The 69,830-nt window shown below is 43.7% G+C and overlaps 4 protein-coding genes and 2 long non-coding RNA genes across 10 annotated transcripts in view; 2 read left to right on the top strand and 4 right to left on the bottom strand.

Moving 5' to 3' along the window:
* DVL3 (dishevelled segment polarity protein 3) overlaps positions 1-7,861 on the bottom strand; it is a 14,158-nt gene extending 6,297 nt beyond the window's left edge. Inside the window, exons 1-7 of one of the 2 annotated variants that reach the window (XM_058556219.1) lie at positions 7,469-7,861; positions 2,039-2,108; positions 1,385-1,506; positions 1,155-1,264; positions 825-957; positions 554-647; positions 276-345 (exon numbers count right to left, since the gene is read on the bottom strand). In XM_058556219.1, coding sequence (XP_058412202.1) covers positions 276-345; positions 554-647; positions 825-957; positions 1,155-1,264; positions 1,385-1,506; positions 2,039-2,108; positions 7,469-7,629 — 760 coding nt within the window. In that variant the 5' untranslated portion in view covers positions 7,630-7,861. Of the gene's footprint in view, positions 1-275; positions 346-553; positions 648-824; positions 961-1,154; positions 1,265-1,384; positions 1,507-2,038; positions 2,109-7,468 lie in introns of both variants that reach the window. The other variant, XM_058556218.1, reaches the window with a different exon arrangement.
* A 4,368-nt stretch (positions 7,862-12,229) lies between these two features.
* Positions 12,230-20,581, bottom strand: EIF2B5 (eukaryotic translation initiation factor 2B subunit epsilon). 2 transcript variants are annotated; one of them, XM_058556221.1, is made up of 16 exons: positions 20,363-20,581; positions 19,115-19,239; positions 18,117-18,302; positions 17,847-18,024; positions 17,679-17,759; positions 17,324-17,401; positions 16,741-17,053; positions 15,658-15,803; positions 15,288-15,429; positions 15,064-15,165; positions 14,776-14,883; positions 14,499-14,589; positions 14,159-14,195; positions 13,384-13,509; positions 12,840-12,950; positions 12,230-12,661 (listed from the first exon to the last, which is right to left on the bottom strand). In XM_058556221.1, the coding sequence occupies exons 1-16, from the start codon at positions 20,555-20,557 to the stop codon at positions 12,602-12,604; spliced, it is 2,079 nt and encodes a 692-aa protein (XP_058412204.1). In that variant the 5' UTR covers positions 20,558-20,581; the 3' UTR covers positions 12,230-12,601. The 2 variants fall into 2 exon arrangements, with proteins under 2 accessions (XP_058412204.1, XP_058412203.1); XM_058556220.1 differs by having other exon boundaries at positions 14,072-14,195.
* Positions 20,582-21,936: 1,355 nt separating this feature from the next.
* Positions 21,937-55,354, top strand: LOC131414918 (uncharacterized). Of its 2 annotated transcripts, none has more exons than XR_009222261.1 (3): positions 21,937-22,174; positions 52,398-52,584; positions 55,159-55,354. It is a non-coding gene; the product is annotated as an uncharacterized LOC131414918 (long non-coding RNA). The 2 variants fall into 2 exon arrangements; XR_009222262.1 differs by lacking the exon at positions 21,937-22,174 and adding an exon at positions 51,836-52,071.
* Positions 38,443-45,296, bottom strand: HTR3E (5-hydroxytryptamine receptor 3E). 2 transcript variants are annotated; one of them, XM_058556222.1, is made up of 9 exons: positions 45,230-45,296; positions 43,331-43,497; positions 42,745-42,789; positions 40,560-40,669; positions 40,221-40,390; positions 39,735-39,895; positions 39,178-39,382; positions 38,786-39,001; positions 38,443-38,672 (listed from the first exon to the last, which is right to left on the bottom strand). In XM_058556222.1, exons 1-9 carry the CDS (start codon positions 45,294-45,296, stop codon positions 38,443-38,445), a joined length of 1,371 nt encoding a protein of 456 aa, XP_058412205.1. The 2 variants fall into 2 exon arrangements, with proteins under 2 accessions (XP_058412205.1, XP_058412206.1); XM_058556223.1 differs by lacking the exon at positions 42,745-42,789.
* A 1,731-nt stretch (positions 55,355-57,085) lies between the features above and the next one.
* Positions 57,086-66,935, top strand: LOC131414920 (uncharacterized). Its single transcript, XR_009222263.1, has 4 exons — positions 57,086-57,309; positions 59,650-59,750; positions 62,712-62,874; positions 66,367-66,935. It is a non-coding gene; the product is annotated as an uncharacterized LOC131414920 (long non-coding RNA).
* On the bottom strand, positions 59,646-64,732 carry LOC131414919 (5-hydroxytryptamine receptor 3C-like). Its single transcript, XM_058556224.1, has 9 exons — positions 64,666-64,732; positions 63,186-63,352; positions 62,697-62,741; positions 61,869-61,978; positions 61,433-61,602; positions 60,923-61,083; positions 60,359-60,563; positions 59,955-60,170; positions 59,646-59,848 (listed from the first exon to the last, which is right to left on the bottom strand). Exons 1-9 carry the CDS (start codon positions 64,730-64,732, stop codon positions 59,646-59,648), a joined length of 1,344 nt encoding a protein of 447 aa, XP_058412207.1.
* Positions 66,936-69,830: the final 2,895 nt, after the last annotated feature.

Raw genomic sequence — 69,830 nt, forward strand, 5'->3', positions numbered from 1 at the left:
AGAGAGTAAGACTGCAATGGCTGAAAAATGGGAATGGGGGAGGAATCAGAAATCACTTCCTCCAGGAAGCCTTCCCTGATGCCATTCTTGCTTCCACAGCTCTCTGTGCTTCTCTGTCATAGCACTGAGATGATCTGTTTATGTACCAGTTTACATTTATGAAAGTGAGCTCCTTGAGGGCAGGGAACGTTATCTTGTGCCTCTCCGAACTTCTCAAGTCTGCCCAGTGTCTGGCATATAGTAGGAGCTCAAGAGTGTTGTTTCACCAGACTCACCCATGTTGAGAGTGACCGTGATGATGTTGAGTGACATGGTGGAGTCCGTGATGCTGCTGAAGGACGAGGACTGGAACAGAGAGAGGCCCTAAGCAGCAGGTACGGGTGGCAGGAACTCACTGCTTCCACCTAGCTCCTCCTCAGGGTGAGCCCTCAGCTCCAGTCCTCCTCCCCAGGTTCTATAAACACTGACCCAAGTAGGGGGATCTAAGGAAGCACAAACCCTGGCCCTGCTGGGGCAGGGCTCAGTCTGCCCCCACCCATCCCAGGCCCCATACCCGCTCAATCCGTGAAACTTTCTGCTTCCGCCGCCGCCGCTTGTGTCTTCTCATCAGGCGTGAGGCGCTGCTCTGCTCTGTGGAGCTGCTGAACCTGTGGGGCCCACAGTCGTTCCCCACCAGGCTGGCCCAGCCCTGCCCCATAAGAGGCACTGCAGGGCCCAGGTCCCCAACACAAAGCCCATATCCTGCCTAGGGACCCAGCATCCTCATGGCTCAGGGCTCCCCAGGGGTCACCTGCCCCATAGTGCCCATGAAACTAAAGCCCCACCTGCTGGTGGAGTCATCTTCATCCGAGTCAAAGAAGCTGGTGGTCTCCAACTCACTGCTCATAAGGGTGGACGAGCTATCATAGCCCCCTGGCTCTCGCCGCCGCTCCCCCTTGGCAGTTCCATTGAGCCGGGCTGCTGCAGGGGGTAGAGGCAGCTGCACTCACGGTGCCCGATGCAGTAGGGAAGGGAGGAGGGAGAGATGGGCCAGGGGCTGCATTGAAGCCAGGCATATCCAGAGCTCAAGAAGTAGGGCAAAGAGGCGGGTAGCTGAGTGGAAACTGTGGGGAGGGCGTGGGGATGGGGAAGGCATCTATTCAGGGAAGACGCACTGTGCTCTGGGCCATCCCTCCGGCGTGGCCGCTCCCGCTGGGCAGACACCAAGGAGTCCGTCTCTGTGTCATTGTCCAGGTTCTCCTGGCTGCCCCCACCAGCATGAGGGCTGCAGGGAAGAGAGGACTTGGTGGGGGAGGGGGCAGGCTGGGGGCTCCCTCCCCCAGCCCTGGGCTGAACTGACACGGCCCTCCCCCATGGGCCCTCCCCACCTTCAGGTCACACTCACTGGAAGGATGGGGGCCGGGAGTCCCCAATGCCTCCCGTGCGCTCCATGGGCGGTGGCAGCTCTGATGGGTTGTCAGCACAGAAGGGAGCTGGCTCTGGGTGCGAGCCCTCAGCTGACACCAGCTGATGGGGAGAAAATGGGTGGGTAGTATGGATCAGGAGCACTAGGGAGAAGGAGGAGAGCTGGCTTTTGGTAGAGCATGAAGGCTTGGGGAGAACAAAGTAGGGGACACCGAGGGAGATGGGACTGTGCAAGGGCAGCTGAGATGAGGAACGGACCCACTGCTGGGTTGATGGGGAGGCTGGGAGGCATGGGCTGATGAAGTGGGATGGGGGCCGAGAACAAGGGTCAGTGGTCCAAGGCAGAGGTCGGCAGGTGACAGAAGGGAACCTGAGGCAAAGTGCCTCAAAGGGCATAGGAGACAATTTTGTCTCCAGCGTGTGGCTCTGTGTCTGCCTTTTCCCCCTTCCCACCACTCCCCCACCTTTTACCAAGGCTACAGAATCTGGGGTAAGAAGCAGTAGAGTCAGAAAACTCAAGGAAGATTCAGACATTGAAGCATAAAACCACCAGCTACAATCTCAGTGATGCCTTTCCTCCGTCCAGCCTACTGCAGGAATGCAGGTGGAGGGAGGGCCGAGGAGGGCTCCTTACCCAGGACACCACCCGGCCATTGAAGCAGGGCAGCTTGGCATTGTCATCCGAGATCTCTTCCTTCACCACTCTGCAGGGAAAGGGGGGTGTCAGAGTAAGCCTTCTGGGGTGGAAATGGAGGTGTCCTCAGAATCCCAATTCTCAGGGGCTCTTCCACCCTAAACTGGCAAACCACCAGCACAAGCCTGTTCAAATGCGAGCAGGCAGGGGTGAGCCAGGGATAGCTCTTTAGCACCACCAGGCTAGAGACCAGCCCTGCCTACATCAGCTGCTTTCCTGGGCATCCTCTCAGTCATCAGGTGATTGCAAATTACACCTGAGAGAACAGTGTCCCCCACGAGTGCAGCCACTCTCTAGAATCTCGAGAGTGCATTACCCAGCCCCAGCATGGGCTCTCCTAGGCTAGACTTTTTCTTTCCCTCTGACCCCAAACTAGGAAGAAGCACACCCTTATTACTGTCCTTCCCTTCTCAATTGAGAATCCTGAGATTCCTCTGGGAGGTGTGGATGAAGAATTTAAGGAAATTAGGAAAGAGAAGGGAAGAAGGCATTGACTGAACATCCTACACTGCAAGTAGGATCATAGTAACAATTGCTCTCCTTTATTGAGCGTGAACTATGGACCAAGCATGAAGCTAAGCACTTTACTTGTATAATTTCATTTAATACTCACAGCAATGCTATAAGACAGGTACAGATGGAGAAATTAAGGCTCATTAGGTTCAGAAATTCACCTATAGTCACACCACTAATAAGTGAAGAGCCGGAATTTGAATCCTGGTCAGCCTGTCTTCAAAGCCTTTATTCTTACCTATCATACCATCTTATCTCCCTATAGTTATAATATATAATCTTCACATCAGCCTCATTGTGTAGATAATATGACCCTCATTTTATGAATAAGGAAACAGTAACTTGTCCAAGGTCACAGAGCTAGAAGATGTCAGCTGGAATTCAACCCTAGGCTCGTCTGATTCCAAAACTCATCCTCTTTCCACAGCCTTTCACAGATGACAGAGGGGATGCGGTCTGTGTGGAGGGTGGGGGTGGGGAGACAGTGATGTGGGCATGGGGGGTAGGATGTGGTCACAGGCATGTAGTTTGGCCTGAGGTATGCAGTGAGGCAAGAAGTCAGACAATGACTACAGTTTGGGGCCAGGGAAGGGAATGGAAAAGTTTGAGGAACCCAGACTCCATCAAACACCCCAGGAGTACAGAGCTGGAAAGACAGGATCAGGGGCAGAGGAAGACACATGAGCAGAGCGGGAAGATAGCAGGGAAGGCGGCTGGGAAGCCCAGTCCTCCCTTGTTCTCGGAGCAGCTTCTGCCCAGAGCCGGGAACGTGCTTGGCTCCTTGTGATGTTCACATTCTTGGACTCACAGCCAAGTTCGAAGGCCGAGCCTGCCCTCCTCCCTCCCATCAAGCTCTGGCTCCCCCACCATTTCCAACCCCACAGCGACCCCAAGAAAGCAGCTCAAATCATCCTGCTCAGGCCACCATGGCAGAAAGCCTGCAGACAGAACAGGCTGGAAAGGAGGGACAGAGACGTAGCTCGGACCCACCAGCCAGTCTGTTCACAGGGCACACCTAGCTTGCAGCCCCCTCTGGGAACAGGGGTTTGTGGACCACACGGCAGGAGCTGTGACCTGCTTTGGAGAGGGTCTCTCTGTGGTGGGAAACTGCTGCCGAGTCCCCACTCCCCATCCCCCAGCGGCCCCAACACACAGCTCCACACTACAGATGTTTCCTTTCTTTCTGGGGGTCACTGACGGGTCGCCAAGGCTCTGCTGACTCACAAGGATCAGCTGATCTTCAGCAGCCTTGGGGGACCTCAGACAGGCCTCTCCCTCCCACTGTGGAGCTGAGTGGCTCAGGGTTCCATAGCTCTCACACACACACACCCCAAGTGGAGTCGGACAAATCTGGGTTCAAATTCCAATACTGCCACTTATTAGCCCTCCTCTCTTAGAGAAGTTTCTTAACTATTCCAAGCCTTTGTCTCTCATCCTGGTAAATGGGATTTGTAAATGGCTGGCATGGTCCAGTCATACAATAAAAATAGTTACTAACTTTGTCAAATTTTAGCAGGATCCATACTCTGTCTAATGAGGTGTAAGTTTCTAAGGGCAGCGACCAAACAAATCTGCTCATCGTTCATCATTCATTCAATTAAAAGGCCTTTGCTGAGAGCCCAGTGGCTTTTAAGTCCTGTGCTTGCGATGCTATGGACCTCAAGAAGCATCAGACCTGGAGCCTGCCTTATCCTCGGGGGTTACGGTCCAATGGACAGTTCACTAAGTATACCACAAGCAGGAAGTGGTCAGAGCCGTAAGAGCAGCAGACGTGTTCCCTCGACAGACATCTGCTGATTACTTAGGTGTCAGGTCCTGGCTAGGAGCCAGGTAGGTGTAAGGATAAACAGAATAAAGTGTGGTAACTTTAAAAGCTTAACCCAGAGGACAGGAGAATTTGGACCAGACAAGAGAAGAGAAGAAGAGTGCTCCAGGTAGAAGGCCCGAGACAGGTATGACACGGAGCAGGGAGCAACACAGTGAGTGGCCCAAGGTCCCATGTTGCTCCCTCCCACAGCTCAAGGACATGCCAGCAGTGGGTACCTTGTTCTTCCCCCCACCATCTCCTCAGTGCTGAAAATGTTTATTCTTCTTCCATTTCTCAAATGACTTAAGAAGGCTGTGCCTACCCTGAGCTTGACAAATACTTCTGGAGACCAGATGGGAGTTGGGGAGTCCTTGGGCCTTACAAACCAGAACCTCAGAGGGTGAGCCTGGAGAGACTGAATGAAAGCAGCCTTCCTCCTCTGACCTACTTTCCCATCTGTCAGCAGGGGTTCCTGACCTCTGCCCTGACCCTCCTCTCATGGGGCTAGGATAAGTGGCAGCCCTATCACCTCTACAGTTTGCCAAGGCTCAGCATCTCCCTCAGAGAGGATGTATCTGTTAAATGGTGATAATAATAATACTTACAACTGTGTGATTAAGGCCCTACACTGTGGAGGCAGATTCCTGATGTTGAATCAAGTTCTGCCACTTACTAGCTGTGTGACCTTGGGTAAGTTACTTAAGTTTTCTGTGCTCTAGTCGCCTCATCTATAAACTGGAGATATTACACCTATTTCACAGGGCTGTTAAAAGGATTGAATGAGTAAAGATTTGAAAAGCATTTAGATCAGTGCCTGCACACTGTAAGCACATAGAAAGAGTTTGTTAAGTAAGTGAGATATAGATATATACATGCTCCTCAGCTATTCCTCTGTGACAAGACAGCCCTACCAGCTCTCTTGCTCATTAATCTTTCTGGGGATAAAAACAAAATCAACCTCCTCCACTTCTTTTTAGCATTGTTCTCAACCCTGTTAAATTGGCTCTAATTTTTTGGTTTCCTCTAATATTTTGCAAAGGATGGTTCAAGTACCACTGAGGTATGCAAGATGGCTTCGCGTGTACCTGAATGAACGTTTAATTCAATAGTTAAGTATTTATTTTTCACATATTTTAGAAAGAAATATAGATAAAAAATCGGACCTGTGATTTCATATTATTGATTGGGTCAAGCTAAGAAAGAGTGAGTGGACTGACAGTGGATTTAAAGAACAATATTAAGTCAGCAGTGAGTGGATGTAATGGGGTCCCTCCTATGACTGCAGTTAGGCTTGGCTTGACAGCAGCCTGGGGAGAGTGGGAGGCAGCCCAGAGAGGTCTAGGCTCAGGAGGTGGGGGTAGGCCCAGTGGGCTCAGGGATGAGTGGGACTCAGGGATGAGAGGCGGTTGGAGACACAGACTTATCCTAGTCCCTCAAGGCATCTGGCCCCAGGGTGGCCCCCTACTACAGTAGACTCTAGCTGATTTCCCCCTATCTCATACCCTGAGGCAGTATCTTGGTCTCTTCTGACTCTATTCTCTTACCAGGCCAAGGCATCTGCCCCCTCACTCCCACCCCCAGCAGATCGATCCCTCTTCAGAATCTTCCAATCAGGGGTGTCCTTCTCTGGACTGAAGCGAGATAATCATTACTACACCAGGAGTACCCCACCCCAGGGCAGGAACAACAACAACAGAAACAGGAGTTAGAAGCTGCATAGCACTTCCCACTATATAAAGCACTTATGATCTCATGGGCTCATGGAACTCTGAGTTCCAGGGGGAAAGGTGACAGCAAAACATGCCAGGCAGAAGAGAGAGAAGGTGCTTGCTTTGCTTCCCAGGGCAGGAGGGCCGGGGTCCTGGGAGAGAAGCCACACTGATGAACACTGGGGAGAAGAATGTCCCCCCTCACTCAGCTCTGGGGCCTCAGCTCCCAAGAGCAGTACAGGCCTCAAGCTAGGGCTGGAGCAGCAGCTTTTAGGCCTGGAGGGCCCAGGAGGGCCTTCCCCACAGGCCTCCAGGCCCAGTGCCCAGTTAGTGTGGGGCAGACTAGTGTGGGGGCCTCCCCCTCCCCCAGTCTCCTGGGAGTTGGGGGGGTGGTGAGGGGATCGGCCAGGCTCCCCCTCCTAGGCCAGCTGCTACAGAACCTTCCGGCTCCAACATTCCATCCCCTCTTAAAGGGGAAGTCGCTGCTTCCAAACTCCGCCTGTCCAAAGCCCTGCAGCTGGGTGGAGAAGACCCCGCCAGGGAGGGGAAGATGAAGAACACTAAGAGACTCTTCCTGGCCCTCCCATCCAGGCTCTGAGGCCCTTTCCAAGGTCTCCTCCTCGGCCACCATCTGGAGGAAAAAGGCCCCAATTCGGAGGGAAAATCAGCACCTGGGCTAGTGAGGACTCCTCCCAGGGGCCGGCGCTCTGCTCCCTTGATAACATCCTGAACACCCCAAGAGAGAGAGGGGAGACAGCTAAATAAACATCAGGTCTGCAGGCCTTAGCTTACAGCCTGGCGCCTAAGCACCCTCCATCTCACCCCCTCCTCCAGTTCAAAGTCCTGCACCATAGCCCTTAGATGCATGATACTCCAAATATGGCTCTGAGTTGTGGAGCCGAAAAGATGGAGCAGGCGAAGGCCGAGTGCCCAACACCCCAAGTCTATGCTACAAAGGTGGCTCCCTTGGCAGGAGGAGGGTTGGGGATTCTGGCTCTGGAACTGGGTGGAGGGGGGTGTGTGTCTGTCTATGTGGGCCGCTGGTCTCTGAGGAGGTGAGGGGACTTGACTGGGCTGAAATTCTGATTGCTTTGGGGGAGTTGAACGTCACCCTAAACTAGGGAGACCAAGGTCCCCCGAAAGAGGGGAAACGAGAGTCCCTCGAGGGGCTGAACTCCAGCCTCTGAAAAAGCCAAGGGGGCCCAAATAGCCGGGTCGCCCCTTAGAATCCAGAGCAGGGCTAGGAGCCAGTGTAGCAAAGGGGAGTCCAAACTGGCCAAGTGGCTCCCAGAAGCCGGAGGGGCTGGGGTCCCCCAGAGGCGAGGCGGGGGCCATCCTCACCCGAAATCGTCGTCCATAGACTTGAAGAAGAACTTATAGCTGGGTCGCTGCAGAACGCCCTTAAAGTCCGCCAAGGTGACGCGCTCGGCGGGCAGGGGCAGCTTCACCAGGTACGGCGTCTCCTGCCCGTCCAGGTGGTAGATGATCTTGGTCTCGCCCATGGCTCCGGCCTCGGGCCCGGCGGCCCGCGCGCGGCCTGCTTGGGCGGCCGGGCCGGGCCTCTCGGGCGGCGGCGGCGCTCGGCGCGACCCAGCGGCTCAGCCCAGTCGGCGGCCGGCCGCGGCGCCAGCTCCCTTGTTCTTCAGCCGCTCCCGGGTCCCAGCGCCGCCTGCCGCCGCCGCGGCCGCCGCTTCCGCTCCCCACTCTTCGGCTCGGCTGGCGACGGCGACTCTTCCGGTGGCCGCGGCCCTCTCGGCTCTGGGCTGCAGCCGGGCCCGCTCCCCTCCCCTGGCCCCGGCGCGGCCCCGCCCCGGCGCGGCCCCGCCCCCGCCGCCGCCAGCCGCGCTGGCCTCGCGGCAGATGTCCTGGCCCCGGGCCTGGCCCCGCGGACACCCCGCCCACCGGCCGGGCGGCGCGCTCCTGCTCCTGCGCTCCGGTCCCAGGCGCGCGGCGAGCGTCGCGACGGTCACCTAGGCCCCCAGAGATGGAAGGGCAGATCTCACTAGGATGGCCGCCTTCCTGGACTCTTCAAGGACCTTGCTCTGGACCCGAGGGGGATCTTGGCTGCTCCTCTGCAGCTGGCAGGGGTGAAATGCAGGGGTCCCTTTGGTTCCCAGAGATGGGAGGGGGAGCGCGGTTCTGATCATGTATAGCTGGAAGAAAGTGACCTCGACATGGCCATTTAGGGTCTGTTGAGAAGCACAACTGCTCTCACTGAGTCTCCAAACTGAGCTCCTTGAGGACAGAACAGGATCGAGTTCTAATTCCTTCTTAAAACCTCAGTACCTAGGTGCAAAGTAGTGGTTTAATAAGTGGATTGAATCCAGAATGGGTACAATAATGAAAATGCTCTCAAACGGAGAACTAGGTATAAGCAGTTCCTAATAGACCTCCTCACTCCTTAGCTTTTAATTCATTTAATAAATATTGAGTGCCTACTATGTGCAAGGCAAACTGTATAAGATACAGCAAAAACAAGACAGGCTGCCCTCAGGACCTTGGCTCATCTGCAAGGAGGCACAAGCTTGTATTTAAATAACTTTAGAGTGACAAATGCTATGAAAAAGATAAAATGGAGTGATGTGATAATAACCGGAAAGAGGATTATGGGTGGTCAGAGAAGGCCTCTTCCATTTGAGCTAAGACCTAGAATTAATGAAGAAGCAGCTATAAGAAGGTCTGGTCTGCAGCAGGCAGACCAGAGTCTGCATTCCAGGCAGAGGGCACAGCCAAATTCAAAGGCTTAAGGCAGGAATAAACTCGCCAAATTTGAGGAACAAGAAGCAGGCCATTGTGACTATAGGGATAGTGGTAGATGAGGCTGAAAAGGTAGATTGGAACCAGATCACAAAGGTCCTTTTAGGCCACAGTAACAAGTGTGGGCTCCTCCCACTCCATTTTGTACACTGTGGCCAAATTAGCATTTCAAGAGTAAGTACAGTCATGTGCAGCATAATGAGGTTTTGGTCAACAATGGACCGAATATACATAAGATTAGTACCATATAGCCTAGGTGTGTAGTGCGCTATACCATCTAGGTTTGCGTAAGTACATGCTATGATGTTCACTATGAAATCGCCTAACAACGCATTTCTCAGAATGTGTCCCTGTCATTAAGCGACGCATGACTGTACCTCTTTCAGACACTTCTTTTGCTCAGAACTCTCCACATTCCCCAATGCCTTCCAAATATTCTTAGCATGATATTCAAAGCCTTCCATAATCTAACTTTTTCCTACCTTTAAAGCCTTTTGTTTCAGTATGTCCTGGCTAAATTTTTTACTTCAGCAAATCAACCTATTTGCTAGCCCCTGCACACACCTTGTATATTTTCATTTCATACCCTTCTCTTTACTTTAAATTTTATTAAAGTAATATGTGTGGCCGGCCCCCATTTCCTTTTATTTTTAAATGATTTCATCTCTTTGCAAGATTTTGTTAACATTATTTCCAACCTTTCTCCTATCCAATTGGATAGGTAAAATATTCCCGATTGAAAATTCAAGTACATAAGGATGGATGTACAGTCTCTTTCCTATTTGGTTCTCTAGTCCTCCAGCTCTCAAAAGGAAATAATTCATTTACTTATTTTTAATTTCTAAGAACTCTTTTGTTCTCCAATTGTTCCTTCACAGACACAATATCTTTCCTCTTTGAGTTTTGAGAATACTAATTATAGCTTTCCCCTCCTGAAGTTTTCAAAAAGCTCCCTACTTTGTCACTGTTTCCTTCGTTTCAATTTTCTGTGTTTTGGTCTCTGCCTTTCACGCTGGAAGTTTCCTCAAATGTTTGATGGCCCTAAGCAGTCTATTCACGTTTAAGAGTGAGATACTAAAAAGCTGATTGGGAGCTCTGTCCATGCATACGGCTTATTAACTAACAGGCTTCACTGTAGGGTGATCCAGTGGGGGAAAGATGACTTCTCCCCGAATAAATAAAAAATGTTAAGTATTTGCAGGTCCTTTTTCTGCAGTTGTTCAGTTTGTTTTCGCCTGGGAGTATAAGTCGGTGTATGCTGATATTCAGAGCCTTACCACTCATATACTATCACTTAATCCCTCATTTTCAATCTAGCCCCTCACCCGCATCTCTACCATGCCTGCTGTTGAGTCCAGAGGCTCTAATAGTTTACGTATTCCCTGAGGTTCTGAAATTTCATGGGGCTATTTCATTCATTATGCTGGGTGCTCATGGGCTCTGTCAGTCTGGAAACTCATGACCTATGGGTTTAGGAAACCTTTGTAAATATTTCTTTGATAATTTCCTCCCCATCGTTTCTCCAAAGACTCAATCTTCCATTTCTTGCGGGGGAGAAGTTGCGGTAATCACCTGGCTGGATCAGATGAGGGGGACCTGGGGGGCTTTTTCTTAAACAGATCTTTTTCGAATTTCCTTCCACCTCACCTCTAGCTCTCAGCCCCAATCCTTACCTCCTCTGCTGAGCCTTTTCTGGGTCCAGAAGGGCACACTGGTTTGCTTCTTGTTAATAACCACCTCAGCAGGTAAAACCCATCTCATTCTGCTCTGCCAGGTCAACTTTCACTCTTCCATTTATTTTTCATTTTCCAAAATGTTGATGTCTCTCATTATTGTCATCACCTCCTGTTTTCCTTATCATTGAATCATGTGCCTTTTTTGAAGTCCTTTACTGGCATTTGAATGGGTTTTGGAGGGAGTAAAAAGCCCATGTCTTTAATTTGCACATTTAAGTAGAAATCCTTGGCTTTGCTTTTGCCATTCTACCTTTTCTGTTTTTTAGGCCACTCAAGCATCACAATCCTGTAAGCCTTCCCTAATCACCCCAACTGGAAGGACCCTCTTCCTCCTAAAAAGTTCTATAGGCCACTTCTGATCTCTGCCACCCATTAGGTACAAATCAGAGGTGCCCTATAACTATTTGTATTTAACTGCCCCTATTAGGTCCATGCCATAAACAGAAACTGAGATTTATTGAATAAGAAAAGTAAATTAAGTCAAACCCCGGCCAGCCTATCTTTTCTTCTTTAGAAATACTCAGTAATGCCCCTTCAAACCCCTGAGTACAGTTCAGTATCCTCTTCCTCAGCTTATTCCTTTCCACCCAAATGAAATGAAGAAAGGCAACCATTTTATCTATGATGTCCAGGAGGGCTACTTGTTACCAGTAACATTTGCCACAGTTTAAGTGTCAACAGAGTAAGGGTTATAGGAAGGCAACCAAGAGCTCAAAAAGATGAGCTAGAAGGGCATGTCTCATGGTTGAGGTTAGAGGAGACAATACAGCAAACTGACAAATTCCAGCTTTAGAGTCCAATAACAAATCCTGGCTCTATCAATTACCAGCTATGGGACCTCTTTGAACTTCAGGCTCCTCATCTGAAAATGGGGATAAGACCTACCTCACAGGGCTGATGTGAAGGTTAACTAAAATAACACATGAAAAATATTTAGCAAAAAAAAAAAGCAAAATGCCTATCATACAGTAATCAGTCTCTCAATATCAGAGGAAAGCCCATTTCACAGGATCTTCCTCTGTCTTAGGATATCCATTGCTGGCTTGGGGTTATATTTGCCTGTGAGGGCCATTTCCCTTTACCTGGACACTGAATAAGCTGAAGCAGAAAGAATTCTGGATTATGAGGCTCAAGTGCTGGATTATGAGGCTCAAGTCCTTAGCCTTACCCCTCAGGAGTCATGAGACCTTGAGCAAATTTCCTTTTCTTTAAGATGAAAAGTAGCTCAGCTTCCCTGACAGCAGTACTGGATCAACTGGACAAAGTACATGAGGGACTGGTAGGTGGTTAATGGACTGACTTACACTTGGCATCATCACCCTCTGGCAGAAAAGTGTTTGGACTAGGACTCCCTATGGAAAAAGGCTCAGGCACACCACCTCAGGATCACAAGTTGGTCCATAGAGGCTAGAAAAGAATCTAGGCCCTCCACTATCCATAAGCCATGGCAATGGTCAATTAGCGAGGCACCACAGTACCACCTAGTGGCCATAATAGCCCTCTTCGCCCTCTCCCCCAGGTGTTAAGGAAAAGCTGACATGTCAGAGGTTTAGAACTCTTTGGTCGCCTACTTCATCGGCTGATCAGTCAGAGCTGGAAGGAAACCAAATACACTCCTCTCTCTCTTTTTTAATATTAACAAATACAAGCAGCAGAGAGGGCCAGCTGCTCTCTGCTGTTCCCTGAGGGAACGCCAGAACACAAAGCTGTTCCTCTGGCCTTCCTCTAACTACAGGGCCTGTTTCGCTCCTCCTTAGGCAGAGCTTTGTTCCAGCCCAGCTTCCCTCATCCCAATTCCCCAGTGGGGATGGGAGGCACGTGGTTGCTGGCGGTGGGAAGAATACTGTAATTCCAGCCTCTGCTCCTTTAAGTCTCAGCTCAGACGGTGGTCACTCAACCTTCTGCAACTAGCCTCTTGCTTGCCCTGGCCCAGAAGCCAGGAGGGCAATCAACCACACCCACGGGAGCAGGCAGTGTGACTTCAGTCATCTTCAGATGACTCCTCTTCTGCCTCTTTTAGCCACTGGATGAACCTCTGCAGCTGTAAGAAAGCAGAGTGGATAGCTACTGAGAGAGGGACACATAACCCTCCTGTTCTCCTTCGTGGATAAACAGTTCTAACAATCAGAGTCCCAGGGACCAACCATCCTGGAATCTAGGGCCAACGGCCAGGGAACAAGACAACCACTCCGTGGTGAGAGGAGGGCAACCTGACTCACTTGTTGGTTCTTGCGCAACTGCCGGCCTTTATCAGTTGTATCCCTTTGGCTGAACCAGCTCAAGATTGTTTCTTCAGCCAGGATCTCCAGCTGGTAGAAAGCCATCAATACCTGCAGAAGGCCAGCAGAGGAGATCTCAGGGGCCTTGCAGAGTCCAGCAAGATATAATGGATAACGGGGGAAGAGGAGGTAAGATCTTAGCATCTCTCTCTATCAGGCCCTCAGCTTCCTTCTACACACTGAGCAGCCTCCTCCAAAACAGACAAGAGTAATAAGCTGTTCACGCTGGTACTGGAACAGGTATAACTTCTGGAACTATTGCTGGGCAGTGCTTCGCACATTCCCAGGGCAACCTTCAAATGGCTGCCTTACTAGCCTGGCTCCAAGCTGTACTATCCCAGCAATAAGCACAACACTAGGGGTGGATGGTGCTGTTAACCAAACTCCATACTGGATTCACGTCAGCCTGTTTTGTGTCTCCACAAGGTTACCAAGGCCTGTTTCAAAGCAAATGCAGGACTTTGGGGCTTGAGATGGTATTTACCTTGGCCATGGAAGTACCAAGAGGTTCATGCTCCAGGAAGAAGTCCTCAATGGCTGCCAATGCTTCCAAATGATCAGCTGCACGCTTTACGTAGTTCCTAAAAACAGGGCTCCAGGCCTTGAGCAGCTATGGAAGAAAGGAGAAAAGAGCTGCAATATATTCCTGAGCATGCACCTATACCTGGATGGCAAAGAAAATCAATATTGATAACATGGGTCTTTCATGATGTGGGAAGACCAGAAGGAGACGATATAGGCCCTGTGAAATTATGTCAGAGGGACGTGGGAGTTGCTGGCAGTCAGGGCTGGGGAAAAAGAAGAGATTTCCCAGGGAGGGTGAAAGAGGGTCAGATATTGCAGGCTACCTCAAAATACCCATTCTCAGCCTAAAGGTTGATCTCATTCTGGATCAAATCATTTTCAGTCAGAGAGCCTGAAAGTCCAAGTCTATTCTGGGTATATCTTTGGGGTCTAGTATGGTCTGAATCCTGGAGTCTCCAACTTGACTCCTCTGGAGGCGCCAAGGCTGCTCTAGAACCCAATCTGTGTCAAGAGGCAAGAAGAAAGGAACCTCAAGTAACATATACCTCACAAGACCTTCCAATCCTGATTTCCTATAAAGTCAAGCATAGCAACGACATTATCTGCCTCCACCCAATCCCTTGTACCCAGCCCCAGTCTTTGCTCACGGGCAGCAGCAGGGCACAGTAGCGGTTTGGGTTGAGTGGGGAATCCATTTGTTGCAGGGGGATTTCCAGGACCACGTGGCTCAGTACCTGCATCACCTCCTTCAGGCTTATGTTGTAGGCGTACCTGTGGGGAGACTGTGGTGACACCAGGGCCTTCACTGGCCCTTCCGGCATACTGTAGGACTAGGACTTTGGTAGGACACTGGGGTAAGGAAGTCAGATGGAACAATATGGAAGGGGAGGGTTTTGGAAGGTGGAAGTCTATGCTGAAGCTAGAACCTAATACTCTCCTTGCTCCAAATGCTACTGGCCTTGTCCATTTGGGATGTCGAGGGACCAGGTTCCTATTTGGGGAAGACACAGGAGAGAACCTCTACCTGCCTGGGATTACCCCGTGGAGAAGAGAACAGGGAGGGGTTACTCTTACTTGAGAGAGTTGATCTCTAGGACTAGATTGTCACAAGAAATGTTCTCTTCCTTGCCCCGCTGTAGCGTTCCCAGGACTTCGTTCTGGAACACTAAAATCAAAGCAAGAATAAGTTTGTGGGCCAACATCACTCCAGAATACTTTAAGTTACCTAGTCCTGACTTGACACCAAACCCTTTCTGGAAGAAACGCAAGTCTTTGGCTAGTTGATCCAGACAAAGAATCAACTAAAGGTTTTCCTCTTTTGTCCCAGGTCATTGCTACCCTGGCCACTCACCTTTGATGTCATCCATCTGTGGGGAGCCTGCCCGGCTGTCTAGCTCCTCAGAATCCATACTTGGCTCACTTTCAGTTTCACTCTCTTCTTCCATGTTGATTTTGAGTCCTGAGAACCCATAAAGGGTGAGAAAAAGAAAAATAAGGAAAGCGCCATTGACAGAGAGCAACACATCTGCCCTGTCCACATGAATAAAGTAATGAATAAGTCGTCAGATTCTGAAGTATTTACTCTCCTTCAAAACGTTCCAATTTAGAAGGAGGGTGGCAGGAATAAGGCCTAGCTCACCCCACAGATCCTGCTGCAGCTCCTCCTCTTCCTCCATGTTCATGTCTGCAGCTTTCCAGAGGTAGCCTCGGCCTGCAACTCCAACTTCTGCTGGATTGTAACCTGGAAAAGGCATTAATCTTTAGTGAAGGCCCAGCAGAAGCAGCAACCCTCCAGGAAGAAACACTGGTTTTTCTATGGGGCAGAAAGACACACAGATGCCCCACACCTGCTGAGCCTCACACCTTTCAGCTTCACTTTCTCTTTTTTTTGGTCAGCCCCAGAATCGTCACTGAACTGGCCATCATCCTCATCTTCCTCTGCATCTGGAGGGTGCAAAGAGATCACCGAGCCCTCAGGCAGCGTGATGTCTGGGCCCACTACCACCTAGGGGAGAAAAAAGGAGTGGGTGGCACAGACCCATTGGTATGTTAGGGAAAAAATACATCCTGAAATTGAGAGTGACTTTTTTTACTAAGCCAATAGAGGGCAAATGAAACCACTGGATTTGGATTCTCAATTCACGCTGGATTAAGGGTGGACATAAGGTCCCTTCTGGCTCAGCATGACCAGCATTCAGTTTGGGGCCTGTGTACAGTACAGAGCAGGTCTCACCTGGGAAGTGAGGACACAGTGTGGCTTCAGTATAACTTGTTCCTTGACTTCAGCATTGTCACAGAGCAGAGACTGATGGATCTGTGCTCCAGCAGCCACTCGGACACCTTGCCACAGGTAGGCCTGGTCCAGCACCACGTTATCACCTGGCTCAGGACAGGAAGGACTCCTGGTCACTTAGGGCTCCAACTCCACACCAGGGCCATTCTTGGAGGACAAGGGTGACTGACACCAGCACAGCTCCCACCTAGCTCTAATACTCCATCCCCCGATTCACCAGAAACACCCTCTCCCTTTCTAAGTCCAGGCCTGAGAATAGAATATTGCTCAGCCTAACCATCCTCTACCACGTTTATAACAATTACAGATTATACATAGGACTGAAGAACCTGAGAACCTTCAAGATTTCTGGGGACCCCTTGAACTCAAGAACCTTATTAGAATCATATCCACGTCCAGAAATAGAACCAAATTATTCCATCCTTTCTTGTACATTTCAGAATGAGAATCTTACTGTTACTCTTTTAACAGGCAGTTCTATGAAAAGCATCATATTCCTATAATCAAAGTGAGTTACTAAGAGGCTAACCAGGCAGTTATGGTAGAGTAAAAAGAATAGTGGGCTTACAATCAGAATACTCAGGTTCAAGTCCCAGCACTGCCTCTTATTAGCATGACCTTAGGCAAGACAACTTCTTTGAGCCTGTTTGCTTATCTATAAACTGGGGATAAATAATACCTACCTTGCAAGGTTTTTGTGAGGATTAAATGAAATAATGTATACAAAAGCTCTTTGTAAACTGTAATGCACTAAACAGATGCTATTATTGCATGTTAATTATCCACTTGGACCTGAATGTGAATATAGGGTACCCAGGAATGTGAAGAGTCACCAAATAAGAGGCTCACAGGCCACAAATTAAAGGATCACTGTTTTCACATACCTGTTCCCTCCTTTATTAAGGTAGCCACTCTAGTTCCTTACTCTCAGGGACTATCCCTCTGTAACCTTCTCTGGAGACATGGGGCCCCCCAGGTTCCTGCTCCTAGGAAAGCTGGCTTGACTTCCCCACCTGTGCTCACCAATGTGGCAGCCGGGGCCAATGACACTGTTGGTGATAGAACAATTGCTGCCAATGACAGTGCCAGAGCCCAGGAGCACATTTTCCTCCAGGACGCTGCCACGGCCCAGGCTGACCTCAGGCCCTCGGTAGATGTTGTGCCGGGAATGAGTGCAGCTCTGGGTTGTGCTGTCAGTGAAGTTCGCCTCGGGGGTGAGAGGGTAGACCCATCGGCGGATGACATCAGCGCAGACAGTTGCATACATGTGTAGGTTGGAGACCCGGGCACCATATTCCCTAGTAGTCACGTGCATGTGGATCTGGTTCCCTAGGATCTGAATGAGGAGACGGAAAGAGAGGTTGCTCAAGCAAGCAAGAGAGGAAGAATGGCCCCAGGTACACTTTTCTAACCTTCTTAACTTCCCCTCTGCCTCTCAATGTCACAGCCAAACGGCGTAAGACTTTTCTTTGTGTATTGCTTCCCCCCACCTCTCAGCTCTTTTCCTCCCTTCTAAGGCTCAATAAACACAAAAGGGGACCAAAAGTTATCAGCATGAGATAATGTCATAGCCCTCTCTCTAAGGGATATTGAAAGCCTTTCTTACCTCCTCATTCACTAATAGGCCTCGCACAAAGTCATCTCGAGTTTGGTAGTCAAAATTGTCTGTAAAGAGTTGAGCCACCTGTGAGGGTAAGTTGGGTGGGTCCAAGGTTAAGCATTATTCTCTGAAAGCAGAGACATGCCCCCAGAGACCTATGAGACCCTATGACAGCGGGATGTGGGCCAGAATCCCAAAAAGGCTCTCAACGGGATATTGGGGTCAAAATGACAGCACCTATTTGCGGTAGAACAGATAAGAGAAAGAAGGATAAAAAATACACTCTGGCCTTCTAAGGGGGCAATAACACACTCCCAGAGTTCTACTCTTTGGATTGTAGCCCTGGCCCTGAAGAGCTCACCTGAGGAGAGCAGATGCTGATATGACAATCCAGTAAATCATAGCGAATCTCCACTCCATCTCCACTGCTCTGGAACAAGCTCTGTGGGGAGTAGTTACAAGAACTTTAACGTCTCTCCTGCCAAAGCCTGTCACTTTCCCACCTCAAGGACCCCAGATACCCACACACCAGAGGGAAAGAAAAACGTCGGAGGCCTTGGGTCTTCTGGAAGTGGAGAACCCGGTTCGTGGCACTATCCACAGCCACTACCACGTTGTCCTCATGGCAACGAGTTGGGTGGCTGGGGGATGACTCTTTGAAGATCATTGTCATCACAGATACATTTTTTTCTAGCTTCCGCCTCAACCTATGAAGAATAGGAGGGAGAGAGTAGCAAAAAAGCAGTCTTGGGGCTCTGCTGGTCCCAAACCCTTATCCCTACCATTTTCCCATCCTGACCTGTGTTCCTCCAGGGCTCTGGTAATACTGATGTTTGAGACGACGTCCCCATACACCAGAAGGAAGTCAGAGCGCACCAAGGCCTTGGCATCAACATCACGGAGAACATCCCCCAGTGATCGATATAGCTCTGATGTAATTATTCGAACCACGTTGAGGGATGTAGGGCGGCACCACTTGGATTTCCTAAAGGAAGACAGGTGAGGGGAATGAGTAAATCAAGCATACAGATCATACAGAGCTTCCCTATTTTTCCACCATTCAACCTTCACATTCGTTCTCTATGGGTTTTTGGGTTCCTGCCAGTGTCCTGAACTTCAAAGAGATTTATGAACTATAATTAATGGTCTCAGCATCCTGTGTCACCAGTCTTGTTTTATGGGTTAGAGAAACATGGTTATTTCCTCTCCATACTCTGAGCCCTGTCCCCAAACACAGATTTGAACTCAAAATCCTGCTGAGACTTAGGGTACACAAAGTATCCTGGGAACATACTTTTCATGCCACTTTTCTCCAGTCCTGACCAAATTTAGGAACTGTCTAATGGAGACATGCTAATATCCTAGTCTTTATTTCCTAAACTTCCATAAATCCTGGGATTCACTCTTTTTCAAGAAGATTTCACCAGGCATTTGTTAAGTGTTTACTATGTGCTTGGTACTAAGCTAGGCACTGGGAATACAAAGATGAGGGAGAGCTCAATATTTAGAAGCTCAGTGGAAAAACAAAGATGTTACTCTTATAACTTCCATACTGGAGCCATTAAATAAAAAGCAAAGCCCACTGGAACCAAACTTGATAAGAGAGATTCAGAAAAAACCCAAATGTTGTTCTTTAATCTTTGTCTCAGCTTCAGCTGCTCACTTCCTGATAAGCGAAGACAATGCCCTTAGATCTTATGATGGGATCCAAACAGACACATTTTCCCTCTTATTTAATTATATCCATCCTAAGGAAACTGGAAAAAAATGGTAAATGTGGAAAGAAAATTGCCTTACAGTAAATGTTCTTTGATTTGAGCAGCCTTCCAGCAACAAAAGACAAAGGTTTCCTGTACACCTGTGGCAGTCAGAAATTCCAGAGTGTAGTCAATTAGTGCCACATTGGCCAGCGGCAAGAGGACCTGGAGGGTAGGAGACAGAAAAAAGTTAGAAGTCTTGAATCCATGAGGGCCGTCTGGGTACCATTCTTTCCCCCACTTCAACCACAATTTTCAGTCCTCTATCAGTGTTTCCAAGCACTATAGTTTTACTTTGTCTTTCCAATTTAAAAGTAACCAGGCTCCTGCCTTTGATGTTCATGGTATGCTCCAAGCATTAGAGTCTAAGGTGTTGCAATCTGGATACAGTAAGCATGGAATCTACTGGCTTAGCATGGTACACAGAGCTGGTATAGAATAGCAGACCACTCCTAGCAAAGGATAATACTGGGAATCAACCATATCTCCAAAAACTTAAGCACCACTAAGGCCTTTTTCCCCATAAAATTTCCTTCCTTGATCCCTTTCTAAGAGTCAAGGGCTAGCCATCCCACTCACTTGTCCAAAATGAACAACCATTAGGCTTTTGAGGGGAAGCGGGGAGTTAGATTATTTTTCCTGAACCAAATGCAGTTCCATTTCTTTGACTGGGCTGGGGACTGCTTTCTGAGTGACCCAGCAATCCCTAGAACTCGCTCAGTCCAATTCCCCGGTGTCTAGACAATACAGGGGCTGCTGGCCACAGGCCACTAAACCCGGTCTGTTCTGTTTTTGACAGATGGCATTGACTGTCATTAAAACCCGGAAAGAAAAAAAGCATACTGTACGAGATCCAAAACAGCTGTTACTGTGGGATCAGACCGTCTGCTCTTTTTTAAGGCATATGATCTCCCTTTTGGTGGCAAAAGGAGGTGACGCTCCCTTTCACCTACGGATCTCTCTGTCCTCTGCGTAAAGGCAGCTCAGCCTCCTCTTGGAGCACGGAATCCCCGTGTGAAGGCTTCTCACAAGCACTGCTTCTACATTTAGCTCTGCGCATGCCTCCCAAACCTAAGGCGGACAGCACTACCAGCCACTCACTTGGTCAGGCAATCATCATGGCTTTAGACTGTCCCTCCGCTATCTTCCTAATCAGATAAACCAATTCCCGGGAAAGAGGGTGGACACAAGTCCTTCTAGAGCACGCCCCACTAGGCAGCCGAAAGGATAACTTGCTCCAGCCCCGCCACCTCCGGGCCCTCTGGCTGCTCTCGCGCGCGGCGCTCACCCGAGGCCGGTCCTTGGAGATGGGGAAGAAGCGGCGGTTGAAGCTATCTGCCACCAGAACTGCTTGTAGGGGCGGCGGCGGTTCCTCCTCCGCCCCCTTGGGTCCCCCACCGCCGCCGCCTCCCGGCCCACTGCCGCTGCGCTTGTTGGCCCGACTGCCCACCGCACCAGGCAGCGCCGCCACAGTGGCTGCCATCTTCTTCTCTCACGGCCACCACTTCCGCACGGAAACTGACACCGCGTGCAATACGGGACAAAAAGGACAGAGCACTGGAAACGCGAAGAACTAACGAAGGGAGGGAGGGAGGAGACGAGGGGAGACGAGTGCGCATGCGTCTTCCCACAAGCCGCCCAGTCTGAGGTCTGAGCTGCCAAGGAGCAAGGTGTGGGGCCTGGCGGCGCCTGTCTTCCCAGTTACAGTTAAGGCGCGCGGGGCTGGGGAACTACGGACCGCAGGCTGCATGTGCAAGTATAGTAGGCCTTCATTTGTACACGAACAAGCTGAGATTCTTGCGGGATGGTGGGACTTGTGGTCTCTGCGAAAGGGCCAGATCCATTTGGAATATGTAATCTTCCTCGCCCCGAGTATGTTAAAAACTAGTCCTCCGTCTTCATTCTGGTCACCTAATGTGATCCGCCGTCTAGAAGAGCTCGGAACCGAGTCAGACATCACCTTCCCTGAGGGAGCTCTGCCTACCTAAATACAGAACGTGGTACAGTGGGGAGAGTTGTAATTCTGTTGAGCGCTGACTGTGGCCAGGGACGAGACAAGCATTACCTCATTTAATTCGTCACACATCTCTGCTAGAACGTCTTATTCATTCGTTCAACAAACATTTCTCGAATTCTCAGAGGCGTGAAGTTCATCCAGCTAGTAAGTGAAAGAACTGGTATTGGAACCCTATCTTGACTTCATAGCTCCACAATCTTTCTGCCAAGTGATGTGGGGATAAATATTACTATTTTTTGTGTGTGTGTGAGGAATGTCAGCCCTGAGCTAACATCCATGTCAATCCTCCTCTTTTTTGCTGAGGAAGACTGGCCCTGGGCTAATATCTGTGCCCATCTTGCTCCACTTTATATGGGACACCGCCACAGCATGGCCTGACAAGCGGTGCATCGGTGTGTGCCCAGGATCTGAACCCAGCTGCCAGCGGCAGAGCGCTGCGCACTTAACCGCTATGCCACCAGGCCGGCTCCTAAATATTACTATTTTATTATTATTATTTTTAAAGATTTTATTTATTTATTTTTGCCCCCAAAGCCCCAGTAGATAGTTGTATGTCATAGCTGTACATCCTTCCAGTTGCTGTACGTGGGACGCGGCCTCAGCATGGTGGGAGAAGTGGTGCGTGGGTGCATGCTCCGAACCCGGGCCGCCAGCAACGGAGGGCGCGCACTTAACTGCTAAGCCACGGGGCCCTAAATATTACTGTTTTATGATATCTTCACTTCTTCATTCATTCAGCCTATCAGCATTTCTTGAAACCCTACTCTGTCGTAATCAGAATGCAAATAGAGGTGGATCCAAGAACGGGACCGCTAGGCGCGAGAGACGCAGCACGATTTGGGGAAAGGCGGTGGCTGCCGGAGTAAAACAGGCCAGCTGAGGTGCGGGACCTGGGCACGTGGTGGAAGTGAGGCAAGGCATTTTGAGCGTCATTGGGTGGGCAAGGAGCTTTCCAGCAAGGCACCGCGCCCTTTCCGCCTGAGAACTGTCGGAATTACACAATCCGCTGGATCCTGCCTAGTTTCTGCAAGTGTTGTTCCCACCCGAGCCTGCGCTGCACGTCGGGATTTGGAGTTCGAAAGGGTGAGATTTGCTGTTTCCATGTGGCGATTGCGGCCTGACTAGAGGTACTCAGGTCTCCTCCTCGTGGGACCGAGGAGTCTTGTGATTTGTTTCCTCTGCTAGTTAATGATAGCGCTGAGCAAAACCATTTCTTGAGAATTTTGGAAAATTTAGCCTGGAGAAGGAAAGGCAGAAGGCAACTCAGTAAAACTTTTCAATTAAATGAATGTACATTGTAGAGGAAGGTGTTTGGGTGTCCTACAAATCCACAGGCAAAAAGAGGGAAAAAAGGGTGATTAAATAGGGCTACTGAGGGGCTGGTCCCGTGGCATACCGGCTAAGTGCGCGCGCTCCCCTGCTGGTGGCGCGGGTTCGGATCCCAGGCGCCCAGGGATGCACCGCTTGTCAGGCCATGCTGTGGCGGCCTCCCGCATAAGTGGAGGAAGATTGACAGGGATATTAGCTCAGGGCCAGTCTTCCTCAGCAAAAACTAAAACAAAAAAAGCAGAGAATTGGCATGGATGTTAGCTCAGGGCTGATCTTCCTCACCAAAAAAAATAGGGCTAGTGATTTGTGCACGTGCACACACATGTAACACACATGGGGTGGGCTGGTGGGGGTGAGGCATATGGAAAATAGGTTCAATTGTAGATTTTTTTTTTTTTGAGGAAGATTGGCCCTGGGCTAACATTTGGTGCCAATCTTCCTCCTTTTTTCCCTTTTTTCTCCCCAAAGCCCCAGTAGATTGTTGTATGTCATAGTTGTACATCCTTCTAGTTGCTCTTTGTGGGAAACCGTCTCAGCATGGCTTGACAAGCAGACAAGCGGTGTGCGCCCAGGATCCGCGCCTGCGAACCCCAGGCCGCCAAAGCGGAGCACGTGCACTTAACCGCTACACCACCTGCCGGCCAATTGTAGAAATTTTAAAATTGCTCCAGCAACCCCTGAAAGTGGTGAGTGGTAAATCCAGGCCTTATAGTTCTGTAGACAGGTAGCTGGATAGATAAGGTAATGGATGGGTCTCGGGGAGAATCTTTCTCTTTCAACCTGTTGTTAATTTTTTTGTTTCAAGCTTACCCAACTAAACAACAACAACAAAAGCAAACAAAAATAGGCAAAGGACTTGAATAGACATTTCTCAAAAGAAGATATACAAATAGCCAATAGGAACGTGAAAAGATGCTCTTCATCGCTAGTCATTAGGGAATTGCAAATCACAACTACAATGAGCTATCATCTCATACCCGTTAAGATCTCTACTATCAAAAAAGAAAAAACAAAACCAACCAAACAAAGAAACAAGAGCCCACCCGATGGCTGATGGTTAAGTTTGCTCCCGGGGTTCGCAGGTTTGGATCCCGGGATGGATCTACCTGCCGCTTATTAAGCCATGCTATGGCAGGTGTCCCACATGTAGAGGAAGATGGGCATGGATGTTAGCCCAGGGCCAATCTTAGTCAGCAAAAAGAGGAGGATTGGCAAGAGATATTAGCTCAGGGCTAATCTTCCTCCCCCAAAACAAACAAACAAACAAACAACAACAACAACAAAACCCAGAAATTAATAAGTGTTAGTGAGGATGTGGAGAAATTGGAACTCTTGGTAGGAAGGTAAAGGGGTATAGCCGGTGTGGAAAACAGTATGGTGGTTCTTCGAAAAATTAAACATAGAATTACCATTTGATCCAGCAATTCTACTGCTGGATATATACCCAAAAAAAGTGAAAGCAGGGACTCAAACAGATATTTATACAACTATGTTTATAGGAGCATTATTCACAATAGCTGAAACATGGTAGCTGTTTCATTCATCAACTGTCCACTGACAAATGAATGGATAAGCGAAATGCGGTGTATACGTACAATGGAGTATTATTCAGCCTTAAAAAGGAAGGAAATTCTGACATATGCTACAACATGGATGAAACTTGAGGACATTATGCTTAGTGAAATAAGCCAGCCACAGAAAGACAAATACCATATGATTCCATTTATATGAGGTACTTAGAGTAGTCAAAATCAGAGACAGAGAGTAGAGTGGTGGTTGCCAGGGGCTGAGGGGAAAGGGGGAAATGGGGAGTTATTGTTTAATGGGTATAGAGTTTCAGTTTTGCAACATGGAAAGAGTTCTATGGATGGATGGTGGTGATGTTATGTGTGTTTTACCACAAGAAAAAATTGGGAAAAAAACTTGCTGGAAAGCTACTGAAAACCACAAATACATAATCACACACACACACAAACTATATAAAGAAATAAAAATCCCTTACCCTACTTCTCTCATCCTACTCAACCCCCTGAGTTATAACCATTATTAATAATTTGGTTGGCATTCTTTCCATTTCCCCTCATAAGTCTGCATATCTAGTTCTAGAGATATATTATATGCCTAAACACACACACCATATACACGTATTCAAACATATATGTATCTACGTGTATTCACACATATTCAAACATGAATTGTGCTTGGAGACAGTACACCACATGACTATGCCAGTACTCCAGAGCCAGAGTGCCTGCCTTCCTTTCTAGGCTCTAGTCATTTACTAGCTGTTTAACCTTGGGCAGGTTGCTCAATCTCTCTCTGCCTGGACTTCCTCATCTTTGAAATGGGATAATAATAGTGCTTAGCCAGTCCTGGTAGTCTAGTGGTTAAGATTCAGTGTTCTCAATGCCATGGCCCAGGTTCGCTCTGCTCAGGGAACCACACTACCTGTCTGTCAGTTGTCATATTATGGCGGCTGCATGTTGCTGTGATGCTGAAAGCTGTGCCACTGGTATTTCAGTGGAGCTTCCAGATTAAGATGGACTAGAAAAAAGGACCTTGGTCACCCACTTCTGAAAAAATTGGCCATGAAAATCCTATGAAAAGCAGAGGAGCACTATCTGATATAGCATGGGATGGTGAGAGGATGGCACAAAAAGACCCAGCAGGGTTCTGCTGTGCTGTACACAGGGTCGCTAGGAGTTGGAATCCACTCCATGGCACTGACAACAACAAAATAATAGTACTTACCTCATAAGGCTGTTGTGAGGATTAAATGAGGCAATATATAAAAAGCCCTTAGAATGCCATTTGACACATTGTCAATGCAATTTAAGTATTAGCTTTTATTATGATAGGCATTTTTGTCTGCAACTTAATTTTTGTTTATATATGGTAGAATATAGACAAAAAGCTATTTTCAGTGACTCCATAACATTCTGTAATATGAATATACCATTTTTTATCCAATCATTTCTCAATTGATAAACATTCAGATTTTTTTGCAGTTTTGCTGTTACAAATAATACTCTCTCCTATTGATATTTTTCTAAATTTGCATTCATTTCTTAGAATTTGTTCTTAAAGGAGAGTGACTGGTTCAAACTGAATACAATTCCCATGGCAGGGGATATGCTGTCGAACTCACTGGGAAGCCTGCTGAGGCTTAATTGCTCGTGGTGTTACTACTTAATTGCTATCTATGGAAAATGTGCCATATGCCCTTACACCGGCAATGTATGAGAGTGCCTATATCCCCACAGCCTCACCTACAGAGTACATTGTCAACAGTTTGGACTTTCTGCCAATCTATGGGGGAAGTGTAGTTTTAATTTGCATTTCTCTTATTTTGAGTGAGGTTGAACATCTTTTCATATGTTAAAAGACCATTTGTATTTCTTAGGTCAACTGTCAGTTCTGGTTCTTTTTGTAAATTAATACATCAGCATTAAGGTTTCAAAATAAATCTTGAATATCAATCAGTCTAGAATGTAAGCTCGGTGAACATCAGGGCTTTCTGCCTGTTTTATTCACTACTGTATCCCAGGTGTATTGAAGAGTACCTGGCACATGGCATATAATAAATATTTGCTGAATGAATGACTGGTTGTTGCTAGTCAGTGATAGTCGCATGAACTTTAGGTAAATAAGTAAAAGTAATGTCAGGCTCTCCCAAGCTAAGTCTCACTTGTTTTTGGTTTTGTTTTGTTTGAGGAAGATTGGCCCTGAGGTAACATCTGTTGCCAATCTTCCTCTTTTTCTTTTCCTTTTTTTTCTTCCCTCCCCAAAGCCCCAGTACATAGTTGTACATCCTAGTTGTAGGTCCTTCTAGTTCTTCTATCTGGAACACCGCCTCAGCATGGCTTATTAGCGGTGAGTAGGTCCGCGCCCAGGATCCAAACCTGGGAACCCTGGGCCGCCAAAGCTGAACGCGCAAACATAACTGCCAAGCCACTGGGCGAGCCCCATATTTTGTTTTTCAATTGTGGTACAATGTACATAACAGAAACTTTATCATCCTAACCATTTTTAATTGTTCTGTTCAGTGGTGTTAAGTACATTCACATTGCTGTGCTACCATCACCACCATCCATCCACAGAACTCTGTTCACGTTGAAAAACTGAGGCTTTGTACCCATTAAACAATAACTCCTCATTCCCGTCTCTCTTTAGCCCTGCCCACCAACATTCTACTGTCTCTATGAATGACTATTCTAGATACCTCACATAAATGGAATCATACAATATTTGTTCTTTTGTGACTAGTTTATTTCACTTAGCATAATGTCCTCGAGTTTCATCTGAATTGTAGCATATGTCAGAATTTCCTTCCTTTTTAAGGTTGAATAATATTCCATTATATGTATCTACCGTATTTCATTAATCCACTGATCTGTCAATGGACATGGGTTTCTTCCACTTTTTAACTGTTGTGAATAATGCTGCTATGAGCATGAGTGTATAAACATCTGTTTGAGTCTCTGCTTTCATTTTTTTTGGGTAGATATCCAGAAGTAGAATTGCTGGATCATATGGTAATTCTATGTTTAATTTTTTGAAGAACCACCATACTGTTTTCCATAGCTTCCGTACCATTTTACATTTCCACCAACAGTATACAACGGTTCCAATTTTTCCACATCCTCACCAACACTTGTTGTTTTATTTTATTTTTTAATTTTATTTTATAATAGCCATCTTAATGGGTGTGAAGTGGTATCTCATTGTGGTTTTGATTTGCATTTCTCTAATGACTAGTAATGTTGAGCATCTTTTCATATGCTTGTTGACCATTTGTATACCCTTTTATTGAGAAATGTATTTTCAAGTCCTTTGCTCATTTTTAAATGTTTTTTTTTTTTTTTTTTTTGAGCTGTAGGAGTTCTTTATATATTCTGGATATGGATCTCTTATCAGAGATATGATTTGCAAATATTTTCTGCAATTCCGTGGCTTACCTTTTTACTCTGTTGATAGTGTCCTTTGATGCACAAAAGTTTTAAATTTTGATGATGTCCAACTTATCTATTTTTTTTTGTTGCCTGTATTTTTGGTGTTATATTCAAGAAATCATTGCCAAATCCAATGTCATGAGGTTTTTCTCCTATGTTTTCTTTTAAGTTTTAAGTGGCACTTTTTCCCTCTTCAGGTTCTACCTATAAAGATGTCAAAACAATGGTAGATACGTTCCCTTCAGGGCACCCTTGATACACATACAAGTGATGGTCTTTTCTAGGCATTGCTAGAGTCAGGGCTCTGGTGATTGCAGGCATTGAACTGATGGATTAGAGCACTTTGAAGGTAAATCTTAGAGCCTTCTGTGCTTCTCAGCTTGGCTCACTTGTTGCTTAGTGATCGGAGTAGATTGTTCACTGCCATGAGTGTTATTTTTCTAGTCACTATTGGGTCTGGAGTTGTTGTTTTGAAAGTGGAGGGTTCTAAATGTGCTATGGGATAGCTGAGGTTTTTACTGTTCATGTCCTAGCTTGCTAGAAAATGACAGAACTGAAGTTCTGAGTTCTCTCCATTCTTTTTTTTTTTTTTTTTTTTTTTTCTGGAATCATCACTGTCACCTCCAGAGATATACCTAGACTCCAGAGGTATAACAATCCTCTTTGTTTTCCAAGCTGAGAGTTGAGGAAAAAATATCCTTTAAACTTTCTCCCTAGCTCAGTCAAAACAGGTTGGGATTATTCAAAAGAAACTTCACTTAAAAACTTAAGGGGGCCTGCCCGGTGGCATAGTGGTTAAGTTCACGGGTTCTGCTTCAGTGGCCTGGGTTCACCCTCAAGCCATGCTGAGGCGGCGTCCCACATAGAGCAACTAGAAGGATGTGCAACTATGACATACAACTATCTACTGGGGCTTTGGGGAGAAAAAGAGAAAAAAGGAGGAAGATTGATAATAGATGTTAGCTCAGGGCCAATCTTCCTCAAAAAAAAAAAACAACTTAAGGGAAAAGAAGAAGGGAGGAGAAAAGAAAATAAAGTCATTGTCATCTACAATACACTGCTTTGGCTGGGCCTTGGTAAGATGGGGAGGGTGGCTTATGGAGTTAGGCAACACCACCCCCTAGAGGTCATTGCCATGCTGTGCACCAACCTACTCACCAATTGTCTTAGACCGTTCAGGTACATTTTGATACAGACTGTTCCAGAACCGTAAAGGAGGAGCCCAGCCATATCCGTGATCTACAAGGAGCCCAGATGCCCTGCGGGAAAGAATTGGATCTGGCTACTCTGAGATCCAGACATGTACAGACCAGACTTCTTAAAGAGAGCTTGAGCTTCCTGGATGAGGCTGGACTGGAAAGAGCCAATGGGGTTTCTGAGATACCATTGCCAAGAGACAAAAACTATTAGCCTAAACATCAGGGTCTTGAATCCAGATGGAGCAGGGATTGTAGGAACAGTGTGACACTGTGCCTGGCCTGCTCTTTATCCAGCCTCCCCCAAGGAACGTGTGTGCTCCAGGAGGGAGAGGGCTGTGGTATGAAGGAGGGGAAGCAGGTAGGGTGACCAGCTATCCTTGTTTGCCCAGGACTATCCCTGTTTAGCGCTGAAAGTCCTGTATCCTGAACTGAAGGAAACCCCTCAGTCCCTGGCAAACTCGAATGATTGGCCACCGTACAGTAATATGCTTTTTTTCTTTATCTTTCTGAATCTATGACATCATCACGGTTGGTTTGAGGCTGCATTTGCCTGAGAAGAGATTAGAATTTGTAAAACAGAAAGGAGGCAAAGGGAAAGAAATAAGCAGTTTTAAAACATTTTATAATGAAAAAGTTTAAACATACAGAAAAGTAGAGAAAATAGCATAATGAATCCTATGTACCCATCACCATCTGAAACAATGATCAACTCACAGACAGTCTTATTTCACCTCCCACTCCCCACCCTTTTAGCCTTTGGATTATTTTGAAGCAAATCCTCGACATCTTATCATTTCGTCTGTAAATATTCCAGCATTGATCTTTAGAAGAAAAGGATTATTTAACAAAAATAACCACAACGTCATTATCCTACTGAAAATTAACAACCATTTTTTGATATCATTAAGTATCCACTCAATGTTCAAATTTCCCCAATTATCTCATAAGTGTTTTTTCTTTTAACAGTTTATTGTTTTATTCAGGATCAAAATAAAGTTCTTACACTCCAATTGGTTTAAATGTCTGAAGTTTCTCTTTTAGAAAAATATTCATTTTAAAATAATTTTAGAATTTTGGAAAAGTTGCAAAATAGTACAGAGAGTTTCCTCATATTCTTCCCCGAATGTTAACAATTTACATAACCATATGAAAGCCCGAAATTAACACTGCTACAATATTATTAAGTAAGCTCCAGATTTACTAGAATTTCAACAATTTTCCTCTTCATTATCATTTTTTCTGTCCCAGGATTTGATCAAGATCCCCCATTGCATTTAGTTTTCATTTCTCCTTAGTCTCCAATCTATGACAACTATTCAGTCTCTCCTTGTCTTGTATGACTTTGACACTTTTGATAAGTATTGGTCACTTATTTTGTAGAATGTCATTCAATTTAGTTTTATTTGGAAGCTTTATTGAGATATAATTTACATATCATCTAGTTCACTCATTTAAAGTGTGCAATTCAGTGTTTTTAGTATATTTACAAAGATGTGCAACAATCACCATAATTTAATTTTAGTATGCTTTCATCATCCCATAAAGAAACCTTGTACTCATTAGCAGTCACTCCCCACTCTTCCCAGCCCACCGTTATCTTCTCCCCTACCAGCCCTAGGCAGCTGCTAATCTACTTTGTATCTCTGTGGATGTACCTGTTCTGGACATTTTATATAAATGGTATGATACAATGTGGCCTTTTGTGTTTTTCACTTAGCATAATGTTCTGGAGGTTCATCCATGTTGTGGCATGTATCGGTACTTCATTCTTTTTTATGGCTAAATAATATTTCATCATATGCATAAACCACATTTTGTTTATCCATCATCAGTAGATGGGCATTTGGGTTGTTTCCATTTCTTGGCTATTATGAATAATGCTGCTATGAACATTTGTGTAAAAGTCTTTGCGTGGACATATGTTTTCATTTATCTTGGGTATATACCAAGGAGTAGAATTGTTGGGTCATATGGTAACTCTATGTTTAACATTTTGAGGAACTGTTAAACTATTTTCCAAAGAGGCGACACCATTTTATGTTCCCCTCAGCAATGTATGAGGGTTCCAAATTTCTCCATGTCCTCACCAACACTTGTTATTGTCTTTTTGATCATAGCCATCCTCATGAGTGTTGTTAAGTGGTATCGCATTGTGGTTTTGATTCGCATTCTCCTATTGACTAAGATATTGAGGATCTTTTCATGTGCTAATTGGCCACTTGTATATCTTCTTTGATGAAATGTCTATTCAAATTCTTTGCTCCTTTTTAAATTGATTGTCTACTTATTGTTGAGTTGTAAGAGTTCTTTTATGTATTCTGGATACAAGTCCATTATCAGACATATGATCTTCAAATATTTTCTTCCAGTCTGGGTTTTTCCCCCCTCACTTTCTTGATGGTTCCTTTAAAGCACAAAAATTTTTAATCTTGATGAGGTCCAATTTGTCTATCTTTTCTTTTATCACTTGTGCTTTTGGTGTCATATCTAAGAAATCATTGCCCAGCACAAGATCATGAAGATTTACTGCTATATTTTCTTCTAAGTGTTTTAGCACTCACATCTAGGTCTAAGATCTACTTTGAGTTAATTTTTGTGTATGGTTTGAGGTAGGGATCCATAGTCATTCTTTTGCATGTTGATAACTAATTATCCCACCACCATTTGCTGAAAGAACTATTCTTTTCTCCATTGAATTGTCTTGGGCTGTTTGTCAAAAATCAATTGATCATAAATGTTAGGGTTTATTTATGATCTCTCAATTCTATTTTGTTAATCTATATGTGTATCCTTATGTCAGTACCACATGATCTTAATCATTGTAGTTTGTAGTAAGTTTTGAAATCAGGAAATGTGAGTCTACCAGCTGTGTTCTTCCAAGATTATATTGGCTGTTCTGAGTCTCTTGCATTTCCATATGAATTGTAGAATCAGCTTGTCAATTTCTGCAAAAAAGGCAGGTAGGATTTTGATAAGGATTGTATTGAATCTGTAGGTCAATTTGGGAAGTATTGCCATCTTCACAATATTAAGTTTTCCAAATCTTGTACATGATATATCTTTCCATTTATTTAGATCTTTTAAAAATTTTTCAACAGCATTTTGTAGTTTTCAGTATACAAGTCTTGTGCTTTTTTTGTTAAGTTTATTCCTAAGGGTCTTATTGTTTATGATTCCTAATTTTATTTTCAGGTTGTTTATTGCTAATGTATATAAATACAATACTTTTTGTATATTGATCTTGTATCCTATAACCTTGCTGAACTCATTTATTAGTTCTAATTGATTTTTAGTAGATTCCTAGGGATTTTCTATTTATAAGATCATATCATCTGCAAATAGTGATAGTTTTATTTTTTCCTTTCCAATCTCGAGGCCTTTAATTTATTTTTCTTGCCAATTATCCTGCCTACTATTCAGTACAATGTTGAATAGAAGTGGAGAGAATGGACATTCTGGTCTTGTTCCCAATTGTATGGGGAAAGGATTCAGTCTTTTGCCATTTAGTATGATGTTAACTGTAAGTTTTTCATAGATGGCTTTTATCAGATTGAGGAAGTTCTTTTCTATTTTAATTTGTCGAGTGTTTCTATCATGAAAGTGTTGGATTTTGTCAAATGCTTTGTCTGTATCCGTTGAAATGATCATGTGAGTTATGTCCTTTGTTCTATTAATATAGGCTTACATTAATTGATTTTCTGATTTAAACCAACTTTGTATTCTTGGGATAAATCTCACTTGTTTATGGTGTATAATCTTTTTTATATGTTGCTGGATTCAGTTGTTAGTATTTTATTGAGGATTTTTCTTCTATTTTCACAAGAAATATTGGTCCATAGTTTTCTTTTTAAATAATTTCTTTGTCTGGTTTTAGTATCTGGGTAATAACACTGGCCTCATAGAGTGAGTTGTGAAGTGTTCCTTTGTCTTCTAATTTCTGGGAGAAATTGTGTAGAATTAGTATTATTCTTCTTTATATATTTGGTAAAATTCACCAGTGAAGCTATCTGGGCCTGTGGGAAGTTTTTTCAAATTATTAAAATCAATTTAGGTTTGTTTGATATTTTGTCATGATTATATTGAGGTTATGTATCTTAAATCTCTTGTATTTTATAGGTTCCTTCTCTCCTTCTCTCTGTATATTTGCAATTTTTGAAAAAAAAAAACAAGCTTTGAATGAGGCAACATTTAATGATTCATATTCAAAATGTGACTGTGCAGCAGGATAATAGTCATTTGAGAGCGAAAGGAATTTCTGTATATTTTTACATCCCTCTTTAGTATATCAAGACTAGGCCTGGTTGGTCAGATTATGAGTTTTCTAGTTTTTAGAGAAAATTTTGCCATTTAGTCAAGAAACTAGAGTCAGGAAGAATGATGACATGACATAGGGAAAAACCTAACCCCTGAGATCCTAGGGGATTGTGGGGAAGATGAGAAAGTCAAAAGAGGTAAGACAGTGGCAAGAAGAGGGATGGTCAGATCTGTGCCTTTGTTTCCCTCTCTGGGTCCCAGTTGAGTGCTATGGACCACTAGTGAGGAGAAAGCTTGCCTCTCTTCAGTTGATTGTAAAGATTAGAACTTCACAGTTCTCTGAGAGGGTCCCAACAGGCAGAAGCTGTGGACTTGGGGAAGAGCTGCCTCGAACTGCTTGCCGCTGTGGTCATTGGAAGATCTGCCTGGTTCGTGTGTGTGTATGTGTTAGCTACACTGATGTGTTCAACTATTTCTGGTCCCTGCAGATAAGAAAGCATTGCTACTTGCTCTTAGATTGACCTGGTAATCGAGAAGCACCCACCATGTGCTTCAGCAGAATAAAAATGTCCATCACTGGTTCATAAGAGCAGTCTATTCCAGGCCTTCCATACTTAAGATGGTTTGCTCTTGTGCAGAAGAATATCACAGTGTGACCTATATATAGGTGCCAACGGGGCACATTATCATGAGCAGGCAAAGAGAATTGACAATTTACTCAAGGAGATTCAATCTCAGGAAGAAGGGCTGTATTAGTCAGAGTTCTCCAGAGAAACAGAATATATATATGTTTTACTCAAGGAGATTCAATCTCAGGAAGAAGGGCTGTATTAGTCAGAGTTCTCCAGAGAAACAGAATATATATATGGGTATATATATATACACACACACACACACACAAATATATATAAACACACACATATATATTAGAATATATATGTATATGTAAGTGTATATTTCTCATATAATATGTAAAATAGAATATATATGTATATGTATATATGTGTGTGTATATACATTTTTCTGTTTATCTATCTTATATATTGTTTCTCTCCCTCCCTCTCTCTATCTACAGAGAGTGATTTTAAGCAATTGGCTCATGTAATTGTAGGGGCTAAATCTGTAGGACAGGCTAGTAGGCTGGAAATTCAAGTAAGAGCTGATGTTGCAGGGTTTTTTTTCTATATAATAAATTTATACTCCCTTCACTCATTTCTTCCCTCCCCACCTCACCCTGTATCAAACTGTTCTCTGTATGTATGAGCTTGTTTTTTGCTTTTGTTTAGATTCCAAATATAAGAGAGATCATATGGTATTTGTCTTTTTCTATCTGACTTATTTCATCTAGCATCATGCCCTTGAGGTCCATCCACACTGTTGCAAGTGGCAAGAGTCCATTCTTTTTTATGGTGGAATAATATTCCATTGTACGTGTACACCACAATTTCTTTGATGTTGCAGTCTTGAGTTTGAAATCTGCAGGGCAAGCCAGGAGGCTGGAAACTCCGTCAGGGTTTCTATGTGGCACTCTTTTTTTTTGTTTTTTAATTTCAGCTTTATTGAGGTATAACTGACAAATATGTTGCATTCTTTTTTTTTTTTTTTTTTTGTGAGGGGATCAGCCCTGTGCTAACATCCGCCAATCCTCCTCCTTTTCTGCCGAGGAAGACGGCCCTGGGCTAACATCCATGCCCATCCTCCTCCACTTTATATGGGACGCCGCCACAGCGTGGCCTGCCAAAGCAGTGCATCGGTGCGCGCCCGGGATCCGAACCAGCGAACCCCGGGCCGCCGCAGCGGAGCGCGCGCACCCAACCGCTTGCGCCACCGGGCCGGCCCCAAATATGTTGCATTCTTGAGGCAGAATTCTTCTTCTTCAGACATCGGTCTTTGCTCTTAAGTCCTTCAACTGATGGGATGAGACCCACTCATATTATGGAGAGTAATCTGCTTTATTTAAAGCCTACTGATTGTAGATGTTAATAACATCTGAAAAATACCTGCACAGCAACATATAGACTAGTATTTGACTGGACAAGTGGGCCCCATATCCTAGCCAAGTTGACACATAAAATTAACCATCTCAATGACCAAGGTGAATATTTAGGACAGAGGCTCCTACTGAAGTAGGCTTGAGGAAAGAGAGAAGATAATTTCTAGGACATGCAATCAGAGTATTTAAAAGACTTTATGAAATTAAAACACCTTTTTTTAATTAAAACATTCAATAGATGAACCGGGAGTAGGAATGGTCACTACTGAGAACTGAATTAGTTGTCTGAAAGATTGGTCATAACACACAGCTCAACTATAAAGAAATGGAGGCATGAAGAAAAAGATAGTTTGGAGGACAGATCCATGAGAGCTAACCTGTGAATAGTAGAAATTCCAGAACAGAAAAAGAATAGATGGAAGAGAGTGTTACTTAAATCCTAGGAAAAAACTCCCGAAGCAGAAGAAAGATTTGAATGTTCATATTGAAAAGCGTCAGTGAGACATAGGCAGGATTAGTTCAGACACACGTGGAGATATATCCTACTGAAATGGCTAAATTTCAGGGATTAATTGAGATTCTTATGTGTCCAGATAGTCCTTTCAAAAGAGAGAGAATCAGAGTAGCCTTTGATGTCTCATCTAAGACATGAGAAACTAGAATAACAGGTGTAGACAATTGAGGGGGAGGAGGTAGAGGGACTGTGATTCTAGACGTCTACACCTAACCAATAAAGCATGATTATCTGCCAAAACAAAAGACGCTTTCATCCACGCAAGGAGTCAGAGCATAGACCAGGTACATTGCTTGAGGAAAATACTCAAGAGAAGTGTCCTAACCAAGGCACAATTAAAACAGAACAAAGCTTTCCAGATAGGAAAAGACAAAGAGGAGAGAAAACTGAGATGAGCTGTGAATCTTGCAACATATAGAGCTGAATCTATAGCATAAAGGGAAAATTAGTAAAAGTGAGGACCCTTAAAAATGAAGAACACACTGTAAGAAAAAAATAATAGTCTGGTACTAAAAATTTTAAACTGTTATTTGCAAAATCTGAAGGCAGGGGAAGAGTGAGAGAATAAACTTTTTCTTTTTTTAAAAGTTTTTACTTTGCCTGGGTTTGGGGAAGAAAGGGGCAAATAAAACATCGTGGTGGGGGAGCAGCATAATAATTTAGTTTTGATATATTAATGGAAATATATTGGTCTAATTATAACTGTTAGGAAGATAATCATGAACATAATTAAAAAGCATTGTGGGACTTCAAATTTATAGGAGAAAAAAAAAATGAACAGAGACTAGACCAAGCCAGCCAAAGTAAGGAAATGGAAACAGAGAAAACAGCACCAAGAAATATAAATGGCAAATGTAAAATATATAGAGGGAATAAAACCCAGTATATCGGTTTCCTTTCCTAAAAGTAAACAGGCTGAATTCATCTATCAAAAGGAAGATATTGAATTAAATAAAATCCAGCTTTATGTTGTTAACATAAAATGTACCTAAAACAAAGTGACAAGGAAAGATGGAAAATAAAGAAGTATCTTGAAAAATACATAAGAAAATGGGGAACTAGGTGGCTGGAAAAAGAGGTTGAAGGGAGACATTATTGTTTTTTTTATTGAAGTATAATTGACATAAAATATCCTATTAGTTTCAGGGAAGGGAGACTTATGTTTTACTCTATACGATACTGTACCTTTTGATATTTGTACCTTTTATCTATATTACTTTTCCAAAATTAACCAAGAATTAATAACAGAAATGTGCAAAAATATATCAGGCCAAAGCAAGAGTGGTACCATTATTATCATACAAATGGAAATCAAGTTCAAAACACATTTAACGGAACAAGTAGTGATATTATATAAGGCTAAAATCAGGTACAATTCAAGAAGAAGATGTAATAACCATATACTTTTATGCATCATATAATGTAGCAGTCAAATATATAAAAGAAAAGCTACCCAGAGAACTTGAATAAAAATGCTTTTGAGCTTTAACAGATCAAGTAGACAAAAAAATAAGCTATGATAGAGAGGGTTTGAATAATCCAATCAATCAGTTCTGTTTAATAGATGTACATATAGAGAATATACACATTTCTATGTCCTGATATAGGTACAAAATCAATCATGTGTTCAGCCAGAAAGAAAGCTTTATAAATTCCAAAAAGTTTTTAATTTAAAGGCTCTGCTCTCTGATGATAAACCAAGAAACTGGAAATTTAACAATGAAAAGATAACAACAAAAACCTCTTATGCATGGATATTAAGAAACACTCTCCTCAATAGGGTTTATTTATTTATTTATTTTTTTGTGAGGAGATCAGCCTTGTGCTAACATCTGCCAATCCTCCTCTTTCTGCTGAGGAAGACTGGCCCTGGGCTAACATCCGTGCCCATCTTCCTCCACTTTATATGGGATGCCGCCACAGCATGGCTTGCCAAGCAGTGCCTCGGTGCGTGCCCGGGATCCCAACCGGCGAACCCCAGGCCGCCGCAGTGGAGTGTGCGCACTTAACCACTTGTGCCACCAGGCCGGCCCCTCAATAGTTTTTAGATCAAAGAGGAAATAAAAACTGAATTTATGAATCATCCAGGAAGTAATGAAGAGAACACCTCATTCTAAAACCTATAGGATATAGCTAAAACTGTTGTCAGAGTAAAATTTATAGAAAGAATGAAAATACTTTAATTGAGAATTCAGGGCCGGCCCAGTGGCATAGCGGTTAAGTTTGCCCGCTCTGCTTCAGTGGCCCGGCGTTTGGATCCTGGGTGCAGACCTACTCACTGATTATCAAGCCATGCTGTGACGGCGTCCGATATGGAGCAACTAGAAGGATGTACAACCATGACATACCACTATCTACTGGGGCTTTGGGGAGAAAAAAAGGAAGAAAGGAGGAAGCTTGGCAACAGATGTTAGCTCAGGGCCAATCCTCCTCCTCAAAAAAAAAATGCTACAAAAAAAAGATTCTTTCTAATTGAGAACTCAACTTGGAAAATAAGAAAAAGAATAAAATAAAACAAAATAAATTAGGAAAGTATTAAGATGAAATTAGTACAAGATAATGAAAAAGATGAATAAAAGGATCTACAAGTAAGAAACATGTCTTTAAAAATGCCTAAGAGAATGAAAACTTCTCAGACAGGACAGTTGTCACATTGGACTAGAAGGTAAGAGGATTGTCTCTTATTATGACGTTACAGCTTTATCACAGGCAGAGGGATGCACAGGTGATATTTTGAAACTATCAATCCTGGATATTTAAGTTTCTACCCCACAACACGACAAAGAGCCAGGGATCTCTGCAAAATGATTTATTGGGGTAAGTTAGTGGGCAGAAGAGGAGGGACTGCTATGAAGAAAACATAAGGAGGACCTAGAACCACATGAGAGGCTGAGGGAAGCCAACAGAATGCAAGAACAAGAGGAAAATGTCTGGTATCGGATTAAGACTGATCAGAGGGGCTGGACTGGGATACGTGAAATGCAGCAGGGAATTTGGTAATCTTTGGGGCCGTGACAGTCGGTACTCAACAAGGCGCAAGGACCTGGCTGGCCCCTGGAGGCCAGGAGCAGCTCCGGGCTGGGGTCTGCAGGAGAGGATACATATCATGCCTAGGTGTTCCAGAGGACAATGACCATGACGACAGAGGCGACCATGAAAAGCAAGTAGAAGTGGAAGAGCAGGGTGTCCATCGTGTGGCTGAACTGCACCCACAGGCTGACCAAGTGCTGCTTCTGAGCCTCATCTTCCTGCTGGGCCCTTGTTGACCCAGGGCTGCCATTTAACTCTTCCTTCCTGGGACCTGGCACCTGCCCCACCAACTCCACTGGCTCCTTCACACCTGCAGAGAGACAGAGACTCAGACATGGGCCGTGAAGGTCACCCAGGGAGGGAGGGGGACAGGAACGAGGAGGTGTTGGAAGAGAAAATGTGGGCATTGCTGACTTCCCTTACCAGGCAGGTGGGCAGCGGTGAGGCCCAGGCCCTCGTTTCCCTTCTGGGGTGCAATAAGGTAGCATTTCCTTGGGCTGGTGCAGTGTAGAAGCAGAGAATGGAGCCACCGAGGCATGGGTGGGGGCTGGGTGGTGGCCAGGTGCAGCAGGTAGGTGATGAAGATGGTCTCCAGCAGGCTGAGCACCATCAGGGACAGACACAGGGCAAAGTAGACACCTGGAGGGAAGGTGGAACTGAGGGAGGGCCAGAGGCACCATCCAGGACTCCTCTCCTTTCTTCCAGTCCCACCCTGGCAGGCATAGAGCCTCCTTTCCCCAGTATATTTCCCTTCCCTTAGCTAGTTCAGTCAGTCCTTCCTGCCCTTCTCTTGCTAAAGGCTGGAGGGGCCATACTGATGAGGGGGGTGCCACTGGTGGGGAGTAAGTCATTCATCATGAGCAGGAAGACATTGTAGCCAAGCAGAAGCGTTATCTTGAATGGGGCACGATTCTTGTTTTCTGCCGGCAGGTAGAAGCTGAGGGCGTCAATCGCAACCAGAAAGCCACTGGGCACCAGAAGGTTTATGACATAGAGGCTGGGCCTGCGCCTGATGGCCACCTGATGGGGAGAAGAGAGAAGGAAGTGGATATGGGATTTGAAGGCTACCAGAAATAGTAGTGACTGTTTCTGTCTCTGCGTTTCTCATTGGTCTGATATTACCCTGGGATCCGGGACTGTGCAGAATGCATCTTCATAATTTGGTGTAGAACCCTCTGCCAAGGGAGAGTTATGCCAGAGCCATGAATTTAGGTAGGAGTATGTGGCTGGGCAGCCAAGAGAGAGCGTTCTGGCCTCAGGCAGAAGTGGTGAGAATGGGAAACCCTGAAACTTGGGAGATACTCATTTGGTGGAGACTCTAGGTAAGGGTAGAAGCGAGGAAGGAAGGAAAAAGCAAGGTCCTTGAACTCACATAGAACATGATCTGATCATACTGGCTGGTACCCATGGACATCTTTGAGGTGGCCTTGTTGATGCCCAGGAACTCCCATTCTCCGTTGGTCTGCACAATGTCCCGGGACGTTTCTGACATTTCCCACACTTCTTTCTCCATGCCCAACAACATGTAATCCACTGAAAGGGAAATCCGAATCATTTTCCAAGGATACAGTTTCCTGTTGACTCAACCGCACTCTCTTTCTCCATCCTTTCATTCAACAAATATTTTTGAGTGCCTACCATATGCCAGGAACTTTGCTAGGAGATGGGGATGGTAATGAACAAGATAGACTTGGGTTCTGCCATTATAGAAAATATTTAAGCATCCATAGAGCCCTAATCTTTGCTCTACCCATACACTTTGGTCACCTTTTACTCATAGTTTCTTTATAGGTTATTTCCTGTTGTTTTATTGGTTGTTCCCATTCACCTCCAACCCTGAGACTCCACTGCAACTTACCTGTGTGGAGGAATGAGCGGAAGGTGAGTGTGCAGTTCTGCTTGTCAAAAGGGAAGTAAAAGATGTCCAGGTTACAGATACTGACCACCTTCATGGGTTTCTTATACGTGATGCGACCTTCATTACTTATGTACGCTTTGAGGCCTTTTGGGGTCTTATCCACATCCATGCTGTAAGAGAGATGAGGTGGGACGCAGGTACCATGTTTTTTCTTCTTACCTCTCTGGTCATTTCTCAGCCATCTAAGACCACTTATAGTGGCCCCGATTGTAGATTGTGAACTTTACTGATACTAGGAGATGGGGCTTCCCCTGGTTTTCCCCAGCCCTTAATACGCACAACTCAACCATCAAAATGCTTGGGAGCCACAGGTTCTCAGCTGCGACACTGATCCTCATGACGTCTGCACACTCCTCTGAGTTCCATCTGATAAATGGGTTGTCCCAGACCTAGGGCCCAGGCAGAGGAGAGGTGAGATCCTGATATGAATTGGGGTTATTGTCTCCTGCCCTTTGATTTTTCTTAAAAAATGTTATGAAATATTTCAAGCACATAGAAAATAATATGACATAAAATAATAGAATAAATGTCTGTGTATCTACCGCTCAACTTTGTGGAGTCAATATTTTGATAAATTTACTTTGGCTTTTTTTCAAGAAATAAAAATTACAGATACAATTGAAGCTCTCTGTGTCCATTTCTTCATAAACTTTGATCCTGCTGCTTTCTCGCTTTTGTGAGAGATTACTGGTGATCAGGGAAATCCTCTCCTTTCTTCAGGAGAAATGAGATTCAGACTTGAAAGATCAGTAATTCAGCCTCTCTGAGCTAGAATTTCCTCAGTGTGAAATAAGGGTACTGGTGAGTATCACAAGAAATAACATATATAAAAGACTCTTGTAAACTGTAATGTTTTCCATAGGTTATTATGTACTAGTATCTAGCAAGGTTTCAACTGTCTTCCAGATGCCTTTCACCAGTGTCTATTGCAAGGAGACCTTGAACAAGCACTTGGGTTCTTTGAAGCCAAAAGACTTAGTAGTCTTCCTCTCCTCTGCGGGTGCTGGGCATCATCCTCTCTTGTTTCTGTGATGACCTTTCCAAGGCTGGCCACCTTCTCTGGAAGCTGTTTTCCAGGATTGTCTGATTCTGGGCGGGCTTGTCTAGTCTAGGGCACTTTTAACGACAGCAGCTGCAGTTTGTGAACCACAGCCAGAACAGAGTGCTCTATAAACATTAAATAAAGGTTTGTACTGATTAGTACTTCTCACCTCACTGTGCATACAAAACACCTGGGGACTGTGTTGGAATGCAGTTTCTGATTTGGTAGGTAGGGTGACTAGCTCATCCCGACTTGCTTGGGGCTTTTCTTTGTTTTAGTACTGAAAGTTCTAAGTCCTGAGAACTCCTCACTCTTGAGCATGCTGGGATGGTTGGTCCTGCTAGGTGGGTCTCAAGAGTGCATGCATTTCTAAGCTTCCAGGTGGTGCAATAAGCCAGTGCTGCCCATCTGGGAACTACACTTTGAGAGCAAGGTTAGGTGATCATTACAATTCTTCCCCTCCTCTCTCCTTCCTTTTAACCAGGATTTCAGGTTTCATTTACTTTCATTTTTTCCCTTTGGTTTTCTTTCTTTCTTTCTTTTTTCTTTTTGAGGAAGATTGGCCCTGTACCAACATCTGTTGCCAGTCTTCCTCATTTTTCCTTTTTCTCCCCAAAGCCCCAGTACATGATTGTGTATCATAGTTGTAGAGGTGTAGCTCTTCTATATGGGACACCGCCTCAGCATGGCTTGATGAGTGGTGAGTAAGTCCGCACCCAGGATCCGAACTGGCGAACCCCAGCTGCTGAAACGGAATGTGCGAACCTAACTGCTATGCCACCGGGCCGGCCCCCTTTTTGTTTTTTAATTAGTACACTTATGATATAAATTTTCCACTGAGTTATTTATACTTTGACTACATTCCATAGATTTTTATTTGTAGTGCTTTTCATTTCTAATTTCTATTTAATTGTTTTATTTTCTCTTTAGCCCAAAGCTTTTGGAAATTTACTTTTAAATCTCCAAGAAATAAGGGTTTTTTTTTGGGGAGCGGGGCTATCTTTTTGTAGTTAGTTTCTATTTTCATGCAGTGTAGTCAGAGATTGTGCTCTAGGTAATTTCTGCCTCTTGATTTTGTTGAGATATTCTTTGTGGCCCCAAAATACAATCAGTTTGGGGGAATATAATATTCCATTTGTGTCAGAAAATATTACACATGTTCGTTGGTACAAAGTCTAATATGTTTATTAAATCATATTTCTTTATTGTGCTGTTAAAAATCACTATATGTTTATTCTTTTTCTGCTTGATTTTTGAAAGCAGTATATTGAAGCCTCTCACCGTGACTGTGGATTTTTCAATTTCTCCCTCTTGTCTCAAAGCTATGTTGTTAGGTACATAAAGGATCGTAATTATTATGTCTTAGTTTAAAATCCTTTCTGACTGTAAATGAAGGGCGAGAATAAACAGTGTTGGCCATACCATTTCCAGCCACAGGAATGATGACAAGAGCTGCAGCTGTTCATTCTGCCAAAAGAATTTCCTGTTACCAGCATGTTGCTGGTAGGAAGTCTGTCCATCCCACCCCACTCCCCATTTTTGTTTACCAACCCCCAAGGTATATAAAAGTGGTGCTGTGATCAAGGCCAACATTATAGGTCAAGGACAAAAGCTTGGTTAAAACAGATGTGTTAGGCCATGGGCAGGAGTGCAAAGCAGGACTGGATTAGAGGAGTACTTCTCAATCCTGTCTCAGCGTCACTTGAGGAGCTTAAAAATACCAATGCCTGGGTTCCATCCAATCAGAACCTCTGGGATTGGAGCCTGGACACTGGTGGGCAGCCAGGGTAGAGAATCACTAGGTGAGAAGAAAAGAAATTCTCTGTCGTGTGCTATTACACCTCATCCTGCTAAACTGGATAGAGCTTCTTTGAGATCCCCGTGGGGCAAATGCCATATAGCAACAATGGAGGAAGCTGCAATGTGGTCAAGGGCTTTGGAGGTTGCCTTGCCAGGGGATGGGAAAAAGTTAAGGATACTAAGGAGGGCTAGAAGGGTCATCACTCACCACATCTAGGATGGCAGACAAAGTGAAGGAGATGTTGACTATAGTGGGGATGCTGAAGTTGGTGGCTGGACGGAAGGCCTTCCTATCAAACACTGAATCCAGAACAGCGGGATATGCCCCATACTGGCCAAACTTAGTGCAATTGATGGTGAGAGTACTGCTTCTTCCTGTAGTGGACATAGAATGTGTGAGAAGAGGGAGAGGCCCCTAGTGTTCCCTGTATGAGAAGCCCAGGGCAGGAGCTTGGGGGTAGCCTGTGATTGATAGCTGACATTTATTGAGTGTTGACTATGTGCCAGGCATAGTCTAAGTCCTTTAAATGGATTACCTCATTTAATCTTCCCAAGCCCCTATCAAGCAGAAACTATTTTTATCCTCATGTAATCAATGAATTAACTAAAGTGCAATAAGAGGAAGTAAATTCCCAAGGTCAAATAGATAATAAGAGGCAGAAACTGGACTTGATCTGAACCCAGGTTTGTTCGGTGCTGCTGCACTATACACCCCCAACGATGAGATGGAGGATGGGAGAGGAGGATCACCAAGAGGGGCCCAGATGCTGAGTGCTTCCCACCAAGGCCAGGGAGGATGTGTTGGGCTGGAAGGCAAATGATGGAAGCTAATGTGGTAAGCTGAGTTAGGGCTCCGGCCTTCTTTCTAATGTTTCTGTCTCTATGCAAAGCATGCCCAAATCTATATGCAAACTGGGGCAGCGATAGCCATTGGATAGGATTACATTCTCAGGGGCCCCAAGGAGAACACACCTGTTTCACCTTCACTGCCCCAAACTTCCTTCTCCCTATTTTGCTGCTCAACCCTATGTCAGCTTTCTAGTTTGAGGCTTTTGAGCTGTTGCCTTCCCCCTTTTTCTGACTAATAAAGATTCCAATTTTCTGCTGGTGGAAATTTGTTAGAGGAGGAACAACTAGGAATGAGAGAGAAGGTTGACAGTCTCTGTGCCAAGGACACCGATCCCTATCCATTCCCAAAGTCACAATGCTCTCCAGGCAAATCCGTGAATCATTCAATGAGCAATGAATATTCATTTGTCAGTCACTGTCTGTTTGTAACTAGAGGAGCATTTATAATGTTTTCTACTGACTAGACCATGTGTACAATTTATGCCTCTTCCCTGCAGAGGCCTCGAAAGCCACCTCTGGTTCAGTCCTCTCCTGTACTCCATTATCCAGAAGTCAAGTGACAACCTAAGGGGGAGAGATGACATTTATTGACACTTATCAAATGCCAGGCACTGTGCTACTCACTTTTTCTCATTGAATCCTCACAACCCTGCAAGGTAGGTCCTATTTTACAGGAGAGGAAACGAGCTCAAGGAAGTCAAGCCATTTGCCCAAGGTTGCACAACTAGCAACGTGAGGGACCAAGATTCAAACCCAGGTCTGTCTGTCTCCAAATCCCAGATTCTTTCCACTATACCATGTTAACTCCCTGGAAGAGAAGCACACTCTATTTTCACTCTCCATCTGCTGCCCTCTGGCATCTGACCTAACCTAGAACACTTGGATCCAGTAGGTGGATGGGGAAGTTATGGCTAAAAGTGGGCACTTTGCCACAATGTAGTGGGTTTCATAGCTACAGAGAGAAAGAATTATACTCGTATGTAGAAAGATGGATGGACATAGAGGCTAAATGGGAGAGAAGACAATTGGGGATGGCTTATGGGAGGAAAAATAGAAGTATTCTTGTGTGGCATGTCACTAAAAGGGGATGTTCTATCTTTAAGAGAAGGAAAGTCTATTTGGGAGTTATGGTAACATGGTTATGCAATAATTATGCCCATTTTAGATAATCTCTAGGAGCTGTAAATTTGAAAGAAGTTCCTAGGTGTTCTACCAGAGAGGGTCCTTGCTTCTTCCCCTGTTGTTGCCCCTTTCTTACCTGGAAGCAGAAGACCAAGAACAACGTAGAGGGACAATCTCTCCCTGTGGAACGAGCTTCCTCTCATCTTCTTTGTCTAAATTCTTCTCTGAGCATGTACCAAGACCCAAGAATCCCCAGATTAAAAGAGCACAGGCCACACCTAGTCTAACTTTGAATATTGATAGCATCAGTTGACCACTGACATTTGTAACCTTCCTGGAAAAAGTGTTCTGGTTGTCTTTTCTTGCCCATGATTGAAGTTCAGTGTGCTTTTAAGACTTTCTTTCTTAGATATTTCACTACAATGTGTATGGTTCTGGATTAGTTGATATTTATCATATTCAGACCTTGGTATGATCTCTCAGTCTGAAGATTTATCCCCTCAATTCTGGAAAATTCTCAGCCATTTAACAAACGTTGTATTTCCTCTATTCTTTCTCTTATAAGACACATGTTGGATCATTTCCTTCTATCTTATATGTCTCTTAACCTCTTGTATTAGTTTCCTATTGCTGTTGTAACAAATCACATACTTAGTGGTTTAAAAAAACACAAATTTATTTTACAGTTCTGTAGGCCAGAAGTCTGAAATAATTTTCACTGGGGTAAAATCAATGTTTTGGCAGGGCTGCATTCCTTCTGGAGGCTCTAAGAGCAAATCCATTTCCTTGTCTTTTCCATGTTTTAGAGGCTGCCTGCATTCCTTGGTTCATTGTCCCATTTCTCTGTCTTCAAAGCCAGCAACGTTGGGCCAGGTCTTTCTGCCACTGCCATCTCTCATGTTCATGCTCTTCTTTCTCCCTCTTTCACTTATAAGAACCCTTGTGATTACATTGGGCCCACCTGGATAATCCAGGATAATCTCATCTCAAGGTCGGCTGGTTAGCGACCTTAATTGTATCTGTAAACTTAATTCCTCCTTTTTCATATAACCCAGCATATTCACAAGTTCCAGAGATTAGGATGTGGACACCTTTGGGGGACTGTTATTCTGTCTACCATACCTCTCTTTCCTACTTTCCATCTCTTTAACTGTGATTTCCTTAGATCTAGCTTCCAGGTAACAAATTCTCTTCTCAACTGTGTTTAACCTACCATCTGTCTATTTAGTTTTTAATTTCAATGATTATATTTTGCATTTCTAGAAATTCTATTTGGGTCTTTTAAAAGTCCCTTTGTTCTTTCTTTCTTTCTTTTTTTGTTTTTTGTACTGCTCTGTTCTTTCATTTTGGTTTTCAATCCTTCTTTAATCTTTTATTATTTGGAACTGTTAAAGAAAAACCCAAACAGAAGCCACAGTTTGAAAATACCCCTGAACCAAACACTCGCAGTCATGTAACCAAAATTTAAAACCGTCTTAATTTCTCCAGAATGCTGACTCAGACCTTAACCAAAACTTAAGCTTTCTTCATATCATTGTGAACTTACAGCTTCCTAGCTAATCAGCTAGAAACACATAAGCTTATACAATGAAAAAGAATTTAAGTTTCTAGCAACCAGTGACAATAGAAAACAATGTAATTATTCATGCTTTATAAATTGAACTGTAACTGCTGAGAGTCAAGCTTCTTAACCACTTTTGGTTGGAAGTCTCCCTATTCATGAACAGTTTGTTTCTTGGTCAATAAGACATTCATATTAAGTAGAGTTCTATGAATTTTCTTTGGACAGAACGTATTTATTTCAAAATTTGTTTCAGATTGTTTTATTACATGTAGCTATTGGTATGCTGACTGGTTTGCTAACTTTGTCTCATTGTGGTTTTTCCCCTCATGTGATTTATAATTCTTGGTTGTAAACCCATCTTTATTAGGAGATTATTTCAGTGGGAGTTTCACGTGCCTTGGGTTGTGAAGTTTCCGTACAGAGAAAATTTTCATTTGCCTCTGCCATGGCCTTTGGGGTTTTACCAGATCTAGGCATTTTTTTGGTGTGTGTTAATTTTTAAGACTCTCACAACATATGATTAGTGTAAATTCAGATTCCATACCAATATGTGATACAGACGTGCTGTTTCAATTCCTTGCATATGACTTTTCCTCATCACCTCTGGCCCCTAGTCTTTGGCTGCATTTTAGATTCTGAGATTTGGGGAACAGTGGATGGTGTGTTGGAAAACCCGGAGCTAGTGTGTTAAGTTAAGAATATGTAGATTGTGACCTGCTGAATGAAGAGGCACAAGCCACCCACACAGGGCCAGCAGGTAGCTTCCTTGGCATCTGAGTTCCCACTTTGGAGGAAGTGAAAACCCCTGGGGCCATTTTAATTGAAGGTGCAATTTCAATACCCTCACACAAAGGAAGTAAAGTCACAAGATTTATTATCTACAGATCCAAGAATGGGGGTGCAATGAGCTAGGGGAAGGCCAGTCCTCCATCCCTGGTCACATGCAAGTAGGAGATAGAGAGCAGGGTAGCAAGCATCTATTACTTATAAGGTGGTTGGGCGGTGGTCACTAATTTTTCAAGGGCTCAACTCTGAGTGGTCATTTTAAAAGGTGCTCTGGGGAAAAGCAAGGCGGGCACTTGTGGCTGGAATCCTAAACTCAGGTCCTTATCTAAATGTTCAGACTCTGGGTGTGAGCAGGGTTGTCATACTGTCAAATACCTAGGCAGCAACTCAAAACGGCTGTTTTCTCATCACAGATGGTCAGTTCAGAGACATAACAGTCTGCATTCTGGTTGCTAATGATATCAGAAGATGTATGATAAAATTCTCATTCTGGAAAAAAAAAATGATGAGAATCTGTATCTTTAGGTAATTTTGAGGTCATCTGTTACAATCTTCCAGCCAATGAAGTTTTATCCCTAAGTATGTTTGAGCAATAGTCATGCAACCTTGTGGTTTAATATTGATACTTCCAGTGACACCATCCCACTACTTCTTAGATTATCCTATTTTACCTTTGAACAAAATCTCTGGTTACTTGAAAGTTTTTTTTTAATCCAAATTTGCCTTTTTGTAACTTACACCATTGGCGTAATTTTTACCCAGTAGAGAATAAATAAGTTAATTCTATTTTCTGCATCACACCTTTCAAATATTTTAAGACAACTATCATGTGTAATGGAGGAATGTCTAAAAACGTTAAACTTAACAAAATTTTCAATCTTCCCGGCTTCCTCCCAACACAGATATATCTATCTCCCTGCAGCCCCATAAGTCCATTTCCTCTGTAACCCTTATGCTATTGTAGACCTAGGGTAGGGCAAATGCTTACCCCCAGAAGAATATGACTCATGGAAAATCTCTACTGCAGTAGAAGGAGAGTAAATCCTTCTCTTTATGGCCTGATGGAATATGGGACAAAGGAGAGAAGAAGAAAGAAGGAGAGAAGCTCCCTCTTAATACACACACACGCTTTGACTCTCTGTGCTTGAATCTGAAGTGTGTGTGTGGGTGTGTATTGGGAGGGGTTAGATAGGTTGAGAGAAAAGCCAAAAGCAGAGGGGGCTTATGCCCCACCACTCATTTGGGATCCTGGAAAGGAACTGCCATTCTTTGTGGCCCCAAACAGACAGGCAGAAGCTGTTGGAGTACAGAATGGTTAGGCAGAGAAAGGGCCTGAGTTAGCACTCCTGCTCCTTCCTCCATCCCCATAAGATGTGGAAGGGCACCAGAAATTCCTCTGTGCCCTGCGGGGAAGGTGGATGAAGGCTGCACTGAGAGCCCACAGAGCTACCATGGAGCCGGTGGTAGATGAAGCAACTCTGCAGTGGAGCCTGTGGGGTGGGCTGTTAAGGCCAGATGGAGGCCCTGGGTGAGGCTCAGAGGGGTCTGCAGCAGCAGCAATTTGCTGCAAGGTGGGACCAAGCCAATGAGGGAAAACTGTCAGAGCCAAGAGTCAGACCAAGAATTCACCCAGTGACAGACTTTAAGCAGCAGGTACCAGCAGAACCCCCAGGGACCAAGAGAGGGAGAATATCACCGGGGAGACGAGCATTTAGAGGACTTGCAGGACCTACACATGCCAGTCGAAGGCATGTCTTTTTTCTGAATGTTTTGACGTCTTCTCTCCTAATGTGTGTTGTCTGTATTTGATTCTGCCCAGTCGTATATTGATTTTGACATTTTGAAAGCTACATTGCGAGGAAGAAATAATGTGCTGATGTCCAGACTGAACTGACACTCACAGGTCATTTTGTTCTCTTGTAGGACATAAACAATTTTACAGAATACCAACCTCAGACATGATTACCCTGAGACTGTGACAGAATGAGACAAAATAGGGCTGCTTCATAATTTTGTCTAAGCATGCACAAAAACAAGATAACTGTGCCAACCCACAAAATACTGAACATTCCCTCTCTCTTGCTAAATGAATAACTGATACTTCTTTATCCAATCATACCCTTGAATTCTGATAGTATTCAATCTTGTACAAGTCTCCGCTTCTTTAATCTCTCTCCAAAACACTCGATGGAAGCCCATATCCTATAACAGTTTCTTTCTAATACTCTCTTACTGAGATACCCCGTGGTTACCTATGGTGTATATTCTTCTTTCTTGCAATAAGTAGTAAAGCCAATTTGTTTACTATAGGTATGTTCCTGGTGGTCTTTGGCAGAGGGTATTGGCAAATGAAATGGTCACTTTCCTCCAAGTTCCTGTCACTGCCATATCACCAACTACTGCTTCCTTCTTTGTTGGTCTATAGTAAGTCCAAACAATTTGAGCATCAAAATAAATATTGATAATAATAGATTGTAACTCTTTGAATAAAATAGGGATCCGTGAACCCCTACTGATATAAATGAATGAATGAGTAAAAGAAAAGGAAAAGCTCTCTGCATTTGAATGCCAATGAGTAAGTATACAAGAAATGATAGAATTAGAAAATCCCAATTTTGTAAAGATAACAGAAAAAGTAATTCGCTCAAGAACCATCATGAAGAGGAATGGGATAATTACATATTCTCAAAGTATCTGTCCACAAAACATTAATTAGTTACTAAGTATACCATACTTATTAATTACTATCTTGACAGTGGAGAAATCTGGCAGACATCATTTTAACATTTAAAAGTGATAACAGTTAATATCATCAGTAAAGGAACAAATTGACATTGTGCACTTCCTGTGATGCAATGAGAAGGACCCAGCATCACTTCTGGGGTATTCCTGCAAAAAATGCATGTTCTATGAGTAAATATTAGACAAATCCAAATTGAGGGCTAGTCTACGAAATAACTAGCCTATACTCTTCAAAAATGTCAAAGTCATGAAAGACAAGGAGACTGAGGAACTGCTCGAGACTGAAAGAGACTGACGAGATAGAACAGCTAAATGCAGTGTGTATTCCTAGATTGGATCCTCTACGTATCAAAGACATTATTGGGACAAGAAGCAAAATTCAAATAGGTCTTGTAGATTAGATGGTAATATTGAATTGATGTTAATGTTCTTATTTTGATGGTTGTGCTGTGGTTATATAGAAAAGTGTCCTAGTTTTTAGGAAATACACACTGAAATATTCAGGGTCAATAGGTCATCAATTTTGCAACTTATTCTCAATGATTTAGAAACATTCACATTTGGGGAATCTGGGTGAAGAGTACACAGGGGCTCTGTATACTATTTTTGCAACTTTTATGTGAATTTTAAATCATTTTTAAAAAGGAAGGAAGAAAGAGGGGCCGGCCCGTGGCGCAGCGGTTAAGTGCGCACCCTCTGCTTCGGCAGCCCAGGGTTAGCAGGTTTGGATCCCCAGCACGAACCGACCCACCGCTTGTCAAGCCATGCTGTGGCAGCGTCCCATAAAGTAGAGCAAGATGGGCACGGATGTTAGCCCAGGGCCAATCTTCCTCAGCAAAAAAGAGGAGGATTGGCATCGGATGTTAGCTCACGGCTGGTCTTCCTCACACACACAAAAAAAAAAAAAGGAAGAAAGAAAGGCAGAAAGAAAGAAAAGGTAAGTCCAGAGGTTCTGCATGCAACCTCTTCCCTTTGAGCCAGAACTGAATCGTGGGCTATCAGCCTTCAGGAGAGGGCGGCAGATCTCCTGGTCGTGTGGTTGGAGCCTTTGGTCGTAATTTCAGTTATTATTTCTTTTTAATGTTAACTTGGTCACATTTTTACTTCTTTAATTTGAATCTAGCATCTTCTAGGCTTCAACAGGGGATACATATCACTGATCAAAGTAATTTATTTAAGATACAGATTTTTAGGACTTACTCAAGAATTGCTGAATCTCTTTACTTGATATTCTTGATATGCTCTTGGTATATTCTTACAATAAGATTAGTATATTCAAGATATATAAAGTCAGGATTATTATATGTTATGTCTCAATTTTTTTGTAGACATTATGTTCATCCATTTTTATAAATTAGATGTAATGCTCACTCTCTTCTTTGAAAATAGAGTTAATCAGTATGTTCATAATTATTTTGTCTAAAGCTTTTTTTGGATTGACTTTATTATCTTCTTTTGCATGCCTCAGAAACAAGCAAATTTCCTTGTCATCTGCATAATTCTTGTAATGAATTCTTATTAGATCTTTCACTTTTGAAAATTATCAGTAATCAGCTAGTAAGCTAACTATAATCATTTAAAATCTTTCGTCATCTACAGATAGTTTTTTATTTGATGCCTCCCTGAAAGCTTGATAATCAGCTGCAGGCCAGAGTACTTCATCTTCAACAAAGAAATGTCTCAGAATCCTATGGAAAAGGACGGTGCCAGATACTTTGGGGTACAGGCTTCTGACGGCACCGCTTAAACAACTTTCAGACCATACTAGTAGACCGAGTCAGGATTTCTAGAACTCTAGTGGAGAAGCCAATGTGTTCATGAGACTGCTGGCCCAAGATCCAGTGGAACAAGAATTAGTTACATAGGACTGAATGAACTGATGAAGGGTGATTACAGTTTTTGTTTTAACTATTGTTGATATTTTCGTAATGTTCTATTTTCTGGATATTTAAGGAAGCCCTTTTTCTTTCCTCTTAAGCTATCTATAACTCATAAAAATTTAGTAGTTATACTTCTACTTTTTTTAGACTCTGCTTTTAAAAACTGAAATGAAATATTTGTAAATGGTATCTTATTCTCCTTGCCTGACTCCTCCAGAATTTGGAAACTCTTATTGAATATTCTTAATTTCATGACAACATAAGGATCATATTTTCATGACAATACAGTTATTGGCATAAATTTAATAAGAATCTGTCCTCTTTTTTACCAGGACATAATTAGAAACATTGGTTATGCAACCAAGGCCCTTTCCGGAATGTTATATTTGAGAACAACGCTCATTCAATCAAATGGGCAGATACTTCCAAGGAACTAAAGTTGACTTTATGGAGCCAATACTTACAAAGGCTTCCAGGAAAACTGGCTGCTACCTGACTTACAAGGCTCCCAGCTTCCAGGTGGGTAAGATCACTTTCTGCCAGACCCAGGAATCTCAGGATATTTTGAGGTCTTCGAAAAGAGAGGAATTCACCCAATGGGTACCACAGGTGAAATCTGGTGGTGAGTTCTTGGTGTGGCTGTCTAGCCTCAAGAGGCTTTTAAAAGTCAAATTTGATATTTTTTTCAAAACTTTCAGCAAAGCAAACTTAAGAAGGCCTAAATGGCAAATTACCCCTCTTGTTGTACCAGTGTAAATAGTGAAGGCAAATTTTATGAGACCAGCCTTATTTTGTGGTCAAGAATAATCTTCCTTTGAGATTATTTTTGATCAAAAGGGAGGAAATTATAGAAAAATAGATTTGTGCTTGAATGAGAAACTATGCATCGTCTATAGTAACTGTTCCCAGCTGTCTGATTCTAGCCCTGTTCATTGTCTTTGAGATATTTTGTAGCTCTTTTTAAATGGCAGGTAACTGAAGAATATTGTTAAAGACAAAACCCAAACAATTAAGAAGACTGATTTTATTCAGGCTCTTGCAAGAAGGAGATCACCCAGATCTGCAGATCAGAGTACCTCAGCAGGGTGGTGTCACCCTAGACTTCTTTATAGGGAGAAATAGACAAGTTATACATGGAATGATTTACATTTGGGATTGTTTTGTCTCAGTCAGCTGTACAGAAAATGTTTGCCTCTGTGTCTGGCTAGTTGCAGGGGATAAACAGTTCTAATCTCAGCTAATCATTCACGTGACAAAGAACTGGTAGTTGGAGGATCTGCCTCTGGCTTTGTGGGCAGGTTCAGGCAAAAGGGGAAAAGTCTGGTTTTGGCCTTGTGACAGGTAAACCAGGGAGTCTTCTGTCAGTCCCATGCGAGTCATGAAAAAAAGTGGACAGTGAGTCTTATCTAAGTTATACCAGAAAGAAATTAAGAATATTCAATAAGAGTTTCCAAATTCTGGAGGGGTCAGGCAAGGAGAATCTTTGCAGTCAGCCATTTCCTGGAACACAAAAGGGTGGGGAGATTTCAGAAAGCAAACGGTTGGGGGAATTTCTTAACCATCGTTGGTTTCTGGGAACACAGGGCTCAGGGAAAGTTCAACGTTGTCAATATGCAGACTCTATCTTGTCCTGTAGAGTTCCAGTGGACTTCCCTCCTCCTTCTGTGAAAAAATTGCCTCTATTTGCAATTCAGTATCTTTACTGCACGTAAATTTGTGCTTCTTGACTTTTTCTTTGAGCCAGTTTTAACATCTGCCTGGTTCTCTCATATTGTATGAGTTCAATCCATTCTTTTTTTTTTTAAACAGTTTTATTTATTTATTTATTTTTTTGTGAGGAAGATAAGCCCTGAGCTAACATCCATGCTATTCCTCCTATTTTTGCTGAGGAAAACCAGCTCTGAGCTAACATCTATTGCCAATCCTCCTCCTTTTTTTTTTTTCCCCAAAGCCCCAGTAGATAGTTGTATGTCATAGTTGCACGGCCTTCTAGTTGCTGTATGTGGGACGCGGCCTCAGCATGGCCAGAGAAGCGAGGTGTTGGTACGTGCCCGGGATCCGAACCCGGGCCGCCAGTAGTGGAGCGCGCGCACTTAACCGCTAAGCCACGGGGCCGGCCCTCAATCCATTCTTTAATAGGTATTCCTTTTCATATTTGTATGAGAGTCATGATTTTCTCTTTTTCTGAAAATTATCTTTTAACAGTACAATCCATAGAGCTTACTCAGATTTCACCAGTTTTACACACATTCATTTGTCAGTGTGTGAACGAGCCAGTTTCTGAGGGTCCTGGTGAGAGGCAAAAAAATCAGGAGAGCTATGGCAAGTCCAAAGGCTGATGGCTGCCATAGTGAAGATTGATACCCTGAGGTTAAGGGTTATCAAGTAGAGTGAGCTGGGATGAGTTCTTTGGTGGGGATCATTCTGGATTCAGAGTCTGATGCTTAGATTTTTGTGATCAAGACTTATTACTATTTCTGCATTCCTTAGCAATGACCTGAATGTGTTAAAACATAGAATTAAGAGTTAGACAAAATTGGGTTCAAAATAGTTCTACCACTTACTTGCCGTGTAATCCTGGGAAAGGATCTTAACCTCTTTCTACCTTGGTGTCCTTATCTGTAAATAGAGAATAATGTTAATATCTGCCTCATAGATTTGTTGTGGGGATCAAAGGAGATAATGAATTGTAATGGGCTTGGCATATAGAAAGTACTCAGTAAACAATGGCTATTATTACTAAAATAACTTTTCTTTTTATTTTTTTTGGTGACGAAGATTGGCCTATGCTAACATCCATTGCCAATCTTCTTTTTGCTGAGGAAGATTGGCCCTGAGCTAACATCTGTGCCCATCTTCTTCTATTTTGTATGTGGGATGCTGCCACAGCGTGGCTTTGTGAGCAGTGCGTAAGTCCGTGCCTGGGATCCAAACCTGTGAACCCCAGGCTGCTAAAGCAGAGCACGTGAACTTAGCCACTACACCACAGGGCCAGACCTAAAATAACTTTCTTATGTCCAAACCAAGGAAAGGCCTAAACTAACAACATTTCATGAAAACTGCAGAAGCCACCATGTCTCTATTTTACTCCAGATCCATTAATACTCAAATAAGCAGAGTTCTTGCTCAACAAGGACACTTGGAATAATAGTTCATCAACTCGTCAACTGCAACAGGAGGTCAATCAATGATGAAAACCACAGGTGCATGTTAGTTGATACATGTTCTTTGTTTTCTTTGTAACTTTCATATTTCTTTTCACATAACTTTGTTTTTTAATAAAGGCAATTCACTGTCTATGAACATAATTTTATTTATAGATTTTTATAAGGCTGTTCATATAAATGATTTTATAAATCAGAAAAAAAATCTGACAACGTGTCCAAATTTTAGTCAGGAAAATATGTATAATGCAGGTACACTACGCATAGTATGCTCTTTTGCACATATCTTAAAGTCACTAACGATCTCAGAGGGGTCTAAGTAGGGTCCCCACTACAGGGTGGTGAGGGCCTCCTGAAGGGCTGACAGATCCAAGTCCTTTCTTCAGGTCTTCCTTTCAGCTTTACCTGGCACTAAGGACCTGCTAATTCAGGATGGCTAAAACAAGGCATTTGTAAACTAAAATTTGCACATTACTCAAGTGTCCTTGAGATTCAAATTTGGCATTCTATTAAGATCCTGTAGCCTTTGAGAAAGTCACAAATCTCCTGCTGAAAGCAGACAGGGGGACTGTTGGAATTCTCTCAATTTCCAGGGTTTTTTATCAGTGCATTTACCTGAGGTGGTTGAGGTGCTATTCATGCTTTTTAATAATAAACTGCTTCCTTGTTTCATCATCATCTATTCAATGTTGTGTGGGTTGTTGGATTCCCCTTTCAGGGTGTTTTGATGCATATTTGCATCAAAAGTCGTTTTGCTTTGTGGTTTGGGTATCTCTACCTTATTGTTAAAGTAGACGTATACCAATTCCCCTAAAATCTGCTTGTGTAGTGACACTACATTGGTGATGCACTTTCAGAGAGTCGAAGCTAGTTCAATAACTTGTAATATAATATCAAGACAAGTGTGATAAAAATATTACATATTTTAAAGTTTATAGGACATTGTTTTATAATGAAAAAGACGTGTAAACTCATATTGTCTTATATAGTATATAGGAAGCAAATCCATATGTAATTCTAGCATAAATTTGCTGCAACTTTTAATTTTTTTCCTTTTCAATTCTATATTATCACGAGTTCTTTTTTTGAGTGAGGCAGTATGCATGGGTGAGTAGAATAGATTCTGTGATTGATCAAAACTATTTGAAAGATACTGTTCTAAACTCTTTGAGTGGATTGTAAACTTACCCTCACAATCCTTAAACATTACACAATAGCAACAAAATAACCAACATGGGACTCTCCCTCCAATTTCTCACCTTGTTCATCCAAAGATCCTGGCTACCCAGATCTACTTCTATAAATGTAGTGCCTGTCTATCATGTTTCATCCTAACCTCCCCTTATGAGTACATCAGTCTCACATCTCAGGGCATATCACATCATTATCTCATCATTCATTTCTCAGCTGGCAGAAATGTTGCTTTCTCAGAGAGGCCTTCCTGGAACATCTTGTTAATCTGTGTCCCATTCTCTGTCTATTACCTTATTTTCTTCATAACAATTATCAGTATATGAAATCATCTTATTTAGTTTGTTACCTTAGAAAATCAGTCTCCTCCTGTCTGTCTTATTCATTGCCATATCCCCAGCACTTAAAAAAATGCCTAATACGTAAGGAAGAATTTAGTAAAGATTGGATAAATAAATGAATAAATGCTTCACTCATTCATTTATTCCATGTTGCTGTTCTGGGGACCAGATGACTGGACGGTCCATAGAGGCAGAAGCTCTCATTTAAGCCCCTAGCACGCTGCATATACAGGAGCTCCACCTGCCAGCTAACCAGTAGGGGTTTCAGCAGCCCCAGCCCTGTATTTTCATCTTCAATTGCAGAAAGCGAAGCAGGGCTGCTGTTACTCATTGCACTTCTCCAACCTCCTCCATCCCCATGGGAAATAGTCCGAGGCTGTGAGAAGTACTTGTCTTAGATATAATGTCTGAATTCCCACCTCCTATCAGGGAGCCCTGAGCTGGTCTGACTGGTGAGGGTTTCGTACAGTGGTTAGAGATGATGGAAGCTGTGTCTGAGCTGAAGCTGGGGACGATGTCAACATCAAGGAAGCATACAGAGCTGACAGGTGAGTGGCGATGTGAGGTCCATGAACCCTGGTTAGTCTTCCAGTGGTGGAGGAGGGCCAGTGACAGACACCGATGAAAGTTGAATATAAGGACCCAAGAATCAGAGTCGAGGAGGTGGCAGTGGGGAGCACTGGAATGAGACAATAAGCAGGAGGGAGGTGGTGGGCAGAGAGAATTTTGTGGTGGGGTTATTTATTTTTTGTTGTCGCTCAACACGTTTATTGAGATGTAATTTACATACCCTAAAATTCACCTGTGTAAAGCACACAATTCGATGATCTTTAATATATTTAAAGAGTTATGCAATCACCACCGCAGTCTAATTTTAGAACATTTTTATCACCCCAAAAAGAAATCCTGTGCCCACTAGCAGTCATTCTTCCTTCACCTGCCCCTTTTCCCACCAAGTCCCAGGCAACCACTAATCTACATCCTGTCTCCATAGATTAGCATATTCTAGACATTTCATATAAGTGGGGTTATATAGTATGTCGTCTTTTTGACTGACTTTTCTTTTACTTAGCATGTTTTCAAGGTTCATCCAGGTTGTAGTATGTATCAATGCTTCATTCCTTTTTATGGCCAAATAATACTCCATTGGACGAATGTATAACATTTTATTTATCCACTCATCAGCTGATAGATTTGGGTTGTTTCCACATTTGAGCTATTATGAATAATGTTTCTATGAGCATGTGAGTACAAGTTTTTGTGTGGACATATGTTTCCATTTCTCTTGAGTATATATCTAGGAATGGAATGGCTAGGTCACATAGTAATTCTATATTCAATACTTTGAGGAGCTGCCAAACTGTTTTCCAAAGTGTCTGCACCATTTTGCATTCTACTGGGGGCCTCTTTCTGGCAGCTAATTTTATGAGTTTATTCTGGACACTTGAGCCACCTGAGTACCACGAGAAGGAATGTGTTGTGATTCTGCCTGGATCCCACTATTCAACCACTGCTACACAAACTCATGGACCCCATGAGACCCAATCTGTTGTGATTCTGCCTACAAGTCACCCTAGAGGTATATTGTGACTAGTCAGTCCCAGCAAGCCTCATGTCCCTCCATCTGTTCACATTAGTCATCCTTCAGAGTCCAACCCAAACACTGCCTCCCTCACACGAAGCTGTCCTAGCATCGAGCTCAGTATTTTCAATTCTGGCTGCACATTAAATCTCATGGGAAGCTTTCAAACATACCAAAGCCAGCCAAAGGTTCTGATTTAATTGGTCTGGGGTAAGGCCTGGGTATTAGGATTATTTTAAAATCTCCTCAGATAATTCTAATGTGGATTGAGGACCATTGCTCCATCTACAAGAATCCTTTCTCCTCTGAACTTTACAACAGTTTCTCTTTAATGGCACTCAACAAAACTTTAAAAACGTGTTCTACATTTAATTGAAATTATTTAACACATGTATTTTATTTCTCCAGCTGGGCCGCAAGCTCTTTGAGGACAGAGCTTGTGTTTGAATCGCCCTCCAGTCTCCAATGGGGTTTACCCAGGGACATTTGTTTACACCATCACCTGTGCTCAATAAACACTTATTGAATGCATACCTGAAGCCTATCCCTAAAAAAAGAACTAAAAATAGTGAAAGCTGCATGACTACAGGCAAGTTACATAACCTCAGAGCCTCAGGAGAAAGACTGGGTTCCAACAGTCTCCGTCTCACATTGTGGTGGAATCACGCATGGAGCCAACCGGGCAGGAAGTTATCATGGAATAACCCTTCCTTGGCCACCCTCTCCCCCCATTTCCCATTCTTCTTTCCCTGATTTGCTTTTTCTCTTTGGCGCTTAGCACGTGCTCTATGTTTTACTCATTTATCTTCTTTATAGTCAGTCTCCACCCACCCCCAGCGTAAGCTCCGTGAGGATAGAGAATTATGTCAGTTTGGTTGACTGCTGTATCCTCAGCACTCAGAACAGCTTCTCGCACGTAGTAGGCGCTCAATTTATTTGTCAAAAGAACAAATAAATGTTAGTCTATTTTTAAAAAGCGATTTAATCCCTTTCCTCTATACCAGTAACATAAGTTACTTTTTTGGTAAATATTTGTAGTCATTTTTTATAAAGCCTACTATTTCCGGTAAAAATTATATTTCTAACATAAACATGTATATTCTGCATTCAGTATGTTTTGAAAATACAGTCTCATTTCTAAGCCAGCCAGCAGTGGTTCTATTTACGCCCAGGGAGCGCTGGAGCAGGGGTCATGGGCGTACTTGGGATTGTGTATGCAGATTGGAGCAGAGGAACAGGGTCTGGGATGGTCAGTTGAAGCTGAGGAAACCTGAACACTGGGTGCTCTTGCATTGTCGACTCCTAGGTGTTCCAGAGGACGATGACCGTGCTGATGGAGAAGGCCAAGAAGAGCAGGTAGAGCCGGAAGAGGAAGGTGTCTATCATGTAGCCAAACTGCATCCACAGGTCAGTTAGCTGGGCCCTTGTCAATCCTGAGCCCCCATTTCGCTCTGCCTCTCTGGGTCCCAGTTCCTTCCCTACCAACTCTCCCGGCTCCTTCAGGCCTGTGGAGTGGATAGAGACTCAGCTGTGAAGTGGGAAGGAGACAGGATTAGAGAAGTGGGGGATTGGGGAAGTTGAGAGATCGTGGGCAGTGCTGGCTTCTCTTACCAGGCAGGTGGGCGGGGGTGAGGTCCAGGCCCTTGTTTCCCTTCTGGGGTGCAGTGGGGCAGCATCTCCTTGGGCTGGTGCAGTGCAAAAGCAGAGAATGGAGCCACTGAGGCATGGGTGGGGGCTGGGTGGTGGCCAGGTGCAGCAGGTAGGTGATGAAAATGGTCTCCAGCAGGCTGAGCACCATCAGGGACAGACATAGGGCAAAGTAGACACCTGAGGGCAAAGCAAATCGTAAATAACCCAGAGCCGATTCATCTCTACACTTTTCTTAAGCCTCTTTCTGCAAATTGAATCATTCCTCAGAACCCCTTCACTCCTTAAGCGGAGAGGCAGCCGGTTCTCTTGGTTCCCTCCCTGTCCCCTGCTGCCTTTGCTTCCCAGGGAAGTGAGAGAGGCCATACTGATGAGGGGGGCGCCACTGGCAGGGAGTAAGTCGTTCATCCTGAGCAGGAAGACGTTGTAACCCAGCAGAAGGGTTATCTTGAATGGAGCACGATTCTCGTTTTCTGCTGGCAGGTAGAAGCTGAGGGCATCGATGGCTATCAGAAAGCTGCTGGGCACCAGAAGGTTTATGATGTAGAGGCTGGGCCTGCGCCTGATGGCCACCTGGTGGGGAGGAGCGAGCAGAGAACCAGGTGAAGCTAGGGCTGAAGGCAGACTGAGGGATGGTTCCAGCCCCTTCTTTCCTTGGTGTCCTCACCCCGACAGGGGCTTTTCTGGGGCAGGATGAGAAGCAGCATTCATGTGACTAGCAAGACTCTCCCATACCCACCAAAGAAAACCTAGGGTGGAGCTGGCAGATTCAGAAAGGGGTGCTGCTTTGGAAGACTCTCGAGAGAGGGAGGCTGTGAGGGTTATTGTTCCTAGGGCCTTTCTGGTCTTGGGCAAGTGAGAGGCTCTGGGACTTAGAAGAGAGGGAGGGAGATATGGGGAATGGATAGCCATGCCGGAATCTCTAGGCTTACAAAGAACACAATCCGGTCAAAAAGACGAGAGCCCACAAACATCTTTGGTGTGGCCTTGCTGATGCCCAGGAGCTCCCACTCCCCTTGCGTGCGGGCAATGTCATGCGAGGTGTCCACCATCTCCCACACTTCCCTGTCCAGGCCCAGCAACATGTTTTCCGCTGCAGGGGAGACAAACATTCATTCAACACACATCTTTCCAGCACCTGCTCTGTGCAGGGCTCAGAGTGATGAAGTAGAAAACTGCTTCAGTTACCTTTTTCAGATTGCCATGTAACATGACTTTCTTGCTGCTCAATTGCTTCCTTTTGATTCTGGGCTTTTTCAGGAAGTCTTGTGCCCTCCTAAGTTCAAGTGTCCCCAACACCACCATCCACACATCCTTAATTAGCACATACTCCCCTGTCCCTTTTTATGCATTTAAAAAAATGACTTTGCCTATATGTGCTTTCTGGCTGTCCCACTGGTTGATCTCATTTGTCCCGACCCACAACTTCTGTTGCAACTCACCTGTGTAGATGAAAGAGCTAAAGGTGAGTGTGCAGTTCTGCTGGTCAAAGGGGAAGTAGAAGATGTCCAGGCTACAGATACTGGTGACCCGTGCTGGTTTGTTATACACAATGTCACCTTTATGAGTCATATATGCAGAGAGGCCTTCTGGGATCTGTTCCACATCCGTGCTAAGCAGCAGAAAGGGAGGGAGGCAAATGCTCTGGGTTTCACATGAGTTTAAGTTTCTCTCTTAAAGCAGGACTTCCCAATGTTGCTCACTATGGTCATTCTGCCATCTTTTTCCCATTTCTAGGGGAGAAGTTAATGAGCTGTGATTGTGTTCCTTTCTCAATAAGCTTTTAGTGGCCCCACTCACTGGGTTTGCCCTGTGCTACCCTGGCCTGCTCCTTGCAGAAGGGTCTTCCCTCTAGCTTTCCCCAGCCCTGATACCCACGATTCCACAATGAAGATGTCTGGGAGCCACAGGTTCTCAGCTGTCACAGCAAGTTTATTGATATTACCACATTCTTTAGGGTTCCAGCTGATGAATGGGTTATTCCAAATCTAGAGCACAGGGCACAGAGAGATGGTTATGGCTGAAACCTGGAGCTAGTTTATGTCAGCATCTCCTACCCTTCCACTCCCTTAAAAATATATACATATGTGTGTATATTTTTTTCTAAATGTATGGACTATGGGCATATGATAAAACTTCAACCATTCCAGAAAGGTTTAATGTAAAAAGTGATCTTCTCCCTCCTCAGTTCACTCCAACTCATTCCATATGCCCAACGTAGTCCCATTATTAACAGTTTCTTGTGCATCATTCAGAAAACAGTTAATACATATTCTAGCATTCTTTTTAATTCACACAGATAGAATCATAATGTGCACATTGTTATGCAGTTGGCTTTTTTGACCTGATTTCCTTTAAAATTCTGATTCCTCTTCTTATCCTAGTGATGTCTCCCTTTCTCTAGCTAACAAAGTCTTACTGCCCTTTTACTTCCCACTCAAGGGAAATCTTAAGCTGGGTGCTGGATACAGGTGGCTCCTGAAACTTACTTAGGGGCTTCCAACTGTACTGCCCTCCTTCTGTGTATTTTCCATCTATATCTTTCAAAGATGTTTGGCAGCCCAGAAAGCTATTTGCCACCATTGCTGGCCCCCTTCTGGTTGGATATGTCTATTCCCTTGGGTACTTTCAACAAATGTGATTTTTGCAAACAAAGCCAGAAAAACAAGGGAAGGAGAAAAAGAGAAGAAAGCTGAATTCACATACCATCTTTACCCACAGAAATGACGTCAGCAGCTGAAGTTGTGCATTCTGACAACAAACAAACAAAAAACATCAAGGATCATTAATGCCATGAATTCAAGTCCTAGTCTACCTCCTGCCTTTGTTTCCTAAGTGGTCCCTTGTGACAGTTCAGCTTTCAATCACGAGTTCCAACAGAAAGGTAGGTTGGAAAAATGCAGTTTGCATGGAAAATGTAGGTGAAAAAACAGCATAGGGGCCCATTGGGAATATATTTTTTGTAGAATATTCCCATAAGGGCAGTACTCAAGGATAAATGTTCTCTGCAGAAGTGTTACTGCAGCATTCCCTTTCATGTCTCTTCACTCCACAGGATGAACATCCAACTTGTACAAAATCCATTAAGGGGACTCATTGCTCACCACTGGACCAGTGCAATGTCGGGTTGACAGGGTAGAGAGTCTTTGGTCCCTATAAGAAGCCTATGGAAAGAATGTAGGAGTCAGAACTCACCACTTCCAAGATGGCAGACAGGGTGAAAGAGATGTTGACACGGGTGGGGATGCTGTAGTTGACGACTGGACGGAAGTCCTTCTGATTAAAGATAGCTTGGAAGAGAGCAGGGTTCACCCCATGCTGGTCAAAACCCGAGCAATTGATGGTGAAAGTGTTTGCCCTTCCTGTGGAGAACAGAGGCCCTGTGAGATGGGAATAGGGCTTTTGTGTTTCCTAAGTGAGAGGAGTGCCAGGGCTGGGGCCTGAGAGCCTCTCCGCAGAGAGAGAAAATGTGGACATGGGTGAGATATGTGAGCCCCTCCTTCCTGAGCCAAGACTCCCTAGGGTCAAGCCCTTCCTTCCAGGGCTCGGGAGGATGGGCTGGTCTGGTAGGCAAATGGTAGAAGTTGATGTGGTGAGCTGAGTCAGAGCTCAGACCTTCCTTCCTGTGCTTTTCTCCCTCATAAAGCCTACTCAAATCTGTATGCAAACAGCCATTCTGGGGAGTCCTATTTCTTCCATACTCACAACTCTACAGTTTTGGCCATTATATGACCATACTTTTTTCTCTCTAGCTCTGTTACGATTCTTCCTCATAGTCACTGAACAAAATTTCTCTAAACTTTTTTTTCTCAATTTTCCCTTTCCACATTCATGTTTTCCCATTTCCCAAAAAGTTTGGAGAGAAGTAAACATGAGTGTGATGGAAAATACGTAGGGACTTAAGGAATGTTGTATTCAATGTGAATTTATTGACTACCTACTATGTGCTGTGCTCTCTGCTCTTCTCAAATTCAGTGATGTCCTCTAAGATCCGTGCCATTTTTCTCTAAGTCATTTTCATCATCATCATCTTGAGAAGATCTCACTGATCATCCACCATATGGTTGGTGGAGCTATACAATGAAACATAAAAGCCCTTCTGCCCGCCTCAGCCACATCCCAACCCCAGATGACTCTGTGGTTATTCCTGTAACTATAGCCCAGCAAGTTCTTTCCCATCGCTCTTCCGCTATCTCCCCATACAAGTTAACTCATAAGGCACATCTCCAAACTAAGGAGAAACATATATCAGGGCAAGAAACCATTGTCATTCCCACACCCCCCACATCACCTCCTCTACAAGATCTTCCCAAGTGAAGTGGGAAAGGAGTTATGTTATTGTCAACAGGACCCAAGCTACCATGTTCATAGTTACTATATCTTGGTAGAAAGGAAAAGTTGGACATTACAAAGGGGTGGAATTGGAGAGGAGGTAAAATGGAAGGACAGACAATTTGGTAGATGCCTATGCAGGCAAATGGGAGAGGGGCTGTGTGTACTGATCAGTGAAATGGGGTTTTCTGTCCCCAAAGCAAACCAAAAACATAGATACTACAGAGACAGGAAATGTTTAACCCAGCTATTTTAGATGCTCTCTAGTTCTGGAGAATGAGAGGGTTTCTGGATTTTGCCCTGAACAGCATTCTCATCTTTGCCTGTTCTTGCCCCAACTTACCTTGAACCAGAAGGCTGACAGTGAGGCAGAGGAGGAATCCCCCAGTAGGAGGCCACTCCCCTTCCATCCTCTTCTTCTGGACTCTTCTCTGGGCACTTACCAGGAAACCCCAAACCCTTGAGCTTAAAGAGCTCAGACCACACCTTGGTTCCTGGTTTTGAATACTGCTCATGACAGGTGACCACTCACTGATGAGAGGCTGTGGCCAGAGAGGTCACAGCAGAGCGTGCTGCTGTGCCCCTGTCCAGGTACGCCTTCCAGGCTCCAGGCAGGGAGGAAGTTGGGCCAAGACTAGGGGAGAAGCAGCCTGTTTAGCAGCCTTGTCTAGGTGAGTGGTTTAAAATCTGAATTCCAAGTACCTTTCAGGGAAAATGGGGGACTTGGGAGATGGGGCAGGTGAGGCCATTGATAAAAGCTTCATCAGGTCCTCGTGGAACTAATTGTGCCTCAGAGACAAAAAGTGCATGGACCACCAGGAAAGGGATGGTGATGCTCTCTTGTGGTGGGGACGCCTGCTCATTTTGTAAGGCAAGAACATGTAATTATTTTGTTGCAGACCTGGAAATGTATCCTTTATCCAACTGTGGACTTTAGGGATTATCGTCAATATTGAGCTAAGAAGCTGGATTGAGAAGTAAGCTCCTTTTTCATGACATAAACCTGACTAACAGTTCTCTGTCCCCACACCTGGCACCATAGTACAGATCTGCATCATCCCTTGTTTGCCCTATTGGAATAGCCTCTTTGGAAGGTTTCCCCCATCTAGTTTCCCCCCTATCTAATACTTCATTTTGCCATTCTCCTAAAACAGAACTCTCCTGCTCACCCTTCCATGTCTAATGTCTCTAAAGGCCTACAGCCTTGGGGCCATCAGGGAGTGTGTATGAGCGGAAAATAATTTGGTGAGCTTTTTGAAAATACCTACACTCATACCCTACCATCCCTACAGAGTTGTGTGTGTGTGTGTTTAAATTCACATACAGTAAGTGTGATTCTATTCATACTCACTTCATTGAAAACCTTTGGGCTGGATTATATTACAATATAACAAGCAGGATATTGACATTGATAGAGCATCAATGCTAGGATCCCTCATGTCGCCCTTTTATAGCCACAACTACCTCCCTCCCCACTCCCCACCGCCTGGCAACCATTAATCTGTTCTCCATTTCTGTAATTTTCTCATTTCAAAAAAGTTATATAAATCTATACAGTATGTAAACTTTTGGGATTGGCTTTTTTCACTCAATGTAATTCTCTGGAGATCCATCCAGATTGTTGCATGTATCAGTACTTTTTCTTTTTTATTGCTGAATAGTATTCTGTGGTGTGGATGTACTACAGTTTGTTTAATCACTCACTTGCTGAAGGACATCTGAGTTGAAAGGGAAAACACTTATTTCCTGTATTTTTACTCACAACACTTCTGACACCAACTACGTGTTTTTTTTCCACACACCAAACAATTCTGACACTAACTACCCAGAGTGAGCACAGACACCACAGGTTAAGGGCTCAGTCCCACAAGACTGCCTCCCACTTCAGATGCCAATCGCAAGTCCAGGCTTCCCATCCTTCTGACCAATTGACTATAAATCGAGGGTTCCCACAACCAACCCCCTCCTTAGGTTCGAAAATTGGCTATAACGGCTCCCAGAACTCATGGAAATACTTACTTATGTTTACTGGTTTATTATAAAGGATATAATAAAGGATACAGATGAACATCCAGATGAAAAGCACAGGGCAAGGTCTGGAAGGATCCTGAGCACAGCAGCTTCTGTCCCCATGGAGTTGGGGTATGCCACCCTCCTGGCACATGGATGTGTTCACCAATTCAGAAGCTCTCCGAACCCATGGTTTAGGGATTTTTTATGGAAGTTCATCACATAGGCACGATTGATTATTAACTCATATTCCTGGGAGGATGAGGATTGGGGCTGAAAGTTCCAAGCTTCTAATCATGGCTTGGTCTTTCTGGTGATTGGCCCCCACCTGGAAGCTATCCAGGAGTCCACCAAGAGTCACCTCATTGGAACAAAAGATGCTCCTATCACCCAGGAAATTCCAAGGGATTTAGGAGCTCTGTGTCAGGACCAGAGTCAAAGACCAAATATTAGAACAAAAGATGCTCCTAACACCTCTATCATTCAGGAAATTACAAGAGTTTTAGGAATTCTGTGTCAGGAACTGGGAGCAGAGACCAAACATATATTTCTTCACAGAGTTGTTTACAATTTTTGTCTGTTATATGTAAAGCTATTATAAACCTTTTTTGCAGGTTTTTGTGTGAACGTAAGTCTTCTGGAATAAATACCCAGAAGGACAATTGCTGGGTTGCATGATATTTGCATGGACAGTTTTTTAAAGAAACTGCAAAACTGTCCCAGGGTGGTTGTACCATTCTACATTTCCACCAGCAATGTATGAGTCATCCAGTTTCTCTGCATTTTTAGGGGTTTAGAACCCTGGATAAGCAAGGATTTCTTAAAGCAGGATCCTAAAATCACAAACATAAAGAAAAAGATTGATAAATTCCGCAACATTAAAAATTTAAAACTTTTGTTCATTAAAGGACACAAAATGTGAAAAGTCAAATCACAAACTGGGAAAATATCTTTGCAATACATAAAACTAAAACAAAAAGTAAGCAGGGCCGGCCCCGTGGCTTAGCGGTTAAGTGCTCGCGCTCCGCTACTGGCGGCCCGGGTTGGGATCCCGGGCGCGCACTGACGCACCGCTTGTCCAGCCATGCTAAGGCAGTGTCCCACATACAGCAACTAGAAGGATGTGCAACTATGACATACAACTATCTACTGGGGCTTTGGGGAAAAAAAGGAGAAGGATTGGCAGTGGATGTTAGCTCAGAGCCTGTCTTCCTCAGCAAAAAGAGGAGGATTAGCATGGATGTTAGCTCAGGGCTAATCTTCCTCACTAAAAAATAAAATAATAAATAAATAAATAAATAAATAAAGAAAGAAAGAAAGAAAGAAAGAAAGAAAAATAAAAATTAATTGTAAAAAAAATAAAACAAAAAGTAAGAGAATAAAAAATGCAAAATTCAGAACATTTATTACCTACTTGGAGGATAGAGAGATAGATGGATATGCTTGGGAAAGCTCTCATAGAAGACTTCAAAGATATTAGTAGTCGTGGGTGGGGAATGCAGAATGTAAAGAGTGCATTTTACACTGTTTTTACCCATGGGCATATTTTAAAAACAGTTTTATTGAGGTATAAATGACATAAAATAAATGGTTTAAAGACTACACTTGGACAAGTTTACACATATATACACACCCGTGAAACCATCACCACAATCAAGATAACATGTCCATCATCGTCTAAAATTTTCTTTGTGTCCCTTTGCCATACCTCCTTGCTGCCCTTGCAATCCCTCCCACCCCATTCTGTCTCCCAGGTAATCACGGATCCCTTACTACACATTACTTTTACATTCCTAGAATTTTTGCATCCTCTCTTCTTTAAGGTCCTTATACGGTTATTTAAAGCTATACATTTCCTTTGAAACATTTATCTCCCACTAATTTGATATGGACTAGTTTCAGTTCCAGGGACTTTTTCAATTCAATTTTTAATTGTTTTTGACTTATGAGTTATTTAGAAATATACTTCTTAGTCTACAAATGTGGAAGAGGGTAGGTTACTTTTTTTCTTATTGGTTTCTAGTTTAATTGTATTGTGATTAAAGAGGCAGCATAAAAAAGTGGTTAAGAACATGAGCTTTAAAGCTAGAGTTCCTCATTGTGAATCCAAGGTCCACTATTTACAAGCTGTATAATCTTGGGCTTAAATTGCTTAAGTTACTTAACCTCTTTGCCTCAGTTTCTTCATCTATAGAATGGATGATAATAACAGCTGCTGTCTCATAGGGTTGTGAAGAGGAGTAAATGAGGTAATGATTATAAAATGCTTAGAACACCGCTGGTACATAATCAGCACTATATAAGTGTTTGTTAATAATAATAAAAAATAATAAAATATTCAGAGAACACAGTCTGATTGCTACTAAGTTTTGAGGCTTGCTTTATAGCCTATACATAGTTGATTTTCATAAATATTCTATATGTGCTTGCAAAGAATGCGTATCCTCCAATTGTTGAGTGTAGAGTTTTGTATATCCTCATTAAATCTAATTTAACTATGTAGTTCAAGTCTATTATTTCTTTCCTAATGTGTTATCATTCACTGAGATGTGTTGAAATTTCCCATTATAATGGTAGATCTGTCACTTTCTCTTTGTAATTCTTTCAATTTTTGCTTTATATATTTCGAGGCTATTTTATTAGGTGTATTCAAGTTTACAATGTTTATATCCTCCAAGTGATTAAACATTTTATCATTATGTAGCAATCCTCTTTATCTTGAATAATTGTTTCATCTTTTTTTAGAGTTTTTAAGAGTATAATTTTTAGTAGAAATAAGACACATGTACAGAAGAGGGCTCCAATCGTAAGTGTACAGCCTGATGCATTTTCATATACACACCTGTATAGCTATCACTCAGATCAAGAAGTAGGACATTATAGGTATTGCAGAAACACCCTCCAGCCCCCTCCCAGTTGAATAGTGTAGTGTTAACAGGGTATGAGGCAGTCTTTATGATAGGTGGATCCCAGCCCTTCCTTTGAGCTCTGGGTTTACGAGAGAGACACCCTCCTTTCACGATGTTGAACAGAACACGTCACTGGCTTGTGGATCAGGGTCATAACTTTTTGTAAGTCCCATTTCAGATGGAGTTTAAATGCGAGGCTGATATTCAGATGAAAGAATGTATTCCAGAGACATGCCTTTTCAAAGTCCATTTTGGTCATGGGACTCGTTGTAACAGAGGGTTTATTTTTTGACATTAACCTTTAAAAGGAGTTTTTCCAAGTAGCCAAACAAGCCCTAAGACTAATATATGTGTAGCTGTCTGTACTCATGGACTCTCAAAGGTCAGTTAGATGGTAACATTCCCTGCCTCATAGAGCAATAGATACTCTTTCCCCTCTCCTCCACAGAGCTTGAGTGAGCAAGCAGGTCTTTTTACAGATTACTTTAGGGGAAGTATAAGTGATTTTATTTTTCACTTTTGGTTTCAATTTCAATATTTCACATATTAAGGCCACTCATTACGGTCACTGCTGAGTGCCCAACCTACT

Source organism: Diceros bicornis, chromosome 15, assembly GCF_020826845.1.
Source record: "Diceros bicornis minor isolate mBicDic1 chromosome 15, mDicBic1.mat.cur, whole genome shotgun sequence".
NCBI classification, from domain to species: Eukaryota; Metazoa; Chordata; class Mammalia; order Perissodactyla; family Rhinocerotidae; genus Diceros; species Diceros bicornis.

Excerpts from the sequence above, each read along its gene's own strand:
- EIF2B5 (XM_058556220.1), bottom strand. The coding sequence starts at position 20,557 with ATGGCAGCCACTGTGGCGGCGCTGCCTGGTGCGGTGGGCAGTCGGGCC. Across the intron at positions 17,402-17,678 it reads TCAGCATCTGCTCTCCTCAG|GTGGCTCAACTCTTTACAGA; the intron begins GTGAGCTCTTCA and ends TTACCCTCACAG. Across the intron at positions 12,662-12,839 it reads AGTTGCGCAAGAACCAACAA|CTGCAGAGGTTCATCCAGTG; the intron begins GTGAGTCAGGTT and ends GCTTTCTTACAG.
- HTR3E (XM_058556222.1), bottom strand. The coding sequence starts at position 45,296 with ATGAGAGGAAGCTCGTTCCACAGGGAGAGATTGTCCCTCTACGTTGTT. Across the intron at positions 39,896-40,220 it reads CCGCTCATTCCTCCACACAG|TGGATTACATGTTGTTGGGC; the intron begins GTAAGTTGCAGT and ends TTTCCCTTTCAG. Across the intron at positions 39,383-39,734 it reads ATGATCAGATCATGTTCTAT|GTGGCCATCAGGCGCAGGCC; the intron begins GTGAGTTCAAGG and ends TCTCCCCATCAG.
- LOC131414919 (XM_058556224.1), bottom strand. The coding sequence starts at position 64,732 with ATGGAAGGGGAGTGGCCTCCTACTGGGGGATTCCTCCTCTGCCTCACT. Across the intron at positions 62,742-63,185 it reads TGTCTGCCATCTTGGAAGTG|AATGCACAACTTCAGCTGCT; the intron begins GTGAGTTCTGAC and ends GTTTGTTGTCAG. Across the intron at positions 61,979-62,696 it reads CATTTCTGTGGGTAAAGATG|ATTTGGAATAACCCATTCAT; the intron begins GTATGTGAATTC and ends CCTGTGCTCTAG.